General features: G+C 39.6%; 5 protein-coding genes across 12 annotated transcripts in view; 3 read left to right on the top strand and 2 right to left on the bottom strand.

Moving 5' to 3' along the window:
• LOC105058308 (ATP-dependent zinc metalloprotease FTSH 6, chloroplastic) overlaps positions 1-4,709 on the top strand; it is a 15,056-nt gene extending 10,347 nt beyond the window's left edge. Inside the window, exon 6 of the mRNA XM_073249204.1 lies at positions 3,195-4,709. Within this exon, the coding sequence (XP_073105305.1) occupies positions 3,195-4,700 (1,506 nt within the window). The 3' untranslated portion in view covers positions 4,701-4,709. The remainder of the gene's footprint in view (positions 1-3,194) is intronic.
• Positions 4,710-8,445: 3,736 nt separating this feature from the next.
• LOC105058309 (amino acid transporter AVT1I) lies at positions 8,446-14,312 on the bottom strand. 2 transcript variants are annotated; one of them, XM_073249648.1, is made up of 3 exons: positions 14,193-14,297; positions 13,371-13,897; positions 8,446-9,135 (listed from the first exon to the last, which is right to left on the bottom strand). In XM_073249648.1, the coding sequence occupies exons 1-3, from the start codon at positions 14,266-14,268 to the stop codon at positions 8,623-8,625; spliced, it is 1,116 nt and encodes a 371-aa protein (XP_073105749.1). In that variant the 5' UTR covers positions 14,269-14,297; the 3' UTR covers positions 8,446-8,622. The 2 variants fall into 2 exon arrangements, with proteins under 2 accessions (XP_073105749.1, XP_073105748.1); XM_073249647.1 differs by having other exon boundaries at positions 8,448-9,135; positions 13,371-13,975; positions 14,193-14,312.
• A 5,097-nt stretch (positions 14,313-19,409) lies between these two features.
• Positions 19,410-28,042, bottom strand: LOC105058310 (ATPase GET3B). Of its 2 annotated transcripts, XM_010941184.4 has the most exons (11): positions 27,859-28,042; positions 26,786-26,997; positions 26,543-26,605; positions 26,290-26,400; positions 24,968-25,042; positions 24,800-24,868; positions 24,627-24,692; positions 22,816-22,890; positions 22,648-22,746; positions 20,179-20,313; positions 19,410-19,901 (listed from the first exon to the last, which is right to left on the bottom strand). In XM_010941184.4, the coding sequence occupies exons 1-11, from the start codon at positions 27,989-27,991 to the stop codon at positions 19,764-19,766; spliced, it is 1,176 nt and encodes a 391-aa protein (XP_010939486.1). In that variant the 5' UTR covers positions 27,992-28,042; the 3' UTR covers positions 19,410-19,763. The 2 variants fall into 2 exon arrangements, with proteins under 2 accessions (XP_010939486.1, XP_010939488.1); XM_010941186.4 differs by lacking the exon at positions 24,800-24,868.
• A 2,205-nt stretch (positions 28,043-30,247) lies between these two features.
• LOC105058311 (probable apyrase 6) lies at positions 30,248-44,607 on the top strand. 6 transcript variants are annotated; one of them, XM_073249003.1, is made up of 9 exons: positions 30,249-31,123; positions 32,496-32,629; positions 34,175-34,282; positions 36,311-36,365; positions 38,636-38,695; positions 40,113-40,304; positions 42,423-42,520; positions 42,744-42,940; positions 44,060-44,607. In XM_073249003.1, exons 1-9 carry the CDS (start codon positions 30,526-30,528, stop codon positions 44,136-44,138), a joined length of 1,521 nt encoding a protein of 506 aa, XP_073105104.1. In that variant the 5' UTR covers positions 30,249-30,525; the 3' UTR covers positions 44,139-44,607. The 6 variants fall into 6 exon arrangements, with proteins under 6 accessions (XP_073105105.1, XP_073105104.1, XP_073105102.1 ...); XM_073249001.1 differs by having other exon boundaries at positions 30,250-31,123; positions 44,077-44,607; XM_029268419.2 differs by having other exon boundaries at positions 30,252-31,123; positions 32,517-32,629; positions 44,077-44,607.
• A 13,756-nt stretch (positions 44,608-58,363) lies between these two features.
• LOC105058312 (aquaporin NIP2-1) lies at positions 58,364-63,090 on the top strand. Its single transcript, XM_010941189.4, is given in 7 exon segments — positions 58,364-58,575; positions 58,834-59,058; positions 61,352-61,424; positions 61,427-61,450; positions 61,453-61,544; positions 61,654-61,715; positions 62,586-63,090. Coding segments are annotated over 7 exon segments (870 nt in total). The 5' UTR covers positions 58,364-58,443; the 3' UTR covers positions 62,848-63,090.
• Positions 63,091-71,622: the final 8,532 nt, after the last annotated feature.

The raw sequence follows: 71,622 nt of genomic DNA, 5'->3' as shown, positions 1-71,622 counted from the left end.
TTTGTCATTATGACCACTAGGACATGCATGGCAGTAGTCTTGATATTTAAAAGTTATTTTTTAGACATAAAGTTAATATTTCTAAAAACGGTGGCATCAATGGTAGTTATTAATTGATATTCTCAAATATAAGTATTGTGATTGTCATGTGATTGTATTTATTCTAGCTAAGTAGTTTATAATTGCTTTGATTTAGTAGTTTCAAGCAGCAATTGTTTAGTATTAATGATGCTAATTATGAAAATCTTGATTAATATTTTTTAATGATTAAATAAATTATTATTGTTAACCAGTATAAACATACACACATACCCACATACATACACATACACAGGCACGAATGCATACATGCATCATTATAAAAGAAAATTTTTTGATGTAATCGATTAGCAAAAAATTAAAATATAAAATAAATGCTGAAGATGTGGAAAAAATATGGATCCAATATAGCAATCTATTTTTTAGTTATGATATGTTTTACTTTGCTAAACATACTCTGCACAAGCAAAGCACATGATAAAGAAAGAGACTCCAGGTATAGTGCACAACTGGAGTGGTCTTGTTCCAATTTAATTAGGCTTAACTTGTTTGCCAAAAGATTGACCCAAATGAGGCTTGTATTAGCACAATAGGAGGCTCAAGAACAGTAAACTTGTTTTGGCCTGTCAGGATACTTGGGAAAGACATTTATCTGCGTTGGTGCATTGCAATTCATGTAAGATGCGCTCAACATTCTAAATATTCCAATTATTGTGTGGTTTGGATCGCCGTAAAATCCATCTCAAGGATCACTTGATCCAAGTCTGCCTTAGGATGAGCTGGCTATTGGATCATTAAGTTTATTGTCAGATGGTATTTCAAATTTGCAATCCAAACTAAAATAATGACAAGTTATTCACTTAAGTGTACTAAAAAGAAAATACAAGGTTTTTGTTGGTGGATCAGTAGCTTCTTTCCCCAAAGAAGTGTCAATTGCCATCTCCGCATTGATAATCTACTATAGAAAGATAGATGAGGAGCAAGTGAGACTATGTAACTCAATACTTATCTTGCTCCAATCAAGAACGCAAGCAATACAAAATCACATACCTCTTGTGAATCAAAAATTAGAGATGCTCTTCAGCAATCCTCACTCATCGTGGTTAAGCTTTTTACTTGCCAGTTGTAAAGGTTTAGATTGTATCTGTTGTAGTCAAGAGTCAAAGAGTCAAATAATTGGATTAACTCTATTCCTACGTACGTGAGATATTGCTTATTTTGACTGATGATTATATTTGGATTTCAATGAATCTTAGTCATTTGGAGTTTTATGATTTTATCCTTTAATAAATATGTATATGGAAAAGAAAGTTCCAATCCATATAAGTCATACTTTCTTTTAATTTATAACCGATGTGAAACTAAAAATATTCTTTCTATCTATCTTTTATATAAAAAAATAATTTTTTTTATTTATGATATCAATATTGCACGATATCTCACAGATGGATGAAAGAAAAAAATTAAATTACTTTAATCTATGTAAAATGTGATCTAATGGTTAATTTTATTATAAAAAAAAAACAACCGTCCATCCTCTTATGTGAAAGATGCAACGGAAGAGAAAATATTGATGGCAGAATATAAGTGAGGATGCGGATGGTGGTAGAATGTACGTGAGGATGGGAGAACGTGCGCCAGCGGTATCTCTCGTGACTAAGAAATAACAGCCATGGAGAGTGGATTAATTGAGAGGAGGCGTCGATTGGAGTTTCGGAGCTTCCTCACTCTCGGGCCATCTTGCGTGAATTAAGGAGCGGATAATTGGAAATTAAACGAGGTTGGCGACGTTGCGTCACCTGAAATTAACGGCCCCACCACCACATCATTACTTCTACTCTTTTTTATGCCTCAATCTTACGGGATCTGAGTTTCGATCGATCCGCTTTTTAATGATCATTTCTTGGGAATTCTGAAAGAGCATCAACAAAGAGATTTATTCTTATCATGCGTTTGAGAAATTACATCTGTCCTTGGGTGACTCCCATTATCTTAGTTCCAGAGCATCTATCCTCTTAGAATTCGAAAATATTTATCTTAAAATTTATATTTTTTAAATAAATAATTTTTAAATAATATTTAAAAAAATAATTTATTTATATTTTTTATATATAAAAATAATTTTTAAATTTATTATTTATATTATTTATATTATTATTTTTTGAATAAATTAATAAAATTTATTCATAATTTTTATTATATCTTTTAAATTTTTTAAATTTAATTAAATTATTAAGTATTGAATGATGAAGATATTAGAAATGTAAATTGTTATTTTAGATATAGAATTAAATATCTATTTTATTGATTAAAAAAAATGATTGGATCATTTTCTGAATGAATAATTTTTTTTATTTTATAGATAAATATTATCTATAATAAAATAATTTATTTATTTTAAAAAATATAAAAATATAAATAAATTGATCAATAAAAAATTTAATTAATTTTTTATAATATTTATACATAAAAAAAATCTTAACGTTCGGCTATATCCAACACTTATCTAGAATCCCAAATTGCTGCATGCAACGACTTCACATCAAATCATGTTTGAGTCCCAAGATCTGCAGGAATACCCCGTAATTATTAGTCTTGATCTCATGCACAAAGACCAAGATACATGCATGCACCCTTCTTTATTCCCTAAATCCATCTCCAAAAAAAAAAAAAAAAAAAAAAAATCGATGACCTGAAGGTATAAGCGGTTAAATAAATCAAAAGCGTTCAGAGTTTTGAATCTTCCGTCCACGTAAATCCACCAAGCCAGCAAGTTTATGCCAAGCAATCCACCCTAAACCCTTTCTTTGCTCTCTAATTTCAAATCCTCCAACAAGAAAAATATGCCCACAAAAAAAAAAATCAAATCAAATCTTCCAAGACAAGAATCAATAATAACTTTAGGATTTCAACACTCACAGTGGTAGGTACTGTCGGCATGATGCGAACGACTCGGCTAACAATTTCTCCTGAAGAATACCTTCTGCTGATTTCCTCCCTCCTATGAATCGTGAAAAAGCTCATGTCCTCGCCCTCGTTTCGCAATGTCTCGTTACCCCCAATGGAATGGCTCGGTTCTTCGCCACCGGGCCCACCTGTTACTCTCCCCCTTCTCCCATCCCCAACTCCAACCCATCTTCCTCTCGAGAAAACAGCATTGCCTCGCCCTCCTCCAGTCCTGCTCCTCCATGGCCGAGCTCCGCCAGATCCACGCCCAAGTCCTCGCCTCCGGCCTCCTCCGCCGCGACAAATTCCTCGCCAGCGAGCTCCTCCGCTTCTGTGCCCTTTCCCCCTCCGGCAGCCTCCCCTACGCTCGCTCTCTCCTCGCCCACTCCCCCGACCTCCCCATGCGCTCCTCCTGGAACCACCTCATCCGTGGCTACAGCCAGAGCGACTCCCCCGGGGATTCCCTTTGCCTCTATCTCCAGATGCGTCGCCATGGATTGAGACCCAATGAGCTAACCTTCCCCTTCGTCCTTAAGGCCTCCGCCCACCTCGCGGCCCTCCAGCTCGGGAGGCAAGCCCATGCTGATGCTCTAAAGACCGGTTTCGATTCGATTGTATATGTTCGGAACACTCTCATACTTCTCTATGGGTCCTGTCGCAAGATCAAAGATGCGCGGCGAGTGTTTGATGGTATGCCTATTAGAACAGTTGTTTCGTGGAACACCATCTTATCGACTTACGTCGATAACTTGCTGCCGGAAGAATCGATCGGCGTGTTTACTCAGATGAGGAGCTGCGAGTTCGAGCCCGATCAGACAACATTTGTCGTCTTGCTCTCTGCTGCCGCTGAGCTTGGAAGCTTGAGGTTTGGAAGATGGCTTCATGGCGATATCGTCGGAGGGGGATTGGATATAAATCTCCCGCTTGGTACAGCGCTCGTCAACATGTATGCGAAGTGTGGGTCTGTAAATCATGCTAGACGTATGTTTGACAGAATGCCAGTGAAGAATGTGTGGACTTGGAGTGCGATGATTCTGGGATTCGCTCAGCATGGTTCACCTAAACAAGCTCTTGAACTCTTCTCGGACATGAAAAAAGCCTCAATCAAACCCAATTACGTGACATTTCTTGGGGTTCTTAGTGCTTGTAGCCATGCTGGTTTGGTGGATGATGGGTATAGATTCTTTCATGAGATGGTGCATGTCCACAGCATCGAGCCGATGATGACACATTACAGTGCCATGGTTGATGTACTTGGTCGCTGTGGTCGTCTTTGCGAGGCCTATGACTTTATCAGGAGCATGCCTGTCGAGCCCGATGCAGTCGTCTGGAGGACATTGTTAAGTGCATGCCAGTTGCATAGCTCTAAAGATAAAGCTAGAATTGTAGAGGATGTGAAGAAAAGATTGCTCATGTTGGAGCCAAGACGAACCGGAAACTATGTCATGGTTGCCAACATGTACTCAGAGGCCGGATCATGGGAGGAAGCTGCCAGAGTGCGGAGGATGATGAGAGAAGAGGGGTTGAAGAAGGTGGCTGGGGAGAGTTGTGTTGAATTGGGTGGATCTATTCATAGATTTATCTCAGGGGATGATTCCTGCATGGAACTTGAGTATGTGTATGACGTATTGGATGGTTTGCACTTGAACATCAAAATGATAGACTGTATGGGTAGAAATTCTTTTATAAATTCAATAAGAAATTTATATTTATGAATTCTTACACTGGTTTACAACTCAATCAAGCTGCAAGTTTTCTATGACACTATAGCTACTCTCTGACAATAAATATATATCATTTGAAAAAGGATGAGACCCGTATTTTGAAACAAATATGCGAACACCATCACACATCTCCATCCAACTATAACCAGGCTGCTGTACTACCCTATGGAATTGAAGGGATTGGAGACAGAGAGTAAACCTCTAATTGTCATTGGTAAATATTAAGCTGTTTTGTTTCTGTACTTTTTTTTAAGTTAGCTTGTCATTAAATCCCATCAGATGGCTATTTTTTTTATGGTTTTCCTACATACCATCCATATTGTCCGTGTCTTGTGATCCAATCAGGGATAAAGATGAATTTCTTCAATCTACTTAACTCAAATCTCTTTCTTTCTTCCTCTATATCTCTCTCAAAAAAAAAAAAAATTATGAAAGTAAGGTTTAAATTTTTTTTTTTTTTTATCAACACCTCATAAACTAAGACACATAGTGCATATTTATAATACTAATGAAGATTTTCCTTGCATAGTTTTAGTAGAATTCCTATCCTAGTTCGAATAGGACTATATTTCTTCTTAAAAAAAAATTTAATATAAATTATTATAAAAAATATTAAAATTTTATAAAAAAAATAGATTTGAATTTTATATCAATTTTATCTTTTATTACTCTATGTGATTATCACAAGTTCAAAAATAACATCCAGATAAAATATTTTGGGAAAAAAAAGTTTCATTTTGATCAGCCTGTTTCGGAGGCGAAACAATAGAATTTTGATCCAAATCAACCTTCTAAAGATTGCCCAAAGTTGTAGACTTTAAAAACATACTTAATTTTAGAAAAAAGATCATCTTAATTGGATGTCAAATGATCAAATTATAGCCTCCAAAAGTTTACCGTATAATTCGATTTTTCAATATAATGGATCGTATTCCTGAATCCCGTCCAGTCCTATTTAAAGAGGTCAAAATGGTCTACATCGAATCCAATAAGCCCCCTGAATCATCTAGCAATTATTCAAAATGGTCCACATCGAATCCAAGGAGCCTCCTGAATCATCTAGCGATTATGTGTTAGTAAGCAAGGCGACTCCTGCAGTGATGCATGAATGATGTATGAATGTTGATCAAAAAATCAAAGGCTATTTGGGCATCCATGACTCTGTTTTTTTTTTTTTTTTTTATAAGATGGTTTATTCAAACAATTTTTGTATGAATACAACCTAGTGAGTCAGAAAATAAAACATCACAAAGATCTCTAGGAATGCCTGCAGTCCCGGTCCACAAGGTGTCACCAGTATGTTTAGCTATAAAGGTTGCTACCCAATCTACTGTAGTGTTTGCCTCACGAAATATGTGCCTAATGATGAAAGTAGTGCATCCTCCCAGCAAAATCGAGACGTCATGCAGAAGGAGATGAGAAGCTTCACCGCAGTTATAATTGTGTAGCCAAGATATCACCATAGTAGAGTCACCCTTGATAACCATTTGACCAGCTCCCAGAGTCCTCATGGTAAACACGATCCCCACCCACGTCACATGGAGCTCTATCTCAAGAACCGTGGGCTCCAGCATGTGAGTCCCTCCTGCTGCTATCAGTCTAGAGTCAATCCGCGAATCACAAAGCCAGCTGTCCTATGCCTGCCTCTTATGCTCGCATCAAAATTGACCTTCAGATACGATAGAAGAGGGGGCTTTATGAAATGAACACCCGATAGATCGCTGCAGGAGCTTCAAATCTCCGACTCTACATTCAAGAACAAAAAAGAGTAATTGCCTTAGTATGCCGTTATAGAGCAGTACCGTGTCAAAGTTCTTGGTTTAAGACGATGACTTGGACAAGTTATTCTTCGGCACAATTCTTGAACCTGAAACACTGGCAATTGCTGGGCTGGTCAGCAATTAGTTGCTTGTGCTTGTCACACGTATACCTGCCAACCATCTGGTCACAATGTTATGGCTTCTGGTGTCATGGTCTGCTCCGTGCTTTGGGCGGAGAGAGTGGCCAGTGTTGGATTTCATGAAAGATGAAGGCCACTAAATTTGAGTGGACTAGATACTACTTTGGGTTTGCATTTCTTCTGCTACCGTGGTCATTCAGTTTGCCCCACTTCATGTTAAAAGGTCAAGTTTTCTATGGTTCTCGAAAATTCGATCTTTTTGTCTTTTTGTGGTTCCTAACTGGTATGATTGATAATTGCTCATTTTAGGTACCAAGTCACCTTATTTTGTAGCATATTTCTCGTCTTTAGTTCCTATTTTCTTGGTTGCAGCAGCCTACTGTTTGAAATATAAGTAGTTACCTGTTTTTGGGTAATCAAACAATTCATTCTATATGGCGGATGATTTTTCCCATTTTCACATTAAAAAAAAAGGACAAATCCTTGAAACGTGAAATAGGATGTTTATAAGTATGATTTCAAGGTTTCTCTCAGAAAAATATAACTTAAAAGTCATGATTTGTCCATTCCTCCGATCTTGTGAGTTCCAATATAGCATCACTAATTGTGATACTTCGCAAAGATAAAATTGTAGCAAATGGGCTACAGAGAGAAACTTGGGTAGTAGTAATTCTGAAGATGTATGAGTAGTAGTAGTTCTGGAGATGTGGCTAAAAGAAATATTATGCTAGAAATTAAAATCTTTTTAGCGGGCAAATACAATTTATGCCGTTATACATTGATTTAGAAGGTCAGGCACTATCTACGATATGTATCATAAGGGTGGGTGTCGTAAGGCTCTGGAAAGATGCTGACGTAGCTAGAGTTAAGCGTCGGTTGGAATCCATAATGCTGGAAGGTAGCTGCAAGAGAAGTCCATACCCGTCGGGGGTATTTCGAAAGGAAACCTTCGATACTTAAGTTAGCCGAAGCTTTGAGGACAATAGAAAGAAAAGATTGCAAGGGCTGAATGAGTTTGCTTATCCTGGAGGTCCCCTTCCTACCTCTTTTATCTGGAGGTTGAGTCCATAGACTACTAGCCGGAATCTATATTTGTGAGGTCTTGTTCTACAGGCTGTCCAGCCACATTCTAGCCTCCATCATGGAAGGAATCTCTCTCGCTCTCTCATATTGAGGTTGTTAGTCATGGTTGTCAGGTGCAGATTTTACCTATGCGACTGACCGAATGAGTGGTGTCTAAATTCACAGCTAATGTGACCTCACCACATCATCTTGAGCATGTTCTTATGGAAGATTGGTCTCAACCGGTCGGTTTCTCCTGCAACAAAGTCTATTAATGATTATGTGATAATACTGGACTAAATATTTATTACGATGTTTGGAAAGGACATCTGCGTATGTATGCGTTAGCTATTTAAGATAGTCTTACACAAAGATATAGGAGCACATCCATTCTGGGGAGTGGGTCTGGCACCTAAGCTTGTTCCCTGCTGAGATTAAAGTGATATTATTGGTGTATAACTCATGGGCCATATTAAGAACAACTCATCCATGAGAACTTTCAGGTGGAAAGTGACACATGAACATGTCTTCCTAGCGGTGATGTTGGCTATAGCTTAAATTCCTGTCAAGCATGGTGTGTTCTTTTGGAAAGCTTTAAAAGTTCAGAAAAAGACACAAGAACCTTTGCTAGATGCTAAATGATTAAGTGCTCATCTGAATCAACATCTCTGCAAGGAGTATGAAATGAAAGGCCCAAGCCAACAATTGTGAGAAAAATATTTTTGAGAGACAAATCTTTTCACATGCTTATAGCTCTCAACTCCAAAATAAACTCACTAGCAATTTATTGCAAGGAAACGGTTTAGATTATTAGCCTTTATTTATTAATATTTAAAATGTTTACATTGCCCTTAGGCTTAAACAATTTTCCAGTAAAATAAACTCCAACACATTTTTACTTTTCACTTCGGAGAGGAGCATTTGCAATACAATCCCCATAGGGTGAAAAGTTCATAAATTAAGTATAATTTGCTTTAGGGAAGAGTAGGTTCCCATGATTGCAATAACTAAACCAGTTAGCATAACAGCCAGTATGATTACTAGCTCAAATCCCCATCTCAGAGTATTCTTAAAGACCTTGAGGTAGCATGCACAAGGTAAGAGCATTGTAGCAGTGCTGCTTAAAACTGATCCTGTGAATGCCATGACATATCCAAAAAATGGAACAGTCAAGGCCAGAACCACATTGCTGACCACTAAAATAGTTCTGATGACAATGCATATAGACCTATTCTTGGAGACTTGGAACCAATCTTCGACTGCATTTGCGACAGGTGTTACTACCAGTGCATACTTTGTGAATGGATTGATAAGAGTTGTGTAAATTGCAATCTTTGAGCTCAACTTTCCCACAGGAAGATTTAATGTCACCTGAGACTTCAAACTCTGACCATACATCAAATATCCCAGAACTGCCATGAGTCCATAATTGAGAAAACAGAGCCCAAAACAAACGAATAGCACCTGCAATAAGAATACATCGGAATCAAATCTACAACAAAAATAAAAATCTATCAGAGCCAATTCATTTTGTTAAGGCTTCATCTTAGAGCTGTGCTAATATTTTCTTGTTTAGGAGATTTCACAAATGATATTGACATTGCATGATTAAGGCATTATCTCTTTAAGAAAATAAGCCTCTGAGGAATAGATGCACATATGGATGGAGGTGTACTGGTGTATTCATGGCCAAAGTGAATAAAACGTTAGGTGAATGCTTCAAAAAAAAAAAAAAAAGAACGTAGGCAATGACACCTTGCCACTGCCCCTGAATTTTTTTTTTCTTTTCTTTTCTTTTTTTTTATTTTTAAGAAGAGGATTTTACTAACATTTATGACGATATCGTTTGAAGAAAAATAAGCTTTTTGAGGAACTAAAACTGAAAAAATCCATCTCTATATTGTTGCTAGAAGGACTTGGGTCCATTGGTAGGAACCCATCTCCTGAGACTATAACAAAGAACCTTGTTGGGTGGATGTCTGGCTAGGACACCACCTCCCAAGATCCTTTCAGTACCACGCGATGCAGCAGGAAGAAAGAAGAAACAAAACAAAAGGAAAAACAATCAAAATACGTGGATCAGCCACAAAAGGGCTCGCCTCCACGGGGCATGCAAACTTCACTATGAAAAGAAAATTTTACAAGAGGAGACCTCACCCTCAACCCTTGTACACCCAATTCTCTCTCACATGAAGTTCCCCTCACAAAAGCTCTCTCTCTCTTGGAGACCCCCCTGAACCCCTGAAGAGCCTGGCGACCGCTGTCCAGGAGCCTCCTGCTCCTTCTCTCACAGCGCCTCACGCCTCTCTCTCTCTCCTCGGTTCGTACGGCGGCGAGAAACCAAACCACCCCCCTGCTGTTACGTTCTCAGGCTTTTTAAAGCCTTAAACATAAGTTAGAGAGTGATTAGGAATCCTTAATCAAGCCAAATCACGTCCCAAACCGTCCGATCAAGACCGGAAGCCTCCTCAGCCCTTCGATCGCGCTCCGGTCCACGGAATAGGGCCGTGGACCGCGAGAATCGAGTGGGAAACGTCCACGCGGTCCACAGGCCGCGCCGTGGACCACCCGGTCCACGGTGGACCGGGGATGGGCCAGCAGGCTGCTGGGTCGCGCGTCCCGCACGGGCCTGGGCCTGGGTCGCGCGTCCCGCGCGGGCCTGGGCCTGGGACGCGCGTCCCGCGCGGGCCTGGGTCCCGCGTCCCGCCCGGGCCTGGGTCCCGCGTCCCACGCGGGCCAGCGGGCCTGGGACGCGCGTCCCGCGCGCCGCCGCCTGCGGCCGCGCCGCTGCCGCCCGCCGCCGGTCGCCGGCGGTCCTCCACCGCCTCGGTTTTCGTGCCATCTTCGAAAGCTCGTATCTTCTCCATCCGAGCTCCGATTCAGGTGATCTTGGTCTCGTTGGACTCCATTTTTCGCCGCGAACCTCACTGTGGGCTCAATGTGGGCTGAATCTCGAGGCGTCAAATCCTAACAATCTCCACCTCGACTCGATATTCGGCCTCCTCCAAACTTCGAGAGCATCTGGATCTCCTCGCCCCCATGCCCTGGGGCAATCGCCTGCTGATCATGGATGGGCAAACATGGGAGTCGAGCCAGGCTACTCGATCCCATCTCCGTCGTATGCTGTGCTCCTCCTGACCTGAGACCTGCTCGGGGCATCATCCTGCGGCAATAGGAATCTTACCTTGCGACGTCGCCTCTCGTCCTCCCGAGTCTCCTGTCTCGTGCCCGATCCGCCTCCTGGAGCTCCACCTCGCTCTGGGCTCCACCTGGCTCCCGATGCTCCACCTCGCACTGGGCTCCCTGCCAGGTAATAATGTCCTCTGCTCCCCTTCTTCCCCTCCAGCACAATCCTATCGCCGCGGAGCACCCTCAGGATTCCTCCACCAGCTACCGTCCTGTAGCCTCTCGAATCCAGTCTGCTAAGTGAGATAAGATTCCGCCTGAAATCGGGTATGTATCGGACCTCCCCCAATCTCCTCACTGCACCGTCATGTGTCCTCCAGCTGACCGTCCCAATGCCTCTGATCGCACAGCTCGATCCATCCGGCAGATATACAGTGCTCTCACTGTTCTCCAGGGAGTCAAACTGCTCCTCTCTGCAACACACATGATAGGGGCATGCAGAATCTAATATCCACTGCTGGGAAGAAGTAGATACCTCGTCAGATATCTCCAGGACATCTCCATCTGAATCGCTGCCGGCCGTCGCTACAGCAGCCACCGTCCGATTTTTCAGTTGAGGGCAATCTCTGGCTAGATGCCCCAACTCTTCACACCGGTAACACCTGGTTTTGCTCAAGTCCCTCCTGGACTTAGACCGCCCTCGATGCGATCTCCTGTCGCTCCGTCTACCGCCTCCTGCACCTCCAGAAGCCACCAAAGCTGAGCTATCGACACCTGAGCTCGAAGCTGGGTTCTCCCTCCTGAGAACCTCGTTCTGGAGTATCGCCGCGGTGACCTCGTCCATCTTGATAGTGCTCTTCCCCACTAGAAGAGCAGTCACCAAGGACTCGTACGAAGAAGGAAGCGACGCCAGCAAAACCAGCGCCCTGGTCTTCTCCTCAACGTTCTCGCCAACGCTGAGAAGGTCGGTGAGGATCTTCTGGAAGTGGCTCAGATGCTCCTGCACGCTCTGTCCCTCAGTCATCCGCAGTTGGTAAAACTGCCTCCAGAGGAAAAGTGTGTTGGTGAGAGACTTTGCCATGTACAACTCCTCGAGCTTCGACCACAGCACCGTCGGGGAAGTCTCGCTCAGCACATGGATCACCACCTCATCCGCCAGGTACATGCGGATGGTACTCACCGCCTGCATCTGTAGCCGTTTCCAATCCCGCACCTCCATGGTGGTCGGTTTCTCATCGCACAAGAGAGCTTCGATCAACCCCTGTTGGATGAGCACGTCCTTCACCCTTGCCTGCCACAAGGAGAAATTGCTCTTACCATCAAACTTGTTGATCTCCATCCTGATTGTTCCTGTTTTCTCCATCTTCAGTCTTGCTCACCACCACTGCAATCTGCGTCCTTGTACCGCCTTGCTCTGATACCACTTGTTGGGTGGATGTCTGGCTAGGACACCACCTCCCAAGATCCTTTCAGTACCACGCGATGCAGCAGGAAGAAAGAAGAAACAAAACAAAAGGAAAAACAATCAAAATACGTGGATCAGCCACAAAAGGGCTCGCCTCCACGGGGCATGCAAACTTCACTATGAAAAGAAAATTTTACAAGAGGAGACCTCACCCTCAACCCTTGTACACCCAATTCTCTCTCACATGAAGTTCCCCTCACAAAAGCTCTCTCTCTCTTGGAGACCCCCTGAACCCCTGAAGAGCCTGGCGACCGCTGTCCAGGAGCCTCCTGCTCCTTCTCTCACAGCGCCTCACGCCTCTCTCTCTCTCCTCGGTTCGTACGGCGGCGAGAAACCAAACCACCCCCCTGCTGTTACGTTCTCAGGCTTTTTAAAGCCTTAAACATAAGTTAGAGAGTGATTAGGAATCCTTAATCAAGCCAAATCACGTCCCAAACCGTCCGATCAAGACCGGAAGCCTCCTCAGCCCTTCGATCGCGCTCCGGTCCACGGAATAGGGCCGTGGACCGCGAGAATCGAGTGGGAAACGTCCACGCGGTCCACAGGCCGCGCCGTGGACCACCCGGTCCACGGTGGACCGGGGATGGGCCAGCAGGCTGCTGGGTCGCGCGTCCCGCACGGGCCTGGGCCTGGGTCGCGCGTCCCGCGCGGGCCTGGGCCTGGGACGCGCGTCCCGCGCGGGCCTGGGTCCCGCGTCCCGCCCGGGCCTGGGTCCCGCGTCCCACGCGGGCCAGCGGGCCTGGGACGCGCGTCCCGCGCGCCGCCGCCTGCGGCCGCGCCGCTGCCGCCCGCCGCCGGTCGCCGGCGGTCCTCCACCGCCTCGGTTTTCGTGCCATCTTCGAAAGCTCGTATCTTCTCCATCCGAGCTCCGATTCAGGTGATCTTGGTCTCGTTGGACTCCATTTTTCGCCGCGAACCTCACTGTGGGCTCAATGTGGGCTGAATCTCGAGGCGTCAAATCCTAACAAACCTAATGACTACTTAAGTTGCACTAATGAAATATCTCCAGAACAAATCTAATTACTAAGCTTGCAAACTGAAGGCCATCACTGAATATAATGATCTTGCTAATCTAGTAGCAGAGAAATTTTCAGAGCACTCGTCTTACTCTAGAAAACATTGTTCTATCTCTCATGGCGGTATACATGGTTGGGAAGACGGCATGCCCACTAAAGCAGAATGCATATAAACTCACAGCAGTAGGAATTCCACTCCATCTCAGAAGGACTCCTCTTTTATGAAACCCAACCCCGTCAGCTGCTCCAGACCACACAACAGAGGCTACCACAATGAGACAAGACAATACCCCACCAAGAGAAACATATGCAAGGATGCTTAAGCTTCGAAGCCATGTCGTCGGCAAAATTACCAAGGCTGCAAGCAGAACAAATCCTTGTTTACCTCCAATCTTCCATGTCCCTATATCGAACTTGTATGGAAATAACTTCTCCAAGTTATCACCTTCTAATATCAAGAACTCAGTGGCCACTAGATACAACTCAAGGTACATGAAGGTTGCCACTATGAGCCTCCCCTTGCGGCCAAAAGCTAACTCCCCTATGTCAGGATAGGTCTTAACAAGTACATTTGAATCCATGCAACGTTGCAAGAGAATCCCGGTGTAGCAACAGATGACTGCAGTTACAAAAAGAAGCATTAAGCTTAGCCATCCTCCTTGCGACAAAGCATATGGAATTGATAGTATTCCGAATCCTGAAAAACATAAAAAATGACATAAATTTTAAGTCCAAACTATGTCCGTGCTTTATATTTCTGCAGCATAGAAGATGAAGATAGATTAATAGAGTTTCATCACATTCCATCACTATGTTAGATGATGAAACGTAGGTGAAAATCTTTAATCACAAATACCATAATATGGAATTCGTTGTAAGTGGACATAGCAAAAGAGTAGAGGGAGGGATGAGACCTGCAAGAGCATTGACGCCATTGAAACAAGTCTTGAAGAAGGTGGTGCCTGTCTTTGAGGGTATATGGGGCTCCATTTTTTGTTCCTTCTACGTAAGGCCCTTGGAGTGGTGAAGTTCATGAGTAGAGGGGGGCTTATTAAGAGAAGGAAAAGTGGGATGATCTGGTTGGAAAATGACATAAGATACGTGGTTGGCTTTTGTGGTGGTGGTGAGGAGGTAAAAAGTAAAAGAAAAGAGAGTAAATAAATAGACTTCATGCCCATGAACCTTCGGTCATGTCTAGCTTTTTCTGGTTCCGAACGGGTTGAAGTCTTCAATGCAATCTGCTGAGGATTCCACTCTTTACTGGTGCAAAGTTGATGACGCCTGCACCTCCCAATTTTGTATTTTTTAGAGGAAAAAAAAAAAAGGCTCGTGAATGTTTTTCGATACTCGTTAGATGGCACAAAAACTTATTCGAGTCTCAACGAGAGCATTTGTCACATTGGGCAGCTTATTGGTTGGTTAGAGAACTCATTATATTTCTTGAAGATCGAATGATGTTCTTTTGAAATTCTAGTTTTGAAGGACTAAGTTATTAAGGGATTGGTGGATAAAGGATAGTAACGCACCAAGGTGGCATCCACCAAGAAGTGATGTTATACAAGAAGGGCAGTGCATCGAGGTTGGAGCAGTTTAGAGATAAAATTGAGACTAAATCGATTTAAGTTAATTTTTTTTTAAATCAAATGGAAACTAAACTGATGGTTTATAGCAAAAGAAACCGAACCAAGCCATGTTTCATGTGCTCTTGAGTGAAGACATCATTGTACCTACCGGGCCTCCTTTTTGGTTGTTTCATTCATTTGTGGTGGTTGAAGCCAAACCTAGTGACTTCCATTCGTGGTGAAGTCAAATCCTTGGGAAAATAAAGATGGTGATTAAAGATTCAAAATGATTTATTTGAGCGGCCTTGGATTTCCATAATGTATTTTATTGTTTTCCTCTAAAAGAAGGAGATGGAAGGGTTTGACAATTGCCACCCAGATCTCCAGATATCAACAATGATTTAAAAGAAAAGATCCAAGCAAACAAGCTTCACGAACCAGCAATAACAACATCTTCTCAACCTGACACAAGCAAACCTAAAACTAGATCTTCTTAACCAGATAAATTGAACCGAAACCAAACTAAAACTATTGTGCCAAATGACAAGGTCAAATTTCCTTTCACAAGCACTCTTTATCCTTGACCAGGCACTTGAAGCTTGGCTCATTGATTGATTGCTGCTCTAGTGGAGCACTACCTTTTTCCTGAACAAAAGTGGCACAGTCATCAAGCATCATGCCAATCCAATGAAATGAAGTTATTTCAAGGTGAATAGAGATTTGGAAAATTAATAAGAAAAAAAACCAAGTGCATGGTACGGCAATATCAATTAGTTAATATGTAACTCGTGGCCATTATGAGACCTTGGTTTCTTATTCAATTGATTGCTGAAGTATAGAGATGGGAAGATTGTTTCCCTTCAGCTAAGAAAGCCAAGGCTATGTATGGACTTTTTCTGGTTTCTCCGGAGTCCGCATAACATCTAGCACGTTAAAAAGGAAGAAAAGAAGAACACAGGAGAAAACAAACTAGGAGGGAGTCGCACTAGGCGATGTTCCCATAATGGTGACCACCTTTTATATATATATATATATATACATAATTTTGCAAAATCTATTTAAGTGGTTGTGCCACTACAATTCCCATCTCACCTGCTTCCAAACCCAAACCAACCCAAAAATGATCTTGTTCTTCCCTGAGCTTGGACCCACCGATATAAACTGAATCGCACAAGGACCACATATTTGAAGAATGCCGATTTGAAAGCATGGTGATGTCTTAGATAAGCAAATTAAAAATTGCTGAATCCCATCATTAGCCGAAAGACAGGTACGCTAAACCTAACCCTGTTGAACAATTTTGGAATCACATTAGGTCTCGAGTAGGCATTTGGAGATGTTACTAGTAGAGTAGATTTGTAACATACGAGAATTCAATGTATGCAAACAAATGATACGGTTAATACCACTGTCATTGTACTGATCCCTAAAACATCCAATGAGGAGCTCGAACCAGTCTTCATAGCATTTGCTATTGATGCAACTACCTATTGTTCTTTGTTTCTTTTAATAACAATCTTAAAAGAGAAATCCAAAAGTGTCAGTCATATATTAAAAAAAATAAAAATAAAAAAAAGAAAGAAAACCACACATGGCATCCTCATTTTGCCTCATCAAGCCTCTCCATCTGTTCTTTTCCTCGTCAAGTCATTCTTCTCATTCGTGAAGTCTTCCTTCTCCTTTCCGAGTTTCTTTCTCCTCCTTCAAATTCTTCTCTCCTTTTCAGGATCTTTACACATAAGAGTTTATGAAATCTAAAGAATGATATGTATATAATTTTTTATGTTAGACAAAGCTAGAAAACTATGTATTATGTATTGGTATTGATAAATATCATATTCTGAAAAATATGTATTGATTTATCTATAAATATGTATTGACTTATTAGATGACTAATTTTTTACTTGGTATATATCATCTGGCTATGTAGTGTGTATTGGTAAAAAGTATATTTCAAATATTATATATCAATTTATTTGAAAGTGTATGTCGAATCATTGTTAGATGTATATCAAAAAAATTTATAGTAAATATCTAGAAGTTGTCAAGTACGTATTACCTAACCATGTATTATATTGGTGAATGTGATATTTTAAAAACTATATATTAATTTGCTAAATTTATATCATCTGACCGTATACTATATACTATTAAATATCATACTCTAAAAATTATGTATCAAATTATCTAGATATATGTATTAGCTTGCAAAATAACTAATTTGTTTGATATGTATCACATGGTAATGTAGTGTGTACTACTAAAAAATATATTTAGGAAATAAGAAAGCTAGAGGATGTCGCATGTGATTTTTTTTTTTTTTAATTATGGGACTAACAACTATATTAATGAGAGTCCGTGATTTTTGGGTTTCTTCTTTTAGATAGGCACCTAGGAATGGATGGCAAAATAGAAAGCCTACCTCATATTTCCTTCTTTGGTGCCCACTCCATACGATTTATCTTCTACGAAGAGAGCAAAGGAAAAATAGATAAATTAACCATGCAATAAGAAACAATAATGAGAACCAATTCACAAAGAGCATTAGTTCTAGAATTAAGTTACTTTTTTATTTAAAAGATATCATCACGAATGGTACCATTAGATATTATTATTTTAGGGTGGACATCTACCCATTTATTTATTTATGGTTACATCGTATGGAACAGTAAGGCTGGTGGTGCCAAAAAAAAAAAAAAAAAAAATTACGGCAAACCCATGGCTAATGATACCTTGGCATGGTAAGTCACTGAATGGGCCAATCTCCACCACCAACTATTGCAACAGTGCAAATTCAAGCGATAACATTCCCAATTTTTTCATAATTTGCGCATACTAGATATATGTGTTCATAAAGATTCTTCAATCCAATAAATGCACTTCTTTTAAGATAAAGAAAGTTGGAAGACTAATAGAACACATCATTCTTTCCTATGAATTTTCAATCATCCCTACCACCAGCATGCAAGGCTAGGGCGCATGTTGTGTTACTGAAAATTTTAACACATGTAACAAGTGGGACTATTATTAGACCTCACATTTTGGAGGGTTTTCTTTATTTCTTTGTTGCTTTAGATGAGGGGCTTTATAAAAGGAGGACCATGATTGAACTGATTGCCCATATTTGGTGGTGGAAGTACTGTTTCCTTTCGCCTGGCAAGGCTTTGGTTGTGGACCTGTTGGAATCTCTCTTTGTACTACTGCTTTATGTTAAAGCAGCAGGGAAAGAGGAAAAGAGAAGGACAACTTGGGAGAGAGCAATTTAAACCGGGCACGGGACTGGAGGATCTTCTGCTGATTGATACAAAATTTTGCTAAGATCAGTACTACTGATTGGAACAAACCTGGATGTGAGTGTCCAACTGCATCTCGTGCAAGCACTCACATGAGAAAGACATTGTGATCAGATACCCCTTGAGAAAGGTTTGGAGGCTTTTATTCAGTCGCATAAGAAAAAAAAAAAATTTGAGACAGCAGGATCTTGTTATTTTGATAAGAATATTAATGGGATCTTCAAGGGACAGAATTTCCAAAAGACTGGAATCTGACACTATCTTAGCTGATCCTATCATCTTTCTCTCTTTGTTTAAGAAAGTAAAGAAAATGAAGTATTTTTTATCAGATGAAGACATGATTCCTTCCGAGTGCATTGCATGAGCCAAGATCTAGTTTTGCGAGAGCTGTCTTTTTTTTGCTACGTGATGTCTCATTGCAATAAGAGAGTGGCTCTTGGAGGTAAAAAAATCATGCTTAGACTCGGCCAATTCCAGCTACGTCTGTATGGAAACCATCATTGTACCATCTGCATACTGGAGATAAGATGCATTCTCTGGCCTCCACATTCAGCTGAGATGGTTGGTGAAGGAGAAGTGGTATGGTGGATTCCACTAACATATGGCAGGTTAGGTATGGATTGGCCTTAAAATACAAGGGAAGGAAGGCTCTACTCAGACAAGCGTGGGGTGAATAAAGCAAGTTGTGTGGTCTCAAAAGATTGACCTCAGCCTAAATTGATCTCAAGACTATGACCAAACTCAGTCAATTCATTGTCATCCTTACCTGGAGACTTTTAGATTAAACGTATATAGAACACCAGTGAATTTATGCATTTTTGTTATGATATTATGATGACATTGGTAATGTTGTTAAAATAATAATTACTTCACATAAGGGAAACATTTTATACTATTGGTTGACTTTTTAATTTTAACGCAAAATCTCAGAAAGATAATAAGCAATTTTCTAAATAATCAGAGGGATTCATAATTCATTGCTATTAGATCCCAAAACATCTATAACGGAATAGAGAAAGATCACCAAATTAGAGTGCCCCTGTTTGCTATGAATTGCATGTGCTTATGCTCATCTTACTTCAGCCTTCTTTCATTTGTTTCCCAGTACTTTGTTCATTTGCATTAATTGATGAATCGCGTACTGGCTGTCAGTGATTTAAATCATCTCATCAAATCAGACTATCAGAGAAGTGTTCTCCATAATATTTCCTTCCAGAGTTTCACACGGGGACAGCTTAATTCTTTGTAGCGAGAGAGATTTTGAAAGACATGGGAATCAAGGGGAAGTAGTTTTTTTAGAATTTAAACATTATAAAAGAATGTAAACATGCACTAATCCTTCCAGAAAGAATCTTATCTAGAAAACCAAAATTTGATTTATGATATAAGTTTCAAACTAAAATCGCTCTCCTCTGTTTTTAGGCTAGCTTGCTCTGATTATATTTGAAGCCCATCAACTGCTTCAGGTTTGAACTTATAATGTATCTGCTTCAGGCCATGGCCATCCCCATAAATTCCAGTGTAGTGATGCGCTGATTGTAGAGGTGGCACTGGTGTATGAAGAATGAACACAGCAAGACCTCTAGCAAAGTTGTGATCTCCAACCTAGTCATTTTCCAGTACATGGATGCTACTTCCAGATCATCTCACCCATAAATCTTAGGGCAGGAACACCCCTGATCTCTACATCAACTAACGGTGCTTGGATTTGCTTCAGGCCCTTCAGTTCCGGATCATTTTGGATCATTTCAAGTGCATGCATTTGATCCTGAAATGAAAGAGAAAAATGAAACTTGCATCTTTGGTAATTCAGACTAGGACATTTTACAATGTTCTTGATTTAAGTTGGTTTTGAAAAAAAAGAATAGCAATGACTGGCAAGTCATAAAAGTAGTTTTCATGGTTGCATCACCACCATGCAGTCAGAGTTTTCATGGTTGTTTGTCAGATAGAGGTGAAGGGAATAGAAACAAATCCGGAATGACTCTGAGCTTTGTAATCAAGAAGAGTAAGTACTTCATACTTCTGAGACTCAGGGCCTTTACCTTCCTCTTCATTGCACAAAACTTGCAGTCCGATGCAGGTGGTGGTAGAATCTGGTTTACAATAAGCCTCTTGACAGGCACATGTTCTTTCCTCAAGGAAGTACACAGTCTTGATGACTCACTAATTGCCATGACCTTAGAAAATTGAAACATTGAACTTGGTTAAAAGAATTACATGTCTACATGTATGCATCAGATATCGGGCACATCCATGGTAAAGCGCCTAGCAGAGATCAGTTACTCTCATCATTAGTGTTCATTTTGCAAAGCATACACAAGAAGATACGTGCAACTGGAAAAAAAAAAAAAAGGCAAAACACAAGCTTGGCAACCAATTTGAAGTTCAAATTAGAACCATGTGGTCTTCCTTGTTAGCTAGAATCTTTGGGTTGCAAAGTTATTAGAAGCTCTTGGTTCTACTTTTCTCAGGGCAGCTTTACCAGCAGTTCTTATGAAAGGATGAAATCAGGAAGCACAATATAGAGGCAACGGCAGTACGTAAGTTTTTTTTATCAGAGTCTTTTCCTGCTTGACTAATAAAAATCCATCATTCTAAGTAACAATAAGAGTATGAATAAGTTGATTCATAACTCCATCCAATATAACTGATTACAACAGCAAGACCTGTTTTCTGAATATCACATGCCTGTCGATTCACCTCTATTGGGACCCTTGCTATCCGTTTCAAACAAGGAAACCATTTCACCCGTCAAATAATCTAGAAGCCTGATTTAAAGCTTACTGAGATGCTTCAGTAAATGAAATTGATTAAAAAAGGGTCCCAGTTAACATGGTCGAATGAAGCTTCATTACATAAACATTGAATTAAAGCGTTTTGCTCATCAATAAACTTTCTTCTAGAGATAATCTCCAAACCATCTTCCATTATATCCTCTTAGATGCAATTGAAAGTTATGATCACTCCCTCATGGCGCTTCAATTTTTCTAAGTCAACAACAAGGCATCTCCTGTTGAAGTTTCTTTCATATTGGAATTCAAGCCTCATTAGATTTGAATATCTTTCTTCTTTCACTTTGATGGGTACATGTTAACCTAACCGATTTTTCCTTGAACATTCTATCTAAAGAAAAGAATCTAACACTTAGAGCTGTTTGGCATTACTCTTATTTCTTTTTTTTATTTTTAAAAACAACATTACAGAAATCAAGTCAAAAAACACATCTGCTACTACCATATTTATTTTCCATTTTTAAAAAGTCACTTTCATTATTTCTAGAAGAAAAAAACAAAAGTAAAAAAAAAAAAACTTTACTTTCAATATTTTCAAAAGCAAGAAACTCATCATTTTTACCACTCTGCCCCCCACTGCCACCATTGTTGCTGCCGCTACTATTGTCGCCACCGCGACGATCCTCATTGCTATCTCTGCCGCCGCCACCATAGCCGTTACTATTGTCACCACCTCTGTCATATCGCTAATGCCTCCACCACCACTACTATCATCATAACTATCACTACCATTGTATCACTATCTCCACCACACCACTGCTGCCATAGTTATCACCTCCATCACATTGTTGTTACCCTCACCACCATTGCTGCCACAATTGCCTTGCCTCCACCACACCTTCGCCATCATCATCACTGTCTCCACAATACCACCATCATGTCTGCTACCAGCACAATCATTGTCTTCACTACCTCTACTAAAACTTCCATCATGCCTATCATCATTGATATGTTTATTTTTTAAAAAACAAATTTGATTATACAAAACAAAGTTATATTTTTACAAATTAGAAAAAACTAAACAAAATTTTTTATTTTCTATTTCTGAAAATAAGAAAAAAAATGAAAGTGACGCCAAATGACCCCTTAATCTTCTCCATACTAGAACAAATTAGCTTACCCCTATTTGGACACTTTCTCAGCATGACACTACCTACAACAAGCTTTTGTTCATAATTTCCCAAACAACACTTTTCCAAACTTTTTTTCATTTTCTTTCCCACCTTGCTACCATTATCCCTTACTGAATTTGTTCCTTAAAAATGGGAACCCATTTTTCTATGTCAGAAAGTGTATGCCTGTATTTCATGAGCATTCAGGGGGCAATATAAAATGTGAGCTTCACGACCTTTGTCAATATTTTTCAGAAAAATGGAATCAAAATCCGGAATTTCTGCAACAATTATGTTTGATTGAAGTCTAAAGCTGTGACTCAGAGAACTTTACAAGTTTAATCCTGTAAGCACATCGAAGCAAACAAAGCACTGCCATACAATTTAATTGGAAAGTAAGCACTGCTATACAGTTTAATTGGAAAGTCTGCTAGAATAAACTAGACTCTTTCCCCAAATTTCTACATGTGCAGTGATGCAACAGATGTAGACATGCAATAGGATGCATGCATGCACAGAAAAGACAGCCTTGCAGAAAGACAGTGGGAGAGGGGACACAAGATGGAACAAAAGAAGGGAGCAAATATTGTTATAACCTAGTATTTACCGTAGGAATTGTGACAATGATGAATTCAGTTGATTGGGTGTCCCGGAAAAGCTCCCTCACTTTGATCATTCTCTTCCTTAGTTGCTCTAGTTTGTCAGACTAGACAAAAAGATAAACAGTTAGCAGATTTATTACCCACAATTTATGTCCCCAGCAAACCTGACTCACCGCATCCTGTCGTGGTCCTTCTTGCCCAAAAACAGATTTAAGGGCTGATGTTGCTGAAGCTAACTTCTGTCTTAGCTGGAATTGACAAAGCACAATAACAAGCATTATCACGCAAGACTACAATTCATAGAAAACTGTACAATGTTAAGTAATTTCATGCTCTTCATATTGAAAAGGCTCTGATAGTACCCAAAAAAAATATAATATCAAGATTATCATAAGATCTGAGAAAATATGACTATGTTGACATAGAAGCAGATTGTCTATCTGATAATGGATTGCAAAAGCCAGTAGGTGAAATACAGAAAGTATCACTAGGAATGGCAAAATCGATCCGACCCGATGGGTATGCACCCTACCCAAATCCGATCAAACCCGAAAAATAGGGTTTGACCGGGTTTGGGTTAAACACGAAAACTGTAGCACGGGTATGGGTAGTGCTGTTTTCTATCTAAATCCGAATCCAAACCCGACCCGAACCTATGGATATAAGTAATATCTGAGCCCATACCCAAATATAATGTTTATAATTCTGTTTTGGTTGATAATATGCATAAAATTATTTTGGTTATTTATATGTTCTATGTTAAATTGTAATTCTATTTCTATGTTTGATTTCTATAAATCTGGACTTATAAATTATGTTCTATGTTGAATTGGTAATTTTGTTTTGATCGATAATATGCATAAAATTATTTTGGTTGTTTATTTTTTTGGGTATGGGATAGGCATGGGGCGGGTATGGTTGAGTATGGAAAAATAGGTTACCTGTGGGTATCTCGGAACCCGTTGGATATGGGGATGGATATCTCTTTTCTTATCCGATCGGGTATCGGATAGGGTTTAGGTATAAGGTATTAAGTTCGGATTTGGGAATGGATAGTACAATACCCGACCCAAACCCTACCCATTGCCATCCCTAAGTATCACCAAATTACTGCCAGCCAGTTATATTTGGCCCCTCATCCCACATACCAAAACCAATTTTCCACCTGTAATATGGTTACATGACCCATGTCCACTGATATAGAGTTTGCACGATACAAGGAATGTTATAAACTACCTGTGCCAAGCTACATTAAACCAACATTTTTCAAGCATGATAACAAAAACAAGCAAAATCATTCACAAAGATGTCAATGTTCATATTTTAAGGATTAAAAGCCAGGGTAAAAATGGATTAATATGTTAAGATTTTTAACAACAAGTTAATTCATCGAAAAAACTTAGTTATGTTTTTTCTTTCTTCAGCATATTATTTCTACTTTTCTAACTTCTGTAAAGCTCTAACAAATGGACAAGTTTATGCGGCAACAAAATTAGTGAGCATTTTGGTATATCTCCCTCTTATGTTTCCTATTCATATTTTCAGCCAGCTTAAGTTAAAGATTCAAAATCATGCAAAAAAAAAAAAAAAAGTGAATTCATATATATTTGACAGTTTACACTTAAGCATATAATAAGAAGACATGATACAGACAGCGCTTCATGCAAGCACAAAGGAAAGGAAGACAAGGTCCTAATATGATGAGTTAATATTGCTAAGTAGGGTGTCATTTATGTCAGATATGGAATTTATTTACTGGAACAACAAAAATATTTCAGGGATAGGCTTGGCTCATAGGGGAGAAGCATTGTTTTTTTTGCTGATGTAGGTTTGATAAAAAAAGAACCAACCATGAATCATAGATAAATATACTTGAAAATAGCAAAAAAAAAAACTATGGAGGATGTGGAAAACCCCAAACAAATGCAAAAGAAAAAAAATCTACAGTAGGCATCAGTTACAGCATTTATTTAAACAATCACACCTTCATGATCTTGCCAATGGAAGCATCCAAGAAGTCTGGCAAGGACAAAAGTCGGAGAGTATGCCCCTAAAAGTAGATGAAAATGGAATCATATAAATAGTAAGTAAAAGGCATAACAAGCATAAGAACTTTTAAACAGAAAGCACATAGATAATCTATTACAGAGTGCTCACTGTTGGAGCAGTATCAAATACTATACGGCTAAACATGTTATATTCTTGTGCTTCAACAAATTGCATGACCTGGTAAAAGTGCATGGGTCAAAAATTATATAAAACAAAGAGAAAAAAGGTATTAAAAAGAAATATCTAGTACCTGCTGTTACAAATTCAGATATATACCTTTGAAATTGCAATAGCTTCATCCAGTCCTGGAGGAGGTGCATCCAGCAACTCTCCAAGTTTTAGCTCTCCTAGCTTAATCATAAAAAGGAAACCAGAAAGTAAAGGATGAACACTAAATCAAAAAGATTCACCATTCACAAACAGTAGGCTGCTTGAGCAAGACACATCTTATAAACATGGAGCAAAAACACAAAAATGCATACGTTTGGCACAGGGTAGACATTGCTATACCTACTTCAAGTTCTTGTAATTATGATGTCATTAAAGTGAAGGCACTGCTGTAAGGAGGAACTCAAGGAAGCAAGGAATATACATGACTCCTTTCAAAGGCATCGCTAGGATCTTCTTTAAAGTGAAGGCATTGCTATACCTATTACAGTGACAATCATGTTTCTTTACTCTTCTTTTAATTTTAAAAAATTCTTAGACATGATTTGGAAGTATCTGTTTCCATTATCAAAATATGTGACCTAGAAAATCATGAGAAAAACCAAAGAAGCGATACAGATTTAAAATTCTTGCATTACCTTGCCCTAATACCATGGAGAAGAAAGAGGAAACTAGTTAAAGAAGGCCTTGTGATAAAACAATTGATATATGCATAAAATATGGATTAGCCACCTAAAATACTGAACAACTTTTCCAGTCTCTAGACAGATCACTTCACAGATTCCTGGGTTACCTCAAACAACCTTGCAGTCCCAAAACTGCTAAGAGTTCACAAGAAGAGGTAATAAATTAAGAAAACATTATGATAATGTAATGTTGTTTCTGTAAAAATAACAACTCTCTCATCAATGAAGTTGACAAAACTGACAAAAATAAACTGGTTCAGTCATCTAGTATGCAGGGAATCACGTAAAAGTTTAAATTATTTCTTGATCGAATTGCTCAACATTTCCTTATGATCAATGAAACTGCTAATGAGAATAAAAGGTAAAAAAAAAAAGGGATCCACTTCTTTCAGAAGAATTCTGGAGCTAAACCATACCAAAAAAATCCAGCCAAACTTTAAGACTCTGCCTCATAAAATCAAAGGTCAGATGAACCAAACAAATAGCTGGCATAGAGATCAGAATTGAACTTTGGAACAATGATGTTTGAGTTGCACAAATGCATTTTTTTTCAGATGGACCAACATGCAAACAGACAGACAAACATCTTCAAATACTCGGAAATGAGAATAATGAGAACACCTAGTTGTATACCTAACAACAGATTTAGAAGCATATTCATGATTCTGTGGAAGAAACCAGAACAAGAGATTACTGCAAAGTTTACTGCTACTAATGAAAATTTACAACTTTTTAAGGCTATACCCGTTCAGCAAGCATTCCAAGACCCATACTGTCCATAAAATCTTTAACCCCACTCCCTCCACTGCTTTGACTTGCACTGCGAAATTCTTCCCTCGTCTTCTCAGGATTTATCTACAAAAGAAATTTCACCGGTTGAACATTTATACCTAGCATGTCAACTAGGAGAAACAAATGACTTTGCTGAAAGAATTGGAAAAGATTTGCAGAAACTAAGAATCCTTATAGAAGCAACTCCAAAGATAAGCACTCTTACCTCTAGTGCAAACAGAGGAGAATCCAGCCCATCAACTGGCACCAACGTTCCTCCACTCAAATCCTAGAGACAATATGATGAGAAAACACAGCCTAATTGAGATTCCTGTTTGCATTTTGCTGCAAAACAAGGTCCTATACAGCAAACTTGTATTCCTGAGCTTGCAAGCTTTGGTATACCATAAACAGAAAAGTTACAAAATTTTTCCACACAGGAATTACCCACTGCATATATAGTATATACCTGTGCAAAAGAATCACTTAGAGAGTGTGCAGGGTCTGTTGAGACGATAAGAGTAGGATGACCATTATTCGCAAACTTAACAGCCAGGGATGCAGCACAGCTCGTTTTCCCAACACCACCTTTGCCACCAAGCAAGAAAAACTTCCGCTGAGTCCCTGCAGCCATCTCATCAAACCCTGCAGTAGCTTCTGCAGGGGTAGCAATTGATCTCACTGCAAAAACCAACATAATTTTCAGAATAACTCTAAAGCTTTAGGAAATGGGTTGCTACCAGAGATTGCACACAAGAATTATAGTAACAAGCATCTTCAAAATCTAATCTTTACTGAGGCTTTATACAAGATTGACTAATTCCTTTATGAATCCATCAATCACAATGAACCATCTAAACCAATTTCCTCAAAAGTATAACCACAATCACAATTTCTACGTCCCTAGTAAATTAGGGAAACGGCATTGACACATTAACAAGTTGAAAAAAAGGAGGGCAACAAGGAAACAAAGCTCACAGCAAAAGTCAGCACTTTCCACTACCATGTTAAGTTGATGGAGCATGAATAGCAGATTAGGGGAAGCACTTCTAACAAACTCTTTCCATACTCAAACCTAGACTCCATTGCTGACCTCTGTTATCAGGATGATCTCGATAATGGGAGTCTCCAAAATTTGATCTTTATTTTTTTTGATATGCAGAATGTAGTATTATTATGACTTGACTAATTCACAACGGACCATCTTAAGCTTTGCACCACGGATGGAAGTGATTATTTCGAGTAATAACAAACTATTAAGAGCGAGCCAAGAGAGGGGAAAAGAAAACAAAAACCCGCACCATAAACTCACCATTGGCCACTATAATGACAACAATCTAAAAGAGGAACAGCAACTAGAGAGCGAGAACTCGTAGCAAGTTCACACCTTTCTTGAACCGTAGACCCTAGGACCGACTTCTGATATCGGACTGATCTCAAAAAGCAAAATACTCTCGACCTAAATCCAACCACAACCGCTTCCTCGATTAAACCACTACCTTTTCGATCGTATAGAGAGGGAAGATGGGGACGAAGACAAACCTCGTAGGGTCCGGGGGACGGTGAGGAATGGCGCCGAGCGAGTGGCGGCGAGTGGCGACAGGCATGGCGAGAGATGGCGGGAGGCGGCGAAGAATAGGCGGCGGGTGAGGTGGGGGGAGGAAGTGAGCAACATTGGGGAACACCAGGGAAAGGAGGCTTCCACGTTAGACTAGAGTGCAAGTTTTTAACCCGATGGGTTTCAAAATAGTAGGGTTCAAAAGAGCTTAAAATAATTGTACCAAACAAAAAAAAAAAGGATCTTAAAATAATTTTAAAGTCTGCTAAAGGACCTGCGCACGATTTGCATTTACCACTTTTTCCTTTTTGGTTTTGGGGTAAAAAGTCATATTTTACCATAAACAAGCTCAATCCAGGATATATCTCCGAAGCCCTTTTCCTTATTTTTTTTTTGGTAAAAAAAAAAATATTGTTATGTTGGGAAAACCATTGTTATGTTGCACTATGTCTAATATTAGTACAATCTACATCGCCCTAGTGACGGTCATGTGATCATCCAAGTGCCCCTCCTATTTTGAGACTGTTCAAAAATTCTAGAAGAGATTAAAGCCCCGAAAGTCCAATGGGCAAAAAGTTTGATTGCCATAATAGACCATATTATCTTAATGTTGACCTTAGTGATCCCTACCAAATAATTGAGCAAGATTTGCTAGAAGAAGATGATGTTTAAAGAGATTTTTAAATAGTGAGAGAATGAAAGGATAGAAAGGTTATATTGCAACAAAAAAAAAAAAAAACAAAAAGTGTAGGACTACTTTGGTTCTTTTAAAGAGGAGGGGTTCAAGTGTAACGAGGGCAAACTATAAGGTCTTCTATATTTCAACTAATATATAATAAAAATTTTATAAAATATTTATTATATACCTAACGAACTCTAGTAATAAAATATAATATGATTAATGATATTTAGAGTTTTTGAACCTAAAATTAAGTGACTCTTTCTCCTCCTCCTCTTAAAATGATCGGAAATTCATATTCCAACTTACAAATCTCATTGTGAACTAGACCACTTTAAAATTTTAATTTTTTTAGACCTCAAAAATCAGCCAAATCATTATTTTTATTTTAAATCAAAAAAGAAAAAAAAAACTTAGGCCCCATTTGGTATTGCTTTTAGGAGGACAAAAAGTATTTACCCAAAATCAAGAAGTTTTTTTAGGTGATTTTGAGATATTTGATAAAATTTTTTAAATAATTTTCTTGCTCCTTCAAAAATTAAAAAGTTTTAACAGAAAAATACTCCAACTTTGAAGCTTTTGAGCAAAACCTCTATTCGTGATGCATAGAAATTTTTTTTTTTTTTTTCGGGGAGTAGGTGGGGGCGACAAAAGCTTACTTGAAAAATCTAGTTTTGATTATCGGCAATAGATTTTTCAAAAAAATAAAAAATAATTTATAAGTAAACAATACTCTATAATAGTAGTTTTGGAAAGAACAATATAGTAATATTATTATATTACTTTAAAAAATAATATAATATAGTATATTATATTATTACATCAATATTATTGTACTACAGTAATCTTATTAGGATAATAAAATATATAACAATATTATAATTAAATTTTATTAATATATTCTAAAAATAAAAATATATTTATATAAATATTAAAATAAATAATTAATAATTATTTATAATAACAATTTTTAGTAGTACAAATAGTTAGATAGTTGAAAGTATCGTGTGATATTTTTTATTATCATTTTTTAATATTAAAAATATTTTTTAATTTAATTATCAAATGGATGCTAAAATTTCATAGCATTCTAAATATTAAATAATTTATTATTAAAAGCTCTACTGGTAAAAATTTTGCTATTCAAATTCCTATTGATGAAAGTTCTATTTTATTATTATTTTTTTTCTTTTACTGTACCTCTATATACATATTCATTATCTAAGATATGTACTATTATTATAATATCTAAATTGAACAAATAGTATCTACATTCATTGTAAATCTCATCCAAGGAACTCTCTTCTAAAAATGAGAATTTTCTACCCTTAAAATTGAGTGAAAATTTTATTAAAAAAAAAATTGATAACTTTAGCATCCTCAATCCTCAAGCATAAATCTTATCTTAATCTACTCCTAATATTTTTAAACCAAATGATCATCCACCCATACGCTCTCTCACATACTAATCCTAAATCCTTTCAAAGCATGTCCAAATTGAACATCCAGGATTCGCACTCATGACGCATCACAAGTTTAATTAAAACATTTCTGGAGGATCCGTTATTAAATTTTCACTTCATAAATTTTTAATCTTTCGTATGTGACGATTCCTTGATGACGACGCAAAACCGAGAAAAACAAAATTATTCATCGATCCTTACTCCAAACATAACCTAATTTTAGAACCCATCGACTTTTTCAGTCCATCGGGGCGCCCCCATCGACCGTGTCCTCGAATCTCGAGTCACCGGAGTTCAAAAGCCATCGAACCCGCCCCCTATAAAATAGAAAAGCGGCGACCAAGGTTCTCCTTCCCGCCTGCTGCGGCGGCGCATGGTGAGCAGGGCGGCGCCGGCGAGGGGAGCAAACCCTGGAAGAACCCAGCACCTGTCCCTCTGCCCCTCGCCCTCCAAAACCCTAGAATTCCCGAATATCAAAACCCTAGATCTCGATCTCGCCCCGTAGTTTGATGCGCCGATCGAATGCCCGGCCCCCGGCATTCGATCCCGACTCGGCGAGCAGCATGGACGCGTCCAAGCCTCAGCTCCGCCCTCCCCCGGCCCGCCTCTCCTTCGCCTCCCGGATCTCTTCCCCGGGCCCTAAGAACCATCGCACCGGCATCCGGATCTTCCTCGCCACGGCAGCTGCTGCGGCCGTGCTCCTCTGCCTCCTCCACGTATATAGGAGCTCTGGCTCTTCGAAATTCGGGATTATTGTAGATGGCGGGAGTACCGGGAGTCGGATCCATGTCTTCGGCTATACCAACAGGCAGGGGGCGTTGCCAGTGCTCGATTTTGGGGTGATGGCGTCGATGAAGGCGAGCCCGGGGCTCTCGGCTTACTCGGGGGATCCGGAGGGCGCGGGGAGATCGCTGGTGGAGCTGCTAGAATTTGGGAAAGCGAGAGTGCCGAGAGATCAGTGGGGCGAGACCGAAATTAGGCTCATGGCCACGGCAGGCTTACGGTTGCTTGATGCTGGGGTTGCGGAGAGGATTTTGGACTCTTGCCGGAAGGTTCTGAGGTCGTCGGGATTTCAGTTCCAGGATGATTGGGCCACTGTGATCTCAGGCAGGTGTTTATATCTCAGTTTCTTTTCGACTTTGTTTTAGGTTTCTGTTTCTTGCTGGTGGTTAACGATGAGAAAGGTCAGACTGAAGTTCTTAAAAATTTAGATTTTGATTTGGTGATGCTGGTTTTTGAACGTCGGTATCAGAATTTACTACTTTTTGGCTATAGCAATATAAGTGCTTTAGATGCTTGTATGAGTAACGTAAATGGGTTGTTAGATGGAGGTTTACTATGGTTAACTACTGTCAATCATGTCCTTTAGGAGTTATGTGGTGCTTATAGGCTGTAGCTGTTAAAGTGAAATGAGTATAATTTCATCTTCAACTAGTGTTATGGTGCTAGAAAGAGACCAAATCATTCCTATTATCTCATTTGCCGGAGATGTTTCAGATTTCTACCATTGCTGATGGTTTCCCTTCGAGCTATCATATCATGTACATGGTCTTATCTCTTATATCCTTGGGTAATTTGAGGTGTAAGCATCCCATGTTCCATAAGTTGTCTTGTTGAAGCGGGATAAGCTCTTCAAGAGACCATCATAGCAAAAGTTTGGAACTAGGTTTATATTTTGAGAGAGCCAAAATCTTAGTTTCAGTTTGACAGCTTACCTTTAGTTTTAGCAGTTTCAGCCAAAAAACTGAAAATTTCAAAAACAGTAAAGTTTGAGGAAATATAAAACAATAAAAGAATGAGTCAAGAAACTTCATATTTTAAAATTTATCCATTTTTTTGTGATCTCTAGGCATACAGCTTAAGTGGTCTTATTCTGATATAACCAACATATAATATTTTTCTTTAAAAACTCAAAACAACATTTCACATCATCTATGTGTTATGTATCAACGTATAATTTAATTACAATCTAATGCATAAGAAATACTCCTGTGAGAGCTTAAGGATTGTCAAACTTATATAAAAACTTGCTTGATTTTTTAATGCAAATTCAGTGTTACAGCATTTCCAATCTTGAAACTAGGAAATTCAGTTTAATTTTAAGAAAATGCTTCTGAGAAAATCGAAGAAATGAAGATATGGCAAAAGAATGGCACAGATCACTGATATACAGTAGATTTGACTTTTTTAGTTAGATGTGGGCTAGCCTGTGAGGTGAGACTCCAAAACCAATCTCTGTTTCAGGTTAGCTCTAGGCAAAACAAAATGTTTCATTGTTGGTTTCAAAATTCAGTTGAAACCTCATGATCCTGTCCTTTCATGTTGCCTTGGAATCAAAGTTAGCAAAATTCAACGAGACCAACCTTCCGTATATTGAATTTCCTGCCTTGTTTACTTTGAGAGGCTTAAAAAACTTCATTCACTTGAATTTTAGTTACTTTTCAGTACTAAGCTGCTATCTACCATTATTGCTCAGCAGTGCATGGGAATATTGTTGCAGGCTCTGATGAAGGCATCTATGCATGGGTTGCTGCAAATTATGCCTTGGGTTCTTTAGGAGGTGATCCAGGAAAAACTACCGGGATAATTGAGCTTGGTGGGGCTTCAGCTCAGGTTTTCATTTTGCCCTTTGATATCTTAAGTATCCATCTGCATATGGTCTCATCTTTTAAAATGATTTTTCTGGTCATCACTATGAGTTAATGTGACTTGATTTGTTTATCTGGGAATTATCTTTGAATTTTTCTACACAACTAACAATATTTTCTTTTTTCTGTAAATGAGCAGAAACCGGATAATCCAGTAGGTCAGTCTAACCATCTAGGTTTAATCTCAAGCCACGAAGCCCGTTTCTTGTCCAGAAATGCCTTCTGGATGTCTCTGTACCGATTCCAAAGGATTTACATTAGGTTAAAAATCGGTTATAATGTTATATTACATTCCCAAGTTTAATGGATTATTTCTAAAGTTACGCCTTCTGTGAGAGACATGGCTTACTGGTTAATATGCAATAGCAATGTTACCTCTTCTTGCTTCCTAAAACAATTATGTTGTTGTAATTTTATGTAATTAAAAATGGATGAAATGAAACCCTGGTAATTGTGGCAGTAATTATCTGATTAAGAATTAAGATTCCTACTAATAGAACCTACTTCATAGACTGATCGATGGGGATTGATACTTTGAAGGGGTTTAGCAATGATTTACTTAGAACACTGAGGATCTTATTTGTGAGAAAGTAGGGATTCTTTCTGGTGGTTAATATTGCATCACTTTGTGGTACTGATTCTGTGGAGTGAGACTTGATTTCTAATGGTATTGCCTTCTTGATTGTTCAGGATTCTTTTGGGTATGCGGATACATATTCAAAATCAGCTAAACTTGTGTAGGTTAGTAATCATAGATTCATGGGTTCATATTAGGTTTGATCTTTGGCATGGAGGTTTTCTTTTGAGGTCCATTTACGCATGCTCTTTTAAGTTTCCGTTAGATGGTTTGTGATTTGTTTTTCAAGAGTCTCTAGGAGTTGGTCTATGCTGCATTGTTGTTTTGGAATGATTAGAGTTAAAGATGGGGAGGTTCCTTTGCCTTTTGGATACACTACAGTAGAGGAAGTTTTATAAGAAAATTCCGTTTTTAAAGTGTTCATGTGAGTAGTGGATTGGTTCTTTCTTAACTTTTCTTTCCTTAATGCTATTCCTCTGTCTTACACCAAAATCATGATCAAGCTAGGAATTTTTCACTGCTTCTAATTATTATCTTGTCAGAATCTTGTAGTAATCTGTTCATTTTGCTTACTTGAAAACTATTTTAACATGTCATTGGTGGCTATGCTTTCAATTTATGCACATTAGAATAGCTGATAGCTTCGTCAATTTTTGTATCGAGAAGATTTTTTGGTGGATCAGTCTTTTGGCCATTGTTTGTGCATACCATATAATTAATGAATGCGCAAACTACTGATTAGCCGCTTTATATGGTTATGCTAATTTGTAGTTCTTAGGATAGCTGTTCTTCACTGGGGCTGTTATTTTCCCTTCTTATTTGACTTTCCTGCACATAACTTTATGTTGCAAGTGCATTGTTATAATGTTTAATATTGCGATTGTTGTCTTTTTTTAATTTTCTTTATTTATGATTAACTCTCCTTCATTTTAGGTAACATTTGTTTCAAGTGAACCTCTGTCTCCAGAGTTCTCACATGTGCTTAATTTTGGGGAAACCACATACAATCTGTACAGCCACAGCTTTCTTCATCTTGGTCAGGTGAGAACCCTTCCAAGCGAATTAAGTACCATCAGGCTAAAGTTTTGTGCTCATTGAGCATTCTATGTATTTGCATATGCATTCACCCTACTACTCTACTATTGGTCTACCTTAATCTGTGTCTCATATAAGTTCATTATCTGAGGATGCCAACTGTTTGAGTTGGTAAAAGTCACTGTATGGTGGATACCGGTGATCTGGATTCATTACCTCCCTCACCTTGATTTAGGCAGGGCCTCCTCATAAGTAAATGCTAATTCATCATGTATAGTGGTTTGCCGTTAGCAGAAAAGCTGACTAAGTAAAACTTAGCCAATGCTTTACAATTGTGTTGCGACAAATTGAAAGCCTTCAATGATCGAATTAGGTGTAGGAATTAGTACATATGAGACAATGTTGGGACAATTAATCATTTTTGGCTTTTTTTTTTTGGGGGGGGGGGGGGACTTGATGTGACTAGAAAAGAATAAATACCTCTTGCAACAATGGAAGCAACGAAGGCACTCATCATTAAATCTGAGACTTAAAACAAATTTATTCACATTCTTGTGTCTTTCATTTGCAAAAAGATTCGAAAATATATCTCGTACTGAGGGAACTCATCACGTAAAGCAATTCTCATACATGTCTTGCAAAGCAAGGAATTTAATTTGATGATAATCAACTTGGAATTGTTGATAAATGAATGAAATTTGGTCCTCACACTTAATATCTTTTTCAAGGCTGCAATTACCATGAAAAAATGATGGTACCACTAGTATTATACCATTTTGACAGAAAACCGCCCCCACTACAGTTCTCGAGATGTTGAAACCGATTGGACGGGTACATACCAACTGTATTGGTCTTTATTGGTTGCGTTTGTTTCATTCTGGTTCTTTCAGTCTTCGTATGTACAAATTGTACTAGTGCCGTATTGATACTTGATCATTCCTATTGAAAACCAGTATATGGTTTGGAACCAGCATTTGAGACATTGATCTTTCCCATGCGTTATTTGTCTTTTCATGATATGAAATAACCAACCAAGGATATAAAAGATGCGTATGGATGTGTGTCATCACTTTTTGAACAAGAATAAGAAGTGTGTATTTACCCAACAAGGATCAAGAAGACTTGATAGGTTTCCACTTTAAGAACTTCAGGGTACTTCATCAGCAAGGATTTCCTAAAGTCAAATTCACAGGGAAAAGCATTATTAGAATCTCTGGTTTTTACTTCTCGGTAATTAATACATTATCAAAGCCTGCATTTTTTCCTTTTGTGTGAAGCTTATTTGCAGAGGTAAACCAAATATCACAGCAATTTTTAAAAATCAAAGGAATGATTTTGTATCATATTGAATAGGTTAATAAAACTCAGAACAATGCTGTGACACTCGTCTCCTGACGCAAATCTGGTTCTCTGATGCAACGTTATAAGTTACCATAGTTTTGGAGGAATTGTTAACCATCTTAATAACTATATACCCACATGTAAATCCAATTCATGTGATTTTAGATGAATTGGAGATCATTGATCACACGCCTCATCCAAATGGTCTGGTTATGAAATTATTTGCATATTCTATAACGCAGTGATTATTTTTTCCACTATTTTCCTCTTTGAAACCAATAGCTGCTATGTACTGCGTTGTGATGTCTCGGCTCCCTCCTTTCAAGTCTCCCATTTACAAATTCCAACTTGTGAGATTCAGCTTATCCTTATTTGTTTGAGTGGCACGGATTATATCTTTAATTATGTGCATGTTCTTAAGTAGATTTGTGTGTTTCAACGCCAGCAAAGCATCTAAAAGATCTTATGGAGTTTCAGTCTGCAGTTCTTGAAAATTATATTTCTTCATGTATTTGCAACTCAATGTCACTCTATGAGACTATGATTCATTTAAGTCTTCTGGATGTGCATTACTAATCCATAATTTTATCCACTCAGTCAGAAGTACAATATGTCTATGTTTGAATTATGTACATTATGTATCTTCTTAAAAATCTCATATTTGGTAGTGTTATAATTTGTGTCATTCTGCAGAATGTTGCATATGAGTCACTTCATGAATTGCTTAGCTCAAGAGTCCTGAAATCATGTAAGTTGTTTCTTTTTTTTGTGCTTTTTGGGAGAAAGATATAAGCTGTTCCTTTGTTTGGTATTATTCTCAATAAAGTTAAATGAAATTGGTTCATTGGCTCCATGTGCAACTATAGAGACCAGTTTTTGAATTTAGTTATTTTTCTCTTGTTCTTAATTGTTCAACATAATCTTTATGATATTGCTTAATGTTTGTTCTTGATAGTTCAAATTTAAAGTTATGCCTCCTTGAAAATTCTTTCTAAGATGGGGTATTATGTTTGAAATAAAAAAAATAATGCCAGAAGCTATAACTTTTGAAGCAATGGTTTCCATATGTGTTCAGGTTGTATCTTTCGTGCGAAAGAATGATTGATCTTCTTTTGCAACCTCAACTATTGGATTACACTTTGCACTGCATCTTTCGTGCAAAAGAATGATTGATATTATTTTGCGATTTCAACCATTGGATCACACTTTGCACAACTTGCAAAGCAACTTCCAACCACAACACATCATGAAGCCGACATCATGCTTGAAAAGCTGTGTGAATCGCGATCCAATGGTTAAGGTTGCGAAAGAAGATCAATCATTCTTTTGAGCAAAAGATACAATCAGAACCCTTACCATATTAGAGTTTCTCATATGGCATGACTCACACTTCACAATGGTAGTGTGATTGATTAAATTGCTGAAGTGATTAGCTGGTTTTGAGATAAAATTCTAGTTAATGAGAATGAATGGGAGTAATGAGGATCCATGCGGGCGTGTATTTAGTCCCACATCAGTTATTTGCTAGGAAGATCTTAGATACTTATATAGGATCAAGAAATCTAAATAATACCTTTTGGCTAGTCTTTTCGGGTGAGATCCTGGATTGTTACAAATGGTATCAGAGTGGATCCGGCTCATAACTCATATGGACTAAGAGATACTACAGTATGAGTTCATTGGGTTAACCATGTGCTGATTGTGGTGTTTATAACTGGATGCATGCATTTGGACCCTTAGCTTGGCGAGCACGTCGGAGCTTAAACAAAACAGAGGGATTTTGCGAAGATCCGTGCGGGTGTGTATTTAGTCCCACATCAGTTATTCGCTGGAAAGATCTTGAGTATTTGTACAGAATCAAGAAATCTAAATAATACCTTCCAGTTAACTATTTTAGGTGAGGTCCTAGGTTGTTACAGGAGCCCTTCTTTGTTCGAGGAATTTGAACTTCTGATTGCCCTTAGGAATTTAGATATAGTTCAAAAACATCACCAAATTAAGAAATGCATTAAGCTAATAAGAATGAGAAAAATATTTATAGTTGGAAATTGATCCTTACGTTTGATGTTGTTGGGTTGCATTGCTAATACATGACTGTGGACCGGAAGGGCAGGATTTTGCTTAAGGAACCTCAGTTGACTTATCTCAATATTGTGTCTAGCATGTGCGACCTATCTCTGGTTATCAATTAGAATGGTATACTAATTAATTATTCTTTTAGTTGTTAACTAATTGTAAGTTCTGATTGGTGCCTTAATTGACATTTAAATTGGGTCTAGCTGAGCCCAATTGGATTATGTTCTGTCTAGTAAGCAAGGCTTGGACTTTGACCAAGTCTAATCCTTGTTTGAGAAGGTTTAGAAGAAGTGGGTGGCCTCTTTCCCTAGTGGGCTGCTGCTTCCCTTTTCTCCTCAAAGTACAGAAGCCAAAGTCTTTGTAGGGAGTTTGAGTCCTAAGAGGAGAGGCACCCAAGTAAGGGACACCTTCCTACTCTACTGTCCTAGTTGAATAAGAACATTAACTTGGCCCCCCAAGATAGGGAAGCCACCAAACCCTAGCCTATCACTATATAATCTGACAGTAAGGGAAGACAAAGGGTATGATATTACATGGAAGATTCATGAGAGAAAAAGAAAAGAGAGGGGATGGCATACTCCAAGAAAAAAAGAGGAAGAGAGAGAAAGGTTTAGATATAAAGTAATAAATCTATTCTTTGTGGCGAATCATCTCCTTGGTTCGCATTTAGCTGGAGATTGGAGGCCAAGAAGCCCAAGAAAGGCTTCAAGGATGATACATGTGGGCCGACATGGCTCTAGATAGTAAAGCTTCGGCGACCATGTGCTTTCATGGTCTCAACATCTCTTATGATGATAAATGCCACTTCAGAATCACATCATGGCACAATGAAGTTTCTTTAAAATACGGTTTTATGTATGTGTGTGTGTATCATGAACAAGATAGCTTGGATGAGTAGGATGCCTTTGATTTATGAATGAAAGGCCTAATAATGTTTTGTAGGTGGGGATCAGAAAGTATATGGAGAAAAGGTAGATCATATGAGAGGAAATTTGGAAGAAGGTAGAGATCTGATTATGATATGAGATAAGTTTGTTATGACTTCTAATCTAGTAGTAGCAACTCTGTAAGGAAAGACTATTACTTAGTGAACCCAACAGTGCATCAAGCTTGTCATGTGATCTTTCAACTATGCAAGCAACCCTGCACTTAAAAATACTATATTTCATCAGCCTGTAAATATATGCTCCATATGCAGACTATATGTGACATGAAAAAGTCCATTTTAACAATGCCATTTATTATGAACTCAAGCTTTTCAGTGGGTTTATTGGGGCCTTGTGCTCCCTTTGTGAACCTGAAGAAGAGATTTCAAAATATGATGGCAGATGTGTCCTTTGGCAAATCAGGCAATAAGGTTTGTTCACTCCTATTTATATATTGTAGATTTATGGACATTGTAATGGGATAAACTTGGGGAGTTATTTAGCGGTTTTTTGGTGAGAACAAACTTAATTTTAGTAGGAGGTTGAGGCAAGTTTCTCAAGGCAAAGAAGCAGGGAATTATTGTTCTTTTTCTGTATAGTGGGCTGTTTAGAGAGAGAAATATCTTCTTTTTTTTTTTTTCTTTAAAGATGTCTAAGAATGGCGACAGCAAATCTCTTCACAGGATGGTGTACTTCTAGGTCTAAAAATCTGTAAGCTTGGGATTTCATTATTTTCTTATTTTTTGACTTCATCTTCAAGTTATTTCCCTTTTCAGTGATCGCAGAAAAAAAATTCAGGGGGATTTTATGAAACAACCCTGTTTGGCATAGCTGCCAGTTTTCATTTTCTGTTTTTTGTTTTCAAAATCGGAATAATTGATGCTTAAACATTGTTTGGCAAGTGAGTTTATGGATCCCATTTTTCAAAACTATTGTCTAGTTTTTGCAAAACCAAAGGTGAAGAATCTTGAGTTTCACTTTTTTTTTTTTTTTTTCTTTTTGAAAACTGGAAAATGGTTCCCTTTTATCCTCACTGCTGGCATCTGCTGCTTTCACTGTCACCACCATTACCTTGTCACCATCATTAGCACAGCTGCCACTGTCACCACCCAATGCCTATCAAACAGGATTTAGGTTTTCAGTTTTCAGAAAGAAAAAACAGAAACTGTGTTTCAGTTTGTAAAAATCTGACACTGAAAACAGGCTACCATGCCAAATGCTGCCTAAGGAAATTATTAACCAAAATACATGCACTGATAAACAAAATTACAGGAACAAGCCATATGCAGTTTAGCATGCCAATAGAAAAACATGATGCATCTTATTCACTCTTGTTACTATAGTTATTGTAAGCACTTTTGGTGGCAAAAGAGGAATATGCAGCTGGATAAGTAAGATATGTGCAGATACACTAAATTTTATGATGCTCAAACCAGGTCTTTGTAGATATGTTCCGATGCAATTTAAAATCTTGGCACAATTTTTCAATGCAGCTGCAGAATCTCAGCAGGAGCCAATATATAGAGATCCTTGCACTCCTAGAGGATATTCACATAGTGTGGAATCACTCAAGCTCTCAGCTGGTGTTCTCAATTCAAGGACTGAATATCGGCCTGTTGCCCATGCAACTGGTAACTTTTCTGAGTGTAGATCAGCTTCATTGGAGCTGCTACAGAAGGAAAAAGGTAGCATATGTGCTCTCGTTGCCTTCAGCACTACATATTGGCTTTGTGCCATTGAAGTGCTTATGTTTTTTTTTTATTCCTTCTCTCCTTATTGTGTATAACAATGTGCTTTTAATAATCGATCATGAATTGCCTTTTCTTCTAAGGATATATTTGGTTCCAAGGAAATTTATAAAAAGGGAAAAAGAAAAGTAAGAGTTTTCTATGAAAATAGGAAAGTTTTCTAGGAAACTAGTTAGTTTCTAGTAATACAAACAAATGAAACACTAGATTTTCCAAGAAAATGAGTTTGCTGCATAGTTTACGTTGCATCCAGACATATGCTAAGTTTGGCATCATTCCTTACCATTCATTTATCAGAAATATTAACTTTTACCACCATATGCATGAGATTTGCATCTTCTTTCAACTTATGTAATAGCATGCAGTTGATTCATGATAACATGCCATGACTTGATGAGCAACCTCATATGCAAGGCTCAGAATATTAGTAGCAGTACCTATACTAGTCAGGTGTCAGTATAATATTGGTATTGGAGTATGGTATTGGTATCGATATGGAGTGCATTGTATGGACACAGAGTTTGGTACTTGGTGTCAACATAGAAAAGGCAACACCAGGTACCATCTGTGTATGTGGTAGTACCATGGGCATGCCAACTACCAGTCCATGACTAGAATGGTATGTAATGGCTAGCATAGACCGGTAAAGCACGGTTCCTAATTCCTTGCTCATGTGTGAAGTTTTGAAAACATATGCTACAGCTTTTTTCCACTATTCAGCATATTGTTTTTATTCTTAAAATAAACAAACAACATTTGTGATAATATAGTCTTTGTAGGTGATGCAGTCCACATTAGACAAGCACAATTCAGTGAGGGAGGATAGATATTTGATTTTGACATCCACTATGAAGGTGTATAGTTTGTAGTATTTTGGACCACTTAAAGCATGCTATCTGCTTTTTCCTACAGTAGAATCATAAGATTAGCCTCATGGGTTTCCCAAAGCACACATCTCACAAGGGCTCACCTTTTCCATGGGAAAATCTTAAGACTTAGACATCCCATTTTACCCATTTCAGTTGCAAGTGCCTATGTTGTTTGGTTTAAATCTTTGGTATGGGGGCATGTACAATGCATGCATCAAAACTAAGGTATTTGATAATTTCACTTGCCTTTATTGTCCAATGATTAGACTATCGTGTACCACCCTTATGCCTGTCATGGGTTGGCAAAGTATGAAGTTGTACCATATTGTGCAGTGTGGTGCCATTATGCCAAGGCTCAATGCAACAAGAAAAGAAAATTTTCATTGTTGATAGACATGCACCATTAGACTGATAGGCATGATCCAGTGATATGTACCTCCTGTGTTCTGCCTAGCCAGCTGAAGCGTGGACCATATGGCATGGACCAATGTATACTGACACTTGAATCCTTGCCTTTTCTTTTTTTTTTTTTTAATATTTCACTTTCTTTTATTGAACTTATTTTTAAACATTGAAGATACAACTTATAATTTGTCAAACTAACCTGTATTTTCAGACCATAGCATCTATTGTAATATTAAACTGAAACTCCTCCACTGCCTCTGTCGGTGTGGCTCCATTTCATGTGACTCCAATTTTAGTTCCCAAAAAACCCTTTCACATATTGCATGTTGCCCCACATGATATTTTTCTCAATCCTGCATGGCATTAACTCTGTTGATTAGAGCATGCGGCCACCAACCATAAGATTAAGGGTTCAAACCAACCTCTGACATTTTTTTTTTTTATAAAAATTTTAAAGTCATACTCTACTAATCATAAATTCTCACACCCGACTATTTAGGATCATCTCTATGAACTTTTTATCTATGCTACCAGTATAGGGGTGCGTAGCGGCATACTGTTACCAATACCTCTTGGGTATGATCCAGTACTGTCGGTATGGATTATTAGTCAGTACACACTGGCATATAAATCCTTGAAACAGATTTTTTTTTTTTGTTTTTTATGTCTTCAAATTTATAGGTACATATCTCTGTTATTCTGTTTAAAATGATTCTATCCTTGTGTTTTTCCTGCATCATAATTTAGTTAACAGATTGCTTAATCTTCTGGCTACATACAGATAAATGCTTGCATCAAAGCTGCTACTTGGGATCAGCACTCATGCCTAAATTGCATGGGAGATTGTTGGCAACTGAGAATTTCTTTTACACAGCAAAGGTGAATTCTATTCTCTGTCTTTGTTCATTTTTCTCGAACAGCTATATAATCTGTTGTGCGTGGAGGGAGGGGTATGTTTGCAATCAAATTCAACCAATATACTTGCTTGCAGAATATCTGCAAAATGTTCTTGAGGCTTATGTCGCATAAAAACTTTGGTTTGCTTTGAATAAATTCCTCATATACCTTGTACTTCAATTTGTTATGTTCTACTGTTTGATAGTTCTTTGGTCTGGGTCCAACGTCATTTCTTTCTGATTTGATGTTGGCTGGGGAACAATTTTGCGGTGAAGATTGGTTAAAGCTAAAAGGCAATTATCATTCCACGGATGAGGACGATTTGTTGCGTTATTGTTTCTCTTCAGCATATATTGTGGCCCTACTGCACGACAGTCTTGGAATTGCTCTGGATGAAAAAAGGTATGCCCTATGCACGTGTTATGTGAATGCTTGATTTGAATCCATTTTAGTTCACAGTAGAATGTGAAACAACAATTTTTCTCTGTTTGACTTCATAAGTTGCATGGATTTTTTTTTGAAATCCTTCTGATTACCCTTCATATGATCTTCAACTTTTTAGCTGTCAGACCATGCTGGTGATTGTATTAGCCGAAAACTGTTATTATAAGGTATTCTTTTATTGGCCCAGTTTTTAGTGAGTTAAACAGACAATATGGTTTTATTTCGGCCAGTGTTTGATCAGAGCATGGAAATTTAGGCTGCATTTGGTTTGGAATTAAAGGAGGGTTAAATGGAATAATGAACCGTGTAATCCATTGTTTCCACTCTAAAACACCAAATGGTAGAAGGTAACCAATTAATTGTGAGGATAGAGTGAACATTCGAAAGGTTGTAAGGCTACTTTTTCCACCTGACCTGAGAGTAAATTTTTCCACCCTGTTTGATTAAGTAATTTATTCTAAAGTAGATTAGCAGCAGGTTAACCCATTTAATCCGGATGAGCTTCTTCTGCAACCAATTGCAGCCTGAAGCTCTGTTTGATTGGTGGCTTACATTGAATAAGACTCCTTTAAATTTCTTTTTCCAAGCTATTCTTGCCAAACACGTTTTAACCACCCACCTTTTTTCCCCAGAGCAGGTAGACAGCTAAACAGGTTCGCAGCAACACCTTTTCCTGTAACGCTGGGTAAAATATTCCACCCTATAGCTTTCCCCAGGTTAAAGTAGGTTGAGGTTAGTCTGTCCCATTGATTTGGGCTAATTTTTTCGCAACCAAATAGGGCTTTATCTTCTGTTTCAACCACCAAGAAAAACCGCTTATTTAGAAAAGAAAAAAACTCAGTCAAATGTAGTGGAAAGCTTGTTATTTCCAAGACAGGCAGATCTGAGGAAATAAATATTTTCAGTAAGTTATCTGTCTGCAGTGCAATGTGCTTGGTGTTTGTGACTTTGTGTAGAAAAGAATTACTGATATACAGATGCAGTCTGAGGCCAGTCATATGAGTTAAGTTGGCACGGCTTTCAGTGCATGCTATCAACCTGCTTGAGCTGTCTCTGAACCACTTGATGTATCTTCAGCTCTGTTTTGTCTGCAGGATTGGGTTTGCAAATCAGGTGGGTGGTATCCCACTCGACTGGGCGTTGGGTGCCTTCATAATGCAGAAAATGCCAAAACAGAGTCCTGAACACTCAGGTTGGATCACTGCCATTGTCGGCAATGACTCATCAATTCTCTCCCTATTTCTTGTTCCTTCTGTGCTAATTATGACAGCATGGACCGTGTCAAAATGGAAGAAACCACAACTCAAGACCATATATGACTTGGAGAAAGGACGCTACATCATAAGACAGGTTAACCGATGATATTTCTTGCAACTTGGCGTCGAGTTACAAGAGGTAGATGGCCTCCATCTACTTTACGTCTGAATTTATATTTTAATTTATTTTAGTGCTCATTATGGTTCATTCTCATTGTCACGCTATTGCTTTTGTGTTGTATCTCACTGATTGCAAATTAGAGAGAGAGAAGGAAAAAAAAAAATGGAAAGGGGCAGAAAAACTATAGTTGGGGCTTACGTGCACCTCCTTTGGGGAATGGAACATGAAAACATCACTTATTTGGGCCACCAGCTTTCTTATGGGCCTTCTTGGATTAGTGAATCACCCATCTAATATTAAGTGATGGCTTAGTGATACCAGACAAAAATCATCAACACAATCTGTGCAAAACTGAACCTTCTCCGCTGTATATTTGTGATTGTTCCTGCTAATAAAGAAGCCGAGAAGGCAACTTAAAAAGCGAAGAATCCTGGGAAAACCGACCATTGAAGAAGTATGTTATAAGCATTCTCAACCTATGATAGAAGACTACTTTTAGAGGCTTCTTCTTGAACAAATATGCCAAATTTTTTAAGATACAAAGTAGAGAGAGAACTCTTTAACTTTTTGCTCAAGCATACTAAGGTTACATTGATCCCCTTTCGACCATCTGCTTGCAGTGTGCAATTGCCTTTTTGAGCTTGATATGATGCTAACCTATTTTGGAGTCCTGCTGTGCTGTCTTGGAATCTCTTTACAGTTCATTTATTAGGAGTCAATTAAGGGGCCATTAGTGATCCGATTTAGCTTGTTTAATAAGAGTACAAATATAATCAGTATATCTAGGAATTGATTCATTTTTGATAGTTCTATGTCTATAAATTGTAAGAGCCCGGTGGATAATGATATTAGTGGAAAACTGCTTGAGCCTTTTTTTTCTTTTTTTTTTCCCCCGGTATTTTTAAGCCTAGCCCTTGAAAGTGATCAAATTTCCTCTAGCACTTTCTCAAGTAGTGTCAAAGCCGGTGGCGGTTAACAAGGATGTGCCCAATTCTGCTGGATATGAACCCTCACAGTGGAGGTTCGAAGAATATGCCTTGGAATACTGTGAAGTTCCCAGACCAGAAATACTGTCAGTTATGTTTATATCAAATCTAGGTTTATAAAGTCTGTTGCATTCCTAGGTGGAACTAGGCGAGATGAACCTGCTAGCCCTGGACAAATGCCTTGGAATACTTTTCAGCTGCTGCTTGTCTTTTCGAGAAAGTTTTACCAATGGAGGTCTTGCCACTGAAGTGTCATCGAGCAAGTTTGCACTTTTTGTTGTAAAACTAAATTAAAAAAAACAAGTTTTACCAAAAACTCTTAATTACCCGTTTCTCCATTTTGGAAGGGAAGAAAGGGTGCCCCCATTTAGACAGCAAACTAGCTGGCCTTGATGCTCTAATTTTACTGACAGCTATAGTCTAGTTTTTCTATTGTTCAATCAAAGGAAAAATTACAGCGACTCTTATTGAGGTTTCATCCATTCATACTTTTGATTCCAAAAGTTTAAAAAGATGCAAGCGGATATTAAAACTTTAAAATTATTGTAAAGATATCCAACTGTCTATTTCTGTTGGGTCATGTTATTATGACATACTGATGGTGTCCTTAATAGTTCCTTGATTTTGGCATGAATTGAAGGGGGAAAAGGAGGGTCATGGGGCACTCACATGACTATCTTCTTCCAACCTTCTTTCCTCCATCCTCGATCCATCTCTCATGCACTCTCCAATCATTGATCTTAGGTGTGGCTTTAGGAGTTCATGGGTATGTTCTCGAATGCTGTAAAAATCAACAAGCTTGATGGGGACTTGATTTCTATTTTTTTGCTCGAATGCCTTTAAGAATCCGTGGATGTGATCTCTATTGTTTTGCTCATTTTCTTGTTTTTTCTTAGAATTTGATGATATAGTTTTGATATTGGTGGATAGGATTGAAAATAGTTTTTTTTTATTTCATTTTTTTTTCTTCCACTTATCTACTTGACCATAAATTTTAATCTATGTATTTATTTTTTGGCTGATTTATGTTTAGTTTTGTAATTGTGTATTGAAAAATCTATTTTAAAGTCTTTTGTGAATGCCTGATATATAAATCCTAATTTTATTATGTTTTGAGTGCTAGGGTAAGACTATCAAATTATGATTTGTAGGATAAAGGAGCCTCCTTTCTCTTTCATTTTTTTTTCTAATTATTTGGAGTTATTTGAGAAAGTATCCATTGGGGATTGTGGAGATCTGGGAGGTTTTTTATTCAGGGAATAGAGAGGAAAGAGAAGGGCCAATGGAAACCAGGGTAGGAGGAACAGAGGGAAAAAGAAAGTATGAGAAAAGCATAAAAGACCAAAAGTGGAGATTTGGAAGTTGCTCCAACTTTTATGTACTATGAGGCTCTTTCTTACAGATTCCAAAAACAAATAATATCAGATTTAAGAGAAGCATTGATGAATTTAAGAAAACAATAATAATTCCATCGGCATCTTCTGTGCTTACCAAAAATGCATCATGAGCAAAGCCTTTAGACCTGTCCCTAGACCTTTAGATTGAAGCCAAAAAACTCTAGATCACCGGATCTCCCCCAAATATCACATCAAAATCTTGTGATCTATCACTAACTTGCCCCAGAGTCCAATTGAGTAAAGAAACAAAATAGAAAAAAAGAGTTTTCTCACAATCAGACGGGCACCAATGACGGTCAAGGATGGGTCAAGGGAGACACACTCAAAAGGTGAGAGAGAGAGAGAGATAAACACTTCCTCACCTCTCTCCTCCTTTACTCTGTGTCTCTCTCACCTCATCCGCGAGAGACAACGGGAACCACCAATGGGCATCTCCCATGGCCTTTTAATGCGGATGCGGGTAGGGTTGAAAGCTTCAATTAATGCTTAATTTAAAAGGAGATTGCATATGTCTTAATTTCATATTAATCGACTCAGTATTATCCTTTTTAATTTTTTATTTGGGTTTTATTATTAATTAATTTTTCCTTAGTTAAATTTGGATGGGGTGCGGTTTGTGAAACACAGAGTACTGTATAAAGTTGTGATGTGTATGTGATATGAGGATTGATATGCATTTTTTAACGAGTTGGTCAAGTCACTTATTTAATCAATTTATTAAAAATTATTTGATATATATGAATTGAGAATATTTTAGTCATTTTATTTTTTTATTAACATTGCTAAACTGAGATAGGAGACTGGTCCTCTTTGCAACAATTTTAAAGTTTTGAAGATCATTTGTATTTTTTAAAATTTTTGGGATCAAAGTGTAAATGGGTGAAATTTCAAGGGATGTCATTGTAATTTTTTTTTAATTTTTAAAGTAAAAGCATCTTGAAGGCGGATGGTTATCTTTACATTATCCAACACAGCGATCAGTCGACTGCTTTTGTAAACACTGAAGCTATCTCAATTTTTGTTTCATGTCTTTAAACATGAAACGATATCAAGGAACCAATTAATCTAACATTCGGACAAGAAACAAACTTGAATGCCTTTAAACAAAGACATAAACAACAAGAAGGCTGCTTCTTTGTGAATCATGATAAGATTTACAGGTAAGAGTACGAGATCATTTTTTGCTAACAAACATAGAAACTTGCAATCTTACCATCCCTTTTTCGTCCATCATAGCAAGTGGACGAAATCAATACATCACTAACCTAAAGCTCGCAGCCTTTGCTCTCATTGGAGGGCAGTCCTTGTTTGTCAGTTGTAATTTTGTGCACTCTTCTCTCGTTTTCTATTCCAAGTGGACAGAGATATATTTTTCAGAAGGCTCCAATAAGAATTTGGTTTTTAAAAGAACGTTTTATAAGTCACTGCAATCTTTTAAGGGTGTGCGTCGAAAGATACAAAATCCAAGTCTCCATCCAAGAGGAGAAAGACATCTATGGCATATTTGCTTATTAGATTCTAGCAGTTTATATCCATCCAAGCCATTTAAAGTTTCTTAATATTTGTTAGAGCATTAATGCCAGAGCTCAAGAATGTTTGTGGTCCCAAACCAAGAGATAATGTTACAAAGCTACAATGCAGCTGCCTCCACTTCCCCTATTTGCTCAATCTATCATAGAAACTTCTTTCCCATCAAATCCTTTTATATGCATGAGGGGCCCAATGGGATAATGTATTAAGCAATCGAAGGTTTGAGAAACTGAGTATGTATCTTAAACATGAGGTAGATGACAGAGATGATCTAATCCGACTGGCTTGTGATTACAATAAGGGGAAAATGCTTTGGGGCCTAAAGCTGATGCAAAGGAGAAATTATATTCTATATTGTGTGCATCATATATAGTCGTACATGCCTTTAATCATCGAGATGCATTATTGTTGGTTTCATTCATCATGTACCTGTCTCGATGATTGGCCCACAAGAATGCATCTTGGTGATCGAGTTGGTGCATTGTAGGATATAATTTTTTCGATGGAAGAAAAACTTTGAGAATTGGGTCCTAACAGGACCCGTTTTCAGTCATGAAGCGCTCTTCTTCGGTTACCACGCTTGGGGCCCATACCATAGCATCACTCTACATTAAGAGAAATGAAGAAGCTCCAATAATCGGCATCTACGAGCCCGTGGAGGACGCCGTGTCCCCTGCGTTAGGTTTGACCTTCTGACCGCGTGCAGACGAGTGTAGTAACGATTAGGGTTGACCTTCTGACCGTGTGCTGCTGCCGACAAGCATAGTGACAATATTCGCCAACTTTTTGTTTGGAAAAAGCATTCACGTGGACGGGGGTAGGGGAAGAAGGGAAAAGAACGACTTTTAGGATTTTGAAAGCAGTGATTTAGATGGGCTCCATTGCTATTGGGAGATTTTTTAGAGTCATCTTTTTTCCATAAGAGACTTCATGGCTCGAAACTTTCTTCTTTGGAACTTCAAAATAGTTTTCTTGAAAGTAGTTTAGGAACTATATCGTTGCCTTAATCACAAGCTCACAAAGGGTTTTGCTGATTGGATTCAAATATAACCAAGTAGAAATTTTTAAATTTAAGCTGTAATATGGAAATTTACAAATTATTTATTTGTTATGAAAGGATGATCAAAGTGATTAGTTTATGTATTCCTTATTTTTATATGTGAATATTAATAAATTGTATTTTAGTATTAAACTTCTTAATTTTCTAAACTTTTCATATATTCTTTCTGTATTTACTGGATTTTTTTCCCTAATTTCTAAGTATTAACCTTGCCAGAATATTCTGAAATCCGAACTTGTGGCTATGCCATCATATCCTCGGTAATTCACCGAATTTATTATGAAATTAGGAAAAAGATGGATGCAACATACGCGAACAAAATATAAATGGGATGCTCCATGTGCTTGGCACATTGTTTCATTTTACAATTCGGAGACCAACTGCCACCTTACATAGCGATATATCATGCATTTAACCAATTACTAGTAAAACTAGCAATTAACCCCCGCATTGTGGAGGTGTAATTGATAATAATGATAATAACTTTTTGCTATCAATATTAGTAAATTTAAAAATAAAAAATATTATAAGATAGATTTATAAAATATATTCTATAAATATCATAAATAAAATATCAATTATTTAACATAAAGAAAAAGTTTTTCTTTTCTATATCCGTAGAATACCGCTATACCACATCAACCAACCATTTAAACAACCATTACATAATTGAAAATAATTAGAAAATGAAGGCATCATAAACTCATGAACTCACCCAAAATAATCAATAAAAATAATAATAAAATATAATTTGAATAATAAATTATTGCACGATCAACATCAATTTTTTTCTATGACAATCTCAACATCATACCAAAATCTTATTTGATTATTTAGTTCCAATAGGAACTGATATGCTTTTTATTATAGGCTTTACTTGAATGTGTCATGGCTTAAAGAGGATATTTACACATGTACAAATTATCATTATAAAATAGATTATATATTTTGATTTAATTTAATACAAATAGACTTGTATGGATAGCATAATTGAGCTTATATACTTGACTTCTTTGAAGCTTCTATGTAGCTTAATATCAAGTATCATTATCAATCAAGGTAACGATATGCCAATTTATTTTAGGCATAGCAAATTTTAGTTTCAAATTTCAGATATCAGACTATAGTTTAACTTGCTAATGAATCATCTATGTACTAATATTAAAAAGTTTAAAATATATAATATGAATTATATTGCTCACTAACATTCTATCCGATTGAGACTCCTCAAGCTTCTTGGCATGTGGCGTACCGGAAAATTACTCTATAATTTGACGTATCAACATGAAATTTTATCTCTAATATCCGTTGATCATTTTACTTATTTTATATAGATAGATTGTCATGAATGGTAATTGTCATAAATAAACGTAGTGGCAACAAATTCTCAGTCAAATCTAAGTTTCTTGTAAAATTAATTATAGAAGTTTGGTAAGATGGTCGATGGATTCACTGACAGATTTTTATGAATGACATACTGCCAGGGGAAAATGCTTTAACAACCTGCAGTTTGGTTGACCTGGGAATGAATTTTCATATATGGAATGGGACTGCATGCAGCTTAAACTAATCTCGTTACCGGTAGGATTAAAATGTTAACAATATGCAAGTTGATCAATCTAGGAATAAATTTCCATATATTGAATGGAAATGTGGACAACTTAATATCATTGTATAGGTTCTAACTTTTTGAGAGGATGGTCATAATTTGTGTCTATTTGCTGGAAGTGACAATTAGGTTGGGTTAGATAAGGTACGGATCGGATTGAATACATGATAGATCAAAAATTTATTCATCTAAAATCATTCTATTTATTAAACAAATCAAAAATCCAGATTATTTTATTAAAAAAAGTATGCAAGTAGCCTTCAACTGTACCATAGTCAAATATTACCCCAAAAAAAAAAAACTGTACCATAGTCAAAAGTAAAAGACATTACTATATGCATCATATGCATTCAATCATGGCCATTGTAGAGCAATTGAGATCATTATGTAAGCTAGGAAGATGAGCACTTCTCTCATTCTTTCTATCTATCATTCAAAGACAACTGTGGAATAGGATAAAAAAAATGTACGATGCAACATTTGGTGTGAATTTCTTTCCTTTGGCAACTATAGAATTTTGGAAAGCTTTCGAATTCGGATGGGGTTGTATTTTTGCGCACAAGAATGATCATGCAAATCCATTAATTGATGGATCATACAAATGTCGTTTAAGAGCCATCTATGCTGATGGATAAGAGAGTTTTGAGTGTTTTAATGCTATGTGGGGTGTGATCCAATGGATGATGTCATGAAAAAAAACGATCATTCTTTCATACGAAAGATACAAGTCGAACCCTTCAAATTCAGCTCATAGAATTTTTTCCAATGACTTTGTCCAGTAAAATGTGGCAGGGACGATGCACGTCAGAGTCACTGGGTAACAGGTGAATGGCACGACACTTCTCTTTTTTTTTTAATCAAAAATAGCACAACACTGCTCTCAAGGCCGATCACCCGGTCTTTTCTTTTATACAATCATTGCGTGATATATCTATCGATGGAAAACAAACGTGTCACCAAGAGTTGACCTGGAAAATTTCTATTTCTACATCAAAGAAAGTTTCATAGATGGCCAAGGACTGGATTTATCTTTTCCCAAAAAGCAAAAAAAAAAAAAAGGGGCAAAAAAGGAGTAGGAATGGTTAGCACTATTGTTATGGCTAGGGCAACCGCCATCTTTCGTTTTTCAGTATCAGGTTTTTGGAATGTGCAACATAAAAAAACTAGTTGACCAACTAACAGTCATCTATCTACAATATTCCACACTGCCTCCATCAGGCTTAGCTTAGTTTATCTTTTTCAATGGAATGTGAAGTAAGGTACTTCTCCTACTCAAATAAATTAAATTAGAGGAAAAATTTGTTCTTTTTGAACTAAGCCTCAGCTTAGTTCATCATCTTACTTTATAATCATGAAAGAGGTTTTGGAAGACCAGACATGATGCTACTTAGTTTAGCAGAAACATGACCAGTGCAATAATATTGATTTGAAAATTATGATTGCCTAATTCATAAGAAACACAAGCTAGTTAGGCTGTACTGAAATTCCTTTTCTTTTCTTTCATTTTTCTCCTTTCCTTGTCTCGATACATGTTCGATAAAACAAAATTAAGCACATGGTTGTTCAAACATAAACACATGGTTGAAAGCAGTTAGGTATGAGAACTTAGCATATGTTCAAAGGATATAAACACATGGTTGAAAGCAGTTTCCATGTCTAGACTCATTGGCTAAGAGATTTCAGGTTGGTAGAAGCATGTGGGATACACATTATGCAAAATAGGACTTGATCATAAAAATTTAGTAAAATAAGTAATGAAGCCTCAAATAATGCATAAAACTGTGTTCAGTCAGACATTGTAGCTGTTCTTAGCTAGCCATTAGGTAAATGCCAGACAACCAACAACAAGCTATATCATGATGGATATAATATCTACTGCACAATACAGAAGCTTGGGAGGATATGACTCCAGCCCCGAATACAGCTCAGCCTTCTGTTCTTCCAAAATTACTCTTTCTTTTTTTCTTTTTTTTTTTCTGATTCAGTCTTTTTTCATGTTGATCATAAGATAATTGTGAGGCTGCAATGACCACCATCCACACCATCTTTCCCTTACATCACATATATTTGATTCTAGTCATTATTATTATTGTTATATATATAACAAATTAAATGTATCTCACATGATAATCATCACTCATAGGAAGGAAAACCAACCAACAGAGGGATTCACCTTACATCAAAAAGAAAATAAAGGATATATAACTATACACTAGAAAATTGTGCAGCTCTGGGTATCCCCTTGAGTTAACAGTACCAATGCTGGGAAATTCTGATCCCATGACATGATCACAGCTCAGTTTGACAAGTATGATTGGATTAGGGATTAATAGCCTGGTTATTATTCCCGTAGACATGAGAGAAACATGCAGGTGATTGTTGCATGCATATTCCTAGTGTTATTGAGAGGATCCTTTACGGTGCGTGGCTGTAAAGTACCGTGCAGCACTCGATAGCTGACATCATATAATAGATAACTATCAACAACGACGTGTCAAGTAAGGCCATAATATTATTTGATAGCCATTCATCTTATGATGGTAGCCATCGAGCACCGTACAACATGATGCGGTGTCGCACCGTAGAGGATCCGTGTTGCGTTAAGATTTGATAGAGCATATTAAAGTAAGATTCTCGCGAGCCTTGTCTTGCCACTGGCAGCTCATCCGCCATATTAGCAGCACCATACGTGGTGGAGGTTGGATATAGGGTGTGTTATTCCATGGAATCAGCTGACATTTGGCTTGGTTGGCATGTAAAGAAGTAACATGGACTCACGTCCCACATCCTACTTATCACCTCTCTAAGCCTCACATTTCTTGTCGTTGGGTCCACGCTGCTGATAAACCTCTCTCTCTCTCTCTCTCTCCTGGCGGTGCCGGCTTCTCCTTTGCAGGTTATGGTGAAATAAAGGCAAAATATTCCTCTCTTATTCTCAGTTATTCCATCAATCTTCTCCAATCCACTTTAAGAGTTAGTGATAAAAATGAATGGGGACTTACCCCAATGGTCATGTCCCTCCACTTAGCACGCCATAAGCACCAATGGAACGCCATTGGTTGTTGCCACCACGTGCAATAAAGAAACCTTCTTTTCTTTTGACCAAGCACAGAAGCAATATTAGGCCTTCAAGTATCGTGCCATGCCAGCTTCATTTTTCATTAGCTTAGGCATTGCCAAGTGTCGAATTCGGATATCTAGTGACCAAAGGAACAAAAGAAAAAGACATATACCCCCATAGAGTTTGGCATCAGTTCATGCCTCCCATACTTTCGGCCACAAAAGGCAGTGGGAAGAATAGCAAAGGGTGACAACATCTCTTTTCCTTGCTTGGTCTAGCTCCGGGTGAGGCCTTCCCCAACTACACCAGCCGCACCAGTTGACCCTGTGGGCCTACCCAAAAACTTATGTACACCATCACACCATAATTTAGCTGACCCACTTGAAAACCAAGTGTATGGACGTCGGCTATTCGTCCAACAACAATCAAATCGCCTGAATCATCTGGTTTCGCTTTCGCTCCTGTTTCTCCAACACTCTCCAACACCCACCGCAAGAAAATTTCGTGGTCAGAAATCGTTCTCCATCTGTTGCCACCCTCCACTCTGGCACCCCACTCATCTCTCTGTAGATCTCCATGCTTGCATTGCCAAGGCTGCAAGCAAATTAATAAAGCTGGGTAGACACAAACATAATTTTGATCGAATCAAGCCCGAACTAATCGTGAACAGTTCATCTTCTTCTTCTTTTTGATAGAAAATGAGTAATGCTATCAATATATAAGTGCAATCATACCTGCACTAACGTGCCGTATCCGATCGGAACTTTGAAATAAACAAGACACGCAAAGAGAGGAAGATCGAGGATGATATGGACTTATTGAACTTTGATCAATGTCAGGTGTTGTGCAACATGTGCAGTTGGACATTGATGAGGATTTATTCTAGATGAAAGTAAATGAGCCTATAGTTTCAAGCACTGACTGAAATGGTAGTCCCTGTCCAAAGGATCGGCATGTTTTTAGACGAGCTCCCACTTCGAAGCTGACATTTTTTATAAGGACTACTAAGAGAGGGGAAATGTTCTAATTGTACCATTGAATGTGATAGTTGTCTCCCATTGATCGCAGTGGGTTGGTGAATGCCACTGTGCTCCGAGGGGGTCACCTATCCCCGGTCACAACAGTCCCCATTTAATGTGCGTGGAGCCAAGAGAGGCGAGATGCTCCCAAGCAAGTGGTTTTTATACATTTGGGCTGGTCCTTGGGACCTGCACTGTGCCTTTGTGAAAGTATTTGAGAGTCGTGTCTTTTTTTTTTTCTTTGAGAGAGAGAGAGAGAGATTCCCCTTGCTCAAAGCTGACTCCAATGCTTCTGTAATCCATTGGAGGAAAAATGGAAGAAGAATGTTGATCGTTACCTTGGCCAAAGAAAGTCAAGGACCAAGTAAATACAACAATCTATGGTGCCACACTTCGTGGAGCACTACTCATATGTGCAGAATCCCATGAAAATGGACTGAGCAAAATGAGATAGATGTTAACAAATCAGTAATTAGCACTAGATCAGAAGGAAAAAGTTTGTAACTTAATAAGTTTTAACCTAGTCTAGGTCATCCACTTTTTATTTCAATAAATTTAAATGTAGACTTTGACGTCCACCATATGGAACATTCTATGCTTTTCTATTTCATTAGCGCTTGCATCAACTTTTACAAGCATTATGAAAAAAAAATGACAAGAAAGAAATGGAGAATGGCAAGAGAAAAGAGCTGAAGAATCTCAGATATCTTTGATATGATAAAACAATGAATTGTAGTCACCTTTGTTCTTAGCAAAGTCCAAGCAGTTTCCACTAAGGGATCTCATGCGTTTCATGAGTTGTAATCGATGAAAAAGAATGGAACTCACCCATGCTTAGTGATTGTACCTTCTTAGTTTTTTTTCTCTATGGTCACTTTCAATGTTTCTCCCACCATTTACCTCATACCTTCTTTAATTATGAAGTAATAATGTCTAAAATCTTATGTATTAGAAGAAAATTGTATGGTATAAATTATAGTTCACTATGTATGTTACTTATGAAAGATTTACTTGAGAGTACCAATTTACTTTAATTATTTAAATTAAACATTCAAGCAATAAGAAAACATATATATTAGTGTTATTAAAAATAATTAAGACATTTATTAATATTTAGACAAATTCAATATGCAGATAGATTTCTAATTAATTTGTTATTATAGATTATGTAAATTAAGTTCAAAGTAGAAACAAAATCAATATCTTGATAATGATAATGTGTTGTTGATTATTTTATATAATATGCATGCTTTCATCTACTACCTAAAAGATTTTAAAATTTGATATATTATTTAATATTATAATGAGATATTCATGAATTTAATAAACTTATCTAATGATTAACTTTTCATTATATTTATCATGAATAAAATATCTTTAACTAATTAGATTGTGCTTGTTTATAGACTTTGCATATAATGAGATTTTGTACAATAATTGCAAATATTGTTATCCAAATTATAATCAGTGTATTGTGAAATATGCATAAGGTGTGATTGTACTTTTTCTACTTTTTGGATTGTAACAAGAAGACTTTGCCTCGCATTTTTGAAACGATGAAAACTTAATAATAAATAACATAAAAAGATTGCAATTGATTATAAATATGTAATTGCAATAACAATAAATTTTAACTTTTTATAAATTCTTTTTACTATAATCTAATTGATAACTTTTGAACTTTTTGCAGTGGTTAATAAAATCAATTGCTTGCATGGATCCTAGTCATTTCTATCACATAACTTTTGATAGGAAGTGTTTTAGGAGAAAACTCCATAATTTTTTTTCAAAAAGAGAATCTTCATATAGCATAAATTTTATTGCTTAAAATATCTTTATGAAAAAAAAAAAACATAAGCATTTTAGCAATAAGTAAATGTGTTGATCAAGCAATAGTTCATTCCACTACATATGAGAATCATCTCACCATCTTTTTCTTTTCCCATTATGTGATTCTTTGAAATGAATTGTTGTTGATGGTCCTCAATCTTTAGGGCGAAAAATCATTACAACCTAAAATATACTGTGGATGGGTCTGCCTCACTGTACCAAAACGAGAGAAGTTGAAATATATGAATGACTTGAGAGAAGGATAAAAATCTCGATTATCATGCACACGCAATTGCATAAGTCATGCATTTTTATAACTAATTTAGGAAGATATTCTTAAAACATATTTAGTTTGATAGTTGACTTCATTGCACCATCAATACTAGTTGCATGAACAATTTCAAAGGAATCTCTACTTTTCGTGACTGCAACCTAAAATATATACCAATATTTTTTTTTTTTAAAAAAAAAAAAAAGATGATGATGGAAATTATCCTCAAAAAATGCGGCACATATATCGAAAAACACACCAACCCGTCAAAGCTAGGTCTCAAAGTGGGAATCAAACATAATGCCTCCTTTCTGCCAAATCATGTAAAGCTCATGACCATGGACTCTAGGCTTTATACACTTCAAAAACTTGATTACGAAAAGAATTTGTATAAAAATGGGTTACTGTAAAAGTAATCGTGCTTAGGGGCGAAGTGCCACATGATTGTGAGGCAAGCTTCCCCTTAAAACCCGAACCTTGTTGCACTAGAGTATTCGTAATGATTGTTTATTGCTAGCTTAGCCAAAGTTGAACGTATCTAACTTGGGATTTTAGCTTTCTCATTCTAGAAAGGTGTCATGAAAAAGCTATGGAAAAGAAGTATCTTCTGAGATTCTCTAGTGAACACTTGTCCATTCATTGACAGCTCACCCCACTATGTAATTATATATATAATTTTTGCAGTCCGTGGTCATAGAATGCTACATTGGAGGAGTGCACCTTCTTCAAGAAAGGTAAAATGTTTAACCCAAAAAATTGGAAGATTTGGATATGATCAGCCAAACGCGGTTGGAAGATTTAGATGACCGCCCAAATCACTGGTAAATCCGCAGGCGTCATACTGCCCGAACCCAAAGCCCAAATCCGAACCCGCGTTCCTACCATACAAAGTGGCATTGATTGGCCAACCTTGGCTGGACCCAACCACACATCCCAATCCCAGTCTCTCTCTTTTCCTAAGGCCTTAAACCAAAGGACCCGGCGATCCAAAGGATCGTGTCCTCGGATATAAAAAAAGGTGAGGTAGGATGTGGAAGATCCAAAAGATATCGCATAAAAGGCATCCAAGTAGGAGCACCTCCAATATAAAATAGCCAGGATCTAGTGGCTTTGAATGAAGGAAATGGGCAAGTGGTGGTCCCCATTCTTTGGTTGGCAAGGAAACCATGCTGACCAGCGGCCTACGCTTCTGTCTACATGGCATGGTATCCTCTAGTGCCTCTCCCTTCTATAAATAGAGAGGCCAAGAGGAACTCCAGGGAGCACACAAGTTATCAATCGACCTCGTAGAGTGTTTAGAGTCTAATAGAGTTCTAGAGAGATGGCTTCCTTTCCCAGGCCCGGCCGCTCTAATGAAATCCATGACATGGCCACACCTCAAAACCCCATCACCTCAAGACCTCCTCAGACCAAATCACTCGAAGATCTCCTCCCACCCTTTCTCCTTAAGAAGGTAGGATCCGGTCTTTCTTAATACATGATCATCATCTCTCTTGGCCTCTAGTCCTTGTAGTTATTACGTTCATAAAGAGTGTGTTTCATCTTTTTCCCTTTGTTGGTTTTTAAGAAGGATTTTTTGTGAACAGGACTTGTGTTTCCAAAGAAACATACGTAGTTTTTGATTTTTTCTTTTTTTTTTTTTTTTGGGCCTCGTAGAGACTAGTGGCTGAGAATTTGGGCTTCTTTTTGTGTTGTTGTTGGATTTGTGCAGGTCGTTGCCGAGGTGATAGCTACATTTTTGCTGGTATTCGTGACCTGTGGCGCGGCCGCGTTGAGCAAATACGACCAGCGCATCATCTCGCAGCTGGGCCAGTCGGTGGCCGGCGGGCTCATCGTGACGGTGATGATATACGCCGTCGGCCACATCTCCGGCGCCCACATGAACCCGGCCGTCACCTTGTCCTTCGCGGTTCTGAGGCATTTCCCTTGGATTCAGGTGAGCATTAATTCCTAGACTCTCCTCGGTTTTGCTTGCGGATCTCTCTATATTAATTTATTTATCTTTTGCTGAAAGCTTTGATAGCTACTTAATTCCTACTTACCATCGCCATGGAAGGCATTCTTTCTTTCTCTTAACACTGCATGAGGCGAGGCCACAATATATAGTATAGTAGTATATAGGGCTCCATCATGGCCACCAACTACTGATTCCTGTTGGCCAAGATGATTTAATGAAGTTATTTTTCTTTATATGCGTTTGTTTCTATTTTCATGAGTAAGTGTTCATGTTTTCTTCTTCTGAACTTCGTTTGTCATTCTTGCAACTAGATCTTAGAACTCAAAAGTAAGAGGGGAGGCAATAAAATAGACAGCTTAATGGGATTTTAAAAAAAGCAAGCTTTTGGGTGGCCAGCCAGGGCACCCCAAGTATTCTGCCATATATTATTTAAAAATCTTATTCTTTCATCGAGCTTTACGGCTTTATTTGAAGAAATCCCGGGTGTATGTTTTTGGATCTATGAACTCGTTTCCCTAACACTGTTTTCTTTTTTAAAAAATAATTTTATGTTTTTTTTTTTTTTTTTTTTTTTGTGGTTGGTGGGTTTAGTAAATGTTTAAGAGTTGTTACACCTAAGTACGGAAATGACCAATAGGAGAAGAACCAAGGGAGCAATTCCATGTGGGGTTGTACCATGTAATCTTGGTAAAAGAGATTCCCATGGTCTTTTCTTACCGTGCCGGTAATAAAAGAATGGATCTATACATGGGAAACGCAAACGCAGGTGCCCCTCCTTTGCCATGACATGTTAAAAGTTGGAAATTTATCTCTTCCGATTCAAAAAGCCATAACGTACATGGACATATATCATTATAAAAACATTACTTGCTTCAAAAGGAACATGGAAATGATAAGCTCATAACATCTTTTTATAATATTATCCAAATACACCAATTATTATTTTTTAAATAAAATTTGTTGCTTAACCTTGGCCTACGTTAACTCCAATGACAAAGCAGAATCCATAAACCTAACCCCAATTAATAAAGTTGCTGAGATAGGGCTATCATTATTATACTTGAAAACATTATAGAGCATATAAGGGTTCAACCTACTCCTATTCTTTAATTACATGAAAGGGAAAGAGGAGAAATCTTCTATTATTACCATGCCTTTTCACGTGAAGCCATTTCCAATCTATAAAGTACAAACAGTCCGTAGCTAATGTTCAACGATCCAACAGCAAACTCAATATATGTCTTCAAGTATAATATAAGCCAAAAAAAAAAAAAAAAGGGTATAATATAAGCCAATATGATCGGTAGCTGACAACGGTAAGGACAATATGTGTCATATCAGCCGTGTATGCCATTGAAAAACCCGTATGATATCAAGGGAATTAAAGAAGACAAAAAAACTAAGTTTGGCCGTATGTACTTTAGGGTTTGCCCCAGGCTGGGGTCTTAGTTGAAAGATATGGATGTTTTCTAAATTGGTTATAATTCCTAGAAGTCCAAGTACATGTTGGACTAGAAAACTAGAAAACATCCATATACTCATCTACTTGTTTAGGAGATGAAAGAAAGAGTTGTTAGATAAGTCTAATTGTTTTTTTTTTTTTCAAGAAAAGATGACCCACCATGCATTAGAAACAGATTAGTCTAGTGCTCACTAGGACACAACTCATGCCAAAACTAGCTAAACCCAATCAACTCATAAAGCAAACAGCCAAAATATATAGTTCAAAAGACGGTGCTTCAGAGACGGCTAAACCAACTTGCACTTAGGCCATTCCACTATTTTTCTCGACGATGTGTCACAGGGCCCAAATCTCGCCTTTCTGCATGCGGATCTCAGAGCTTTTAATCCTTTTCCTTATCACTTGATGGGTAACCTTTGTCAGTGAGTGATACTGTGGTGCCTTTAGGTCAAAAAGGGGCCTCTGGAGTTTGGACCCAACCATTGCCTAGATTCCTTCAGTCTTTGCTTCACTTTGAAGGCAAATAATTTAGATATCATAAACTTTTATGCAAGGGAAAAGTACTACAATACCAGTCGTTTTCTTTTTCAGAAAATACCTGCCAACCTTCAACTCTCATGCACCCTTTTTTGCATGCTAATTTGGCACCTCAAGATTGGAAAATACAATATGAATTTTGAAAACTGCTTCCAAGTTCCAATCATATATCTACTTCCATATCATGTGCCTGAGAGCTATTTACATCATGTACTTCTCGCTGACATTAAAGCAAGCAATTTGGGATTTACATGCTTCTCATAACACTTGTAGGTGCCCTTCTACTGGTCAGCTCAGATCTCAGGGGCTGTAATTGCCTCATTCATCCTTCGCCAATTGCTCCATCCAATACCAATCTTGGGACCACGATACCGTCGGTACACCATTACAAGCATTGGTGATGGAGATCGTTGTTACGTTCTGCATGATGTTTGTGACATTGGCAGTAGCGACCGACACAAAAGCTGTAAGTCTTTCAAAGATTTCTACTTCTAGTTGTGTTATCTTCTATACATCTTCTCTCTGCTTAATTCTGGTGTGTTCTTATGTGTCTTTCTTGATTCATATGTATGCAGGTAGGGGAATTGGCAGGATTAGCAGTTGGCTCATCAGTTTGCATAACTTCTATCCTAGCGGGGTAAAAAACAAAAAATATCCCATTTTGATCTAATATTAAAGTGAATCAGTATGGGAACATTCCAGGATCATAAGTACTAACTCAAGCCCAAACTTTAGTCCAAGACGATACATAAATAAGCCTATATAGTCTAACCCGATTCTACAGTCAGATTACTTTCATTCTTTTCTAGTTGAGACGAATACTGCATGAATTGGATACGTATTACTAAAGATTAAAACATATAATTATTGATCAGTACTGTTGAGGAGCCTCTTCCAAAGCTACTTGACCTCAAAATGGGTATGTGGCAGCCCTTCATTCACTTCTAGTTGGAATTATACTAAGACTTCGGCATTGCAGCCGATGTCTGCCTAAATATCCGGCTCAAGAGTGAACAGAAATCTGCCATGCACCCATCTTGAGATCAGCTCATTATTGTTTGGAAGCAGGGCACCTTATCTCTTATCATATTTGCCTAAAGTTTGGACAGTATACAGGTGACCAAGCCCGGAAGGCCATTGGTCCAACCTAACACATGGAACATCTATGAGATGTATAAATGGGCTGTGTGTCAGAGAAAGGGCTGTAAGCCTTATGGTAATGCCACTCATAAAGAAAGTCCTAGACTAAATTAGAGTTTGGTGATTGCCCTAACCACTTAATGTCATGGAATCACATTGGCTTGGGTCATTGTCTGATCCAGTTAGTATGAAGTCCAACCACAGACATGTCAGACCGAACCCTATAGATGAACAGGCCTAATACAATAACTGTTAATTACCATAAAACTCTTAAGAGTAAATACAAACTCTTAGACTATGGCAATGCAAATAAAACAAAAATGGAGTAGCTAGGTTCACACGTTTTAAGATGAATCGAGTTGTGCAGGCCGGTATCAGGAGGATCGATGAACCCTGCGAGGACATTAGGACCTGCGATCGCAAGCCAGAGATACGATTCGCTTTGGGTGTACTTCATAGGCCCAGTGATGGGTACACTGGCCGGGGGATCTGCCTACACTTTCATTCGTTTAACTGAGAAGCAACCACAAGAGGGCAGTCAGAAATTATCTTCTTTCAAGTTGCGCCGCTTACAGAGCCAAGGTTCACTTGATGTCAAGGAAGAAGAAGTTGATCTGGAGAATGTATAAATGGAGGGGCTCCAATCTTGGAGGGCAGTTTTTAGGGCCTTAGCCCATTGTAATCTTGTATGACAGTGTTGTACTAGCTTATGTTACTAGCTAGTATAAGGGTCGCTGCTTGCGGCCGTGCCTCTAGGTGGGATCTTGGTTATGATGAGCCCCATCCATAGCAAGGTACTGTAAAATATCAGCTTTTCTAGTGGATGCTTCAATATATTTAATGCAGTACCAACTCTCATTTCACCTTCACAAGTTCCTGTTATTCTATCTCTCGTCTTTTATTTATCTTCTGTATTCCTTGTTCGTTCATCCATGTTCATGTGGATCGCACGTACGTGCATGGATACCCAGAAACCATCTAAGGTAGGGAAGGGAAAAAATAGTGGAAAGGAAATTGAGCTGATGATGATGAATTAAAAATGCAGGACTTCAAAGCGAACAAGAAAAAAATTAACTTTAGATAACATTGAATTACTGTATTTTATATATTTAAATGGTAGGTCGGAATGAATTCGATTAGTTAATATTTTTTGGGTACCATTTTTTTTTGGATGGGATGGTGTTATTACACGGTTTATGTAAAGATACATGCACTAGCATCAGAGTACAGCACTAGAGAAGAGGAGGGAAGGATGGGGGTGTAGGGTCTCACTTAAGAGTAGATTGTGCACGAAACGAGTAGGGTGCTTGTTGCCGCTAAATGCCCCAATGGTTGGTGAGTGATCGAGCCAGAGATCGGTGATGAGACGAGTTGACAGTTCGTTGAGAGACCGAGGTTGTTAATTTCTTCAATTTGTAATCAAAAATCTATTTGTTGGAGATTCTCTGATGTTTAAATTTATCGAAATATTAAAAATAATTAAAAGAGAAAGAAAAATAATGAAAGAGGATTTCTGTATTTCTCAAACAAAATTTATCCAAAGATTCTCCCTGCCCCTCCTATATATAGAGGAGGAATGAACTAGTCGTTATCCCAGACATTAGAGGTGCAATTAATATTTGAATGGGTTGGAATCGTAGATACTTACTAGACCCATGATCATCCATCATGGGAAGTTATTACACCCACTATAAGCTGTAGTGGGCAGTTATTATGCCCATAAAATTGGATTTATTATCTTTTAATCGTGACAATAGAGGAAACAACTTGAAAGTTCTTTCAAGACCGTTACAAAACATGTTGTTGACGTACATTTGAGCTTAAAATCGGTATACATCGGAGAAAGATCGAGTATAAGACCCAAGAAGACAGATCGGCACATGGTCGATGTTGTAGAATTTCCATGTACTCATGACACTTGGCCCCCACCTCGAGTCCGAAGAGAAATTTTCACTTTGGGTGAAGAGAGTAGCCGGTTTACCAGTCATTGCGACCTCGATCATTGGTCTAGGGCCAAAATCATTATTTGATGATGTCATCACAAAGAATGGAAGCTTCTTGATGGCTACGTGATGCATCGCCTCATATTTGGTCCTTATTTATTATATTGCTTTGGAGGTCCACTCTGCAATAATGAGGTGTGATAATCATGGTGGCACGTCAATCGAATTAGAGACGGCGATCTGGGGGATTATGCTTCAGCTACTCTCCAGTCGCCACATCACCAATGCAGATTGCACTCAGCCATGATTGTGGGGACAAGGATCTGTGGTGGGATCAGACAGTGGGTGCACCGAAGAACCACATGATCTATTTCTGTAGATGCACGTCATGCATCAAGATCTGAAACCAATGTGTCAATCTCGGCCGCCGGTAGATAATAATATACATAAGACACTGTTATCTTTGCTAGTCTCCTTCATTTGCCCTCTTGCTTTCTCTCACCAATCTTAAGTGATTGTACTTGTGCCTCGGCGGCGCCATTGGAGTTCGTCATTGCCACGCCATTGCCCTTGCAAGCATTATCTTCTCTGGCACTAGAGCCATCTCCTCCCCGATTCCGGTGGTTTTGATGTGACAAAAAAATGAGGGGCATGTGTCAAAGCTGACCCCACATCCTCTTGCTCCCTACTGCTATCCTGAATGGGTGCCAGTCAACAGTTAATCTCTTCCAGCTTATGATTTTGATCGACTGCACTCTGAGGTTCCCTCCAACGGACATACATTGGAGTTGAATCCCCTCGAAGAATTTCGAGAAGTTTCAGTACTGCTCCTCTTGCTTGGGACCGTGCCGGCAATAAAGTGCATCCTCATGGATCGAGGGCTAGGGATGGCAACAGATCGGATTGGCTCGTAGATATACACATCTAATAAGTAAAAACTCCATACTCATATCCATCTTGGATCAAATCGGATTGGGTCAAATAGAAATGCGGGTCGGATTGGATCAGATATATTATGAGAGGGTTTGGTTGGATCGGATCAGATTGGATACATGTAAATATACCTGATAGAGAAGTAATAAGAGAGAAATTTTGTGTTTCCCAAAGAAGACTTACCTGATGTTCCCCCCCACATGTAGAGGGATGAACCAGCCATAACCCGAATGTTAGAGTGAAAATAATGTTTGAATGGATCGAAATCATAGATAATTATTGGACCAATGATCATCCATTGTGTGTAGTTATTAGCTTGCAAGAAGCTGCGGTGGATAGTTATTATGTCCACGGAACTGGATTTATTATCCTCTGATCGTGACAATAAAAAAAATGACTTGGAAGATTCTACCAAGACCATTACAAAATATGTTGTCGGCATATATCCAAGCTTGAGATTGGTATCAACTCGAGGAAGACGAGTACAAGACCCAAAAAGATAGGTTGATACAGGGTCGAAGTCATAATATTTCTATATATTCGTAATAGTATTTGTTGGGTATAAAATACCCCCAGCCGAAGTTCGTGACAGGAGTGACCCTCCGGAGATTCTATCGACTTCCGACCATCGGCGATATCTCTCCGAACATCTCTAGCGGCCGAGCCTCCGCAACACTCCCAAGATTTGCCGACGGATGAGCTCCCATCAGCGTCGACCGGATTGTTCGCGATGGACGGACTCCACCCAAGTTTCCACGATGATCGACCACCTTCTAGGCTTCGTCCGGACCTCGCCCTCGACTTCAATTGCAGGAAGACTCCGTCCGGACTCCTACAGGAGCCGACTTCGTCTCCGACTTCGGCTACAGGAAGACTTCGTCCGGACTCCTATGGGAGCCGGACCTCATCCCCGACCTCGACTGCAGGAAGACTTCGTTCGGACTCCTACGGGAGTCGGACTTCGTCCCCGACTTCAACTAGAGGAAGACTTCGTCCGGACTCCTACGGGAGCCAGACCTCGTCCCCGACTCCGATTGCAGGTAGACTCCGTCCGGACTCCTACGGGAGCCGGACCTCGTCCCGACTCCGATTGCAGGTAGACTCCCTCCAGACTCCTACGGGAGCCGGACCTCGTCCCCGACTCCGGCTGCAGGAAGACTCCGTCTGGACTCCTACGGGAGCCGGACCTCGTCCCCGACCTCGACTGCAGGAAGATTTCGTCCGGACTCCTACGGGAGCCGACCTCGTCCCCGACTCCGGCTGCAGGAAGACTCCATCCGGACTCCTACGGGAGCCGAACCTCGTCCCCGACCTCGACTGCAGGAAGATTTCGTCCGGACTCCTACGGGAGCCGGACTTCATCCCCGACTTCAATTGCAGGTAGACTCCGTCCGGACTCCTACGGAAGCCGGACCTCGTCCCCGACTCCGATTGCAGGTAGACTCCGTCCGGACTCCTATGGGAGCCGGACCTCGTCTCCGACTCCGGCTGCAGGAAGACTCCGTCCGGACTCCTACGGGAGCCGGACCTCGTCCCCGACCTCGACTGCAGGAAGATTTCGTCCGGACTCCTACGGGAGCCGGACTTCGTCCCCGACTTCAATTGTAGGTAGACTTCGTCCGGACTCCTACGGGAGCCGGACCTCGTCCCCGACTCCAATTGCAGGTAGACTCCGTCCGGACTCCTACGGGAGCCCGACCTCGTCCCGACTCCGGCTGCAGGAAGACTCCGTCCGGACTCCTACGGGAGCCGGACCTCATCCCCGACCTCGACTGCAGGAAGATTCGTCCGGACTCCTACGGGAGCCGGACTTCATCCCCGACTTCAACTGGAAGAAGACTTCGTCCGGACTCCTACGGGAGCCGGACTTCGTCCCCGACTTCAATTGGAGGAAGACTTCGTCCGGACTCCTACGGGAGCCGGACTTCATCTCCGACTTCAACTGGAGAAGACTTCGTCCGGGCTCCTACGGGAGCCGGACCTCATCCCCGACCTTGACTGCAGGAAGACTTCGTCTGGACTCCTACGGGAGTCGGACTTCGTCCCCGACTTCAACTGGAGGAAGACTTCGTCCGGACTCCTACGGGAGTCGGACTTCTCCCGACTTCAACTGGAGGAAGACTTCGTCCGGACTCCTACGGGAGTCGGACTTCATCCCCGACTTCAACTGGAGGAAGACTCGGACTTCATCCCCGGCTTCAACTGGAGGAAGATTTCGTCCGGACTCCTATGGAAGCCGGACTTCATCCCTGACTTCAATTGCGGGCAGACTTCGCCCGGACCCTGCAGGAGCCGGACTCCGAGCTCCTCTCAGATGGGTAGTTAGCCACCTCCCTCCGCCAGACACCCCAACCGAACTTCGCCGACGGGCCTGGACCCCCTGTCAGGTCGCGGTAACGGCCACGACTCTGCTCCACTTCCTGCGACAGATTCCGTGCGGCTCCATCACCCCCTGACATACCGCAGTAACGGCCACGACTCTGCTACACTTCCTGCGACAGATTTCGCGTGGCTCCATCACTCCCCGACAGACCACAATAATGGCCATGATTCTGCTCCACTTCCTGCGATGGATACCGCGCAGTTCCTTCACCCTCTGGCAAGTCGCGACAACGGATGCCGCTCCACTCCCCGCAACAAACTCCACGTGGCATATCCCGGTGATGGCCACGATCCTATTCCACTACTTTCGTAACATACCCCTCCTGGCTCCGAACGACCACTGACAGATGATTACACACGTCGCCATCAGTCCATTGCACCCTCCGTCTATAAAAAGGGGGTGACCCCAGATACGTTACTCTCTAAGCTCTAATTTCTATCCTAAAACTCTGCTAAAATTTCCGTTCCAGCACTCCATTCTTGTTGAGGCAGAAAACTGACTTGAGCGTCGGAGGGTCTTGCTGGAGCAACCCTAACTCCGGTTGAGACTTCTTTTGCAGGTCCCGGCGGCGACCGCGACTCCCTGGACTCCAGCTTCTCTGACGCAAGCGGATTTTTGCACCAACAGGATTGACGCTAGAGGAAGGATCTGTGTCTTCACAGTGCCCTTGTTCTTAAAGAAGTGCTCAATGGGACCACCTCCGGTAGTCTTCCCCGGCATCCTCTTCTCCTCCCTCTGTTAGATTTTTGCCCGATGCCTCCCCGCAGAGCATCCACCCGACGGTCCACAGCCTCCGCGGCCAGATCTCAGGCTCCAGCCTCACCTCCAGTTTCTCAGCCTCCTCTTCCTCCCCCAGCGACGGCAGTTGGCGCGAAGCAATTCGACCTGCTGACTCAGCAGGTTAGAGGCCTCACTGAAGCTGTGCAGGCCATACAGCAGCAACAGCAACCGCAGGCATCAGTACGACTGGAGAGAGCATCGCCAGAACTCCAAAATCCGACGGTAGGGTGGGCTACTTGGGCCAGCCGCCCCATCTTCCCGGAAGGACTCCGAGGGTGGAGAGCCCTCAGTCGGATCACGATTCTACCCCCGGGAGATCCCTACCTCCCTTCTACCAGAAGAACCCCGAGACCCACAGTCGAGAGGATTTTCTGGATCAGCGGCTCCAGGAGATGAACCGACGGATCGAGGAGCTCCGCCACACACCCCCCGCCCATGGTGAGGACATTTGCACTGACCCTCCCTTTTCTCAAATGATCATGCAGGAACCGATCCCGCCAAACTTCAAGCTCCCTCAATTTGAAAGCTACGACGAGACTTCAGATCCGGTTGACCACTGGAGGCCTTCCGGATAATGATGCTGCTTCACAGTGCGCCCGACGCCATCCTATGTCGGGCTTTCCCGTCCACCCTGAAGGGAGCGGCGAAAAACTGGTACTCGACGCTGAAGTCGGGTACCATCTTTTCCTTTGACCAGATGAGCCACCAGTTTGTGGCCCATTTTGTTAGCAGCCGGCATCCCCGAAAGGGTTCGGAGTCCCTCATCAACATCAAGCAGAGGGAGGGGGAGTCCATCAGGGCCTACATTAACCGTTTCAATATCGCTGCATTGGAGGTCCGGAATTTGGACCAATCGGTAGCTATGGCCGCCCTGAAAGGCGGCCTTCAGAAGAACGATCTTTTATTCTCTCTGGAAAAGAAGCACCCCAAGGATTTTGCTGATCTGTTGGCTCAGGCCGAAGGGTACGCCCGAGCGGAGGAAGTTTTCAAAATGAAGGATGAGGAGATCGCGAGAGAGCGGCAGGCGGGAGACTCGAGCAAGCCCGCAATCGAGTTAGGGCCGAGGGAAGCTCGGCCACGATCCCGAACTCCTCTCAGGCACAAGCGCGTCCAGACTCCACCCCGGGCACGTAGGCAGAGAAGCCTGGAGCGTCGGGTTCGACGGAGCTCTCCCCCAGGAAGATTCCGCAGTTACATCCCCCTCAACGCATCGAAGGCCCAAGTGCTGATGGAGGTCATGGAGCAGCTCCCGAGGCCTGAAAGAATGCGCATGCACTCCGAGAAATGCAATCCTAATAAATTCTGTCTCTACCATCGTGACCACGGCCACGACATGGAGGAATGCATCCAGCTTCGAGATGAGATCGAGGAGCTCATCCGATGAGGTCGACTTGATAGGTTCATTCGACGCCGGCCTGAGGGTAGAGAAGATCGGCCAAGGGTCCTACCGCAGCCTGAGCCGCCAAGGAGAGAAGAGCAGCCGAAGATCGGCCCCCAATCGGGATCATCAACTCCGTCTCTGGAGGACCTTGACAGGAAGCAGACCTTCCACAGCCCTAGAGTTTGAAAACTTGTAAATGTACAACGAATGACCTATTTTAAATCAAGAGTCCTTTCAGATCTGCACATCTTTTCTTTTTTGGCATGGACTTGTAACGACAGGGGACGACCCCGTCGGACAACAAAAACAAACCCCAATGTGGGCAACGTCGAAGGCCCGATTATTCGTAGATCGGATGGGAGGAGAGGCCATACAGCGCCCTTATGCGCCCCCACAGCCATGTTAGGGACAGAAGGAGAACCTCGTCCTAACATGAGCAAGGTCGAAGGCCCAGTTATTTGTAGACCGGATGGGGGGAGAGGCCATACAGCGCCCTTATGCGCCCCCACAGCCATGTTAGGGACAGGAGGAGAACCTCGCCCTAACATGAGCAAGATCGAAGGCCCAATTATTTGTAGACCGGATGGGGAGAGAGACCATACAGCGCTCTGATGCGTCCCACAGTCATGTTAGGGACAGGAGGAGAACCTCGTCCTAACATGAGCAAGGTCGAAGGCTCGGAAATTTGTAGATCGGATGGGGGGAGAGGCCATACAACGCCCTTATGCGCCCCCACAGCCATGTTAGGGATAGGAGGAGAACCTCACCCTAACATGAGCAAGATCGAAGGCCCGATTGTTTGTAGACCGGATGGGGGGAGAGGCCATACAGCGTCCATATGTGCCCCCACAGCCCCATTAAGAACAGAAGGAGAACCTCGTCTTAACCTGAGCTGAAACCAATCACACCAAAATAGGGGAAGAACCTCGTCTCGACACCAATTAAGGCCCGACCATTCGAGACCCGGCAAGAAAGAAGAAGAAGGAGGGAAATGTGAAGGAACAGCGGCGGGCTACCCCAACAAAAAATGGAGGTCGAGCTACACTAAAAGCACAAAGGACCTCGTCTCTATGAAGAAGGAGGAAGAGAAAGTAAGATCAACGGTCGCGAACAAAAGGCAAATCGACACGACGATGACTAGGAACCTCCAAGCGACGTCGACGCCGAACCAATCAAAAGCACAAGAAACTCGATAATGATGACCTAATAAAGGATGAGCCAGGAACCTTCGAACAACATCTACATCGCACGGGACAAAAATAAAAGAAGTCCGGCGCACGATAATTTAACACGACGTACGGGTAAGGTAACAAAGACCTTTTCATTTCATTAGTAAAATGTGCGTTACAGAGCCTGGAAGATCGAAAAAAAAAAAGAGAAGATAAAAACAAAAAACAACAATGACAACAACAACGGCGACAACGAACAGACAAGCGGCAAAAGAAGACACATAGAGGGACGAAGGACAAAAAGAGCCCTAAGGGGGCCCAGCTTCCTCCGACTTCGAACTTTCGACTTCGGCCCTCATCAGGGAGTGCCTTAAGCTCTCGACTTCTCCTTCCAATTTCTTCTCTCTCATTAACATCTCCATGTACCTCTGATGAAGTCGCTGGCTTTCGTTCTTCGCTCTCGATGCCTTTTTCTCAGGATCTCGAATTCTGCCTCTGCGTCCTTGACTGTCCGCTGCTCGTATACCAGTTGGATCTTCAATTGCTGTAGTTCGGTCCTCTCCTCCCCAAGGGCGACAGATAGCTCCTCTATGATTCTTCTCAGGGATTGGAGTTCGTCGAAATCCCGAGCGAGAGCAAGTTGGGCCCCTTCAGCTAGCTGTCTCTGAAGGTGGGCAACCTCGTCAGTTGCCATCCTGAGCTTCCCCTTGTATTCGTCCACCTTCCTACACCAACCGGCCCGGTATGCGTCGTAGCTCGCCTTGGCATCCCGGAGCTATTGCTGAAGGTCGGAGAACTTCTTCGATCATTCCCGA

This window comes from Elaeis guineensis, chromosome 15, assembly GCF_000442705.2.
Source record: "Elaeis guineensis isolate ETL-2024a chromosome 15, EG11, whole genome shotgun sequence".
In the NCBI taxonomy this organism is placed as follows: domain Eukaryota; kingdom Viridiplantae; phylum Streptophyta; class Magnoliopsida; order Arecales; family Arecaceae; genus Elaeis; species Elaeis guineensis.
This window is presented reverse-complemented; position numbering and strand designations above follow the sequence as displayed.

Bases quoted from the DNA above. Each gene is read 5' to 3' on its own strand.
- LOC105058309 (XM_073249647.1), bottom strand. From the start codon at position 14,268: ATGGAGCCCCATATACCCTCAAAGACAGGCACCACCTTCTTCAAGACT. The intron at 13,976-14,192 runs GTCTCATCCCTC...TATGTTTTTCAG, and splicing joins TGGCGTCAATGCTCTTGCAG to GATTCGGAATACTATCAATT. The intron at 9,136-13,370 runs GTAAGACGAGTG...TTCTTATTGCAG, and splicing joins ATAGAACAATGTTTTCTAGA to GTGCTATTCGTTTGTTTTGG.
- LOC105058311 (XM_073249001.1), top strand. From the start codon at position 30,526: ATGCGCCGATCGAATGCCCGGCCCCCGGCATTCGATCCCGACTCGGCG. The intron at 34,283-36,310 runs GTGAGAACCCTT...GTCATTCTGCAG, and splicing joins GCTTTCTTCATCTTGGTCAG to AATGTTGCATATGAGTCACT. The intron at 40,305-42,422 runs GTAGCATATGTG...GGCTACATACAG, and splicing joins GCTGCTACAGAAGGAAAAAG to ATAAATGCTTGCATCAAAGC.
- LOC105058310 (XM_010941184.4), bottom strand. From the start codon at position 27,991: ATGTTGCTCACTTCCTCCCCCCACCTCACCCGCCGCCTATTCTTCGCC. The intron at 26,401-26,542 runs GTAAGAGTGCTT...TTTCTTTTGTAG, and splicing joins CTCCTCTGTTTGCACTAGAG to ATAAATCCTGAGAAGACGAG. The intron at 24,693-24,799 runs GTGAGCACTCTG...ATCTACTTTTAG, and splicing joins TATTTGATACTGCTCCAACA to GGGCATACTCTCCGACTTTT.